We start from the raw sequence: 72,089 nt of genomic DNA on the forward strand, positions 1-72,089 counted from the left end.
CAGAGCCTAATGGCCGGGGACATGGAGCACTACTCACTGGCCAAGTGGGGGTTCCTGCTCCAGAAGATCGACCAGGTCGCCAAGGAGATTCCGACACTGCAGCCAGCGATGTGGGAGTTGGCTGAACATGTTGCGGTCCTCATGGATAAGCATAGGTCGGAGGCTAGGGTAGCTAGCCTGCCGACTGTTCTCAGGCTTACGGTCAGCCTAGAGCCCCCCACAGCCGTTGAGGCTGTTCTGACGTCTCCAGTTAGCACAGCTCCGCCTGTTAGCTCCGCCACTATAGATGGCCAGACGTCCCCAGTTGGTACAGCTCCACCCGTTAGCTCCGCTCATACAGCTAACCAGACGTCCACAGCTAACATAGCTCCGCCCGTTAGCTTCGTGCCAATAGCTAGCCGGCCGTCCCCAGCTAACATAGCTCCGCCCGTTAGCTCCGTCCCAATAGCTAACCGGCCGTCCCCAGTTAGCACAGCTCCGCCTGTTAGCCCCGCTACCGTAGCTAACCAGACGCCCACTGCTAACCTAGGCACCAGGTTCAAGGTGAGTCTGGTACCGGAGACGGACCAGATGTCCCCAGCTAGCACAGTCTCCAGTGCTAGAATAGGCTCCAGGTTCAGGGTGAGCCTAGTAACTGAGACGGACCAGATGTCCCAAGATAGTCAGGTCTCTGCAGCTAGCAGGCCTAGGAGGGCTATCAGGACAGGAGCTGCTAGGCTCTCCCCGACTGTTAGCTTAGCCTCAGCAGCTAGCCAGGCATTCCCAGCTAGCACAGTTCCCACAGTGAGTCCAGGACCCACAGTTAGCCTAGCCCCCGAGGCTAGTATGGCTGGCAAGGCCTCCACAGCTGGTCCAGCTTCCACGCCCAGTCCAGCCTCTGCTCTGGGTCCTGGCTCCTCATCCCCGGATCCTACACCATGCCTCGCCGCCGAGACCGGTCCAGTCTCCACGCCCTGCCCAGTCTCTCCAACTGGTCCGGCTGCCGTGCCGACTCCCGGCTCCTCGACGGATCCTGGCTCCTCATCCCCGGGTCCTACACCACGCCTCGCCGCCGAGACCGGCCCGGTCTCCACATCCTGCCCGACCTCTACCCCTGGCCCGGCTGCGGTGGCGCCGCCCTGCTCCTCGACGGATCCTGGCTCCCCGTCTGGTCCAGCTCTGCGCCGTGATCGGCGTCCTGGTCCTCGCCGGGGTCTTCGCCGTGGGCTTCGCCGTGGTCTTCGCCGGGGCCTGCGTGGGATCCTGCTCCGGGGGTCGTCGCCGCCGCACCTCCGTTCCGGCTCTCCCGAACCGGTCCCTAGTCCGGCGGCTGGAGGGCCCCTCGTCCGGGATCCTGCTCCAGGGTCCAGCTCCCCTTCCCGGGCTTCTACACCGGTACCCACCCCCCCTCGTCGGGCCTCTCCTCCCAGGTCCAGCCCTCCTTGTCGGGCCTCGGTGCCCGTCCCCACTCCCCCTCGCCGGGCCTCGGTTCTCAGGTTCTGCCCCCCTCCCCGGGTCTCGGTGCCCATCCCCACCCCCCCTCGTCGGACCTCTGTTCCCAGGTCCAGTCCTCCTCCCCGGGTCTCTGTTCCCGTCCCCACCCCCCCTCTCCGGGCATCTGCGCCCGTTTTCAACCCCCCTGGCTGCTATGCCCCTCCTGGGTTTTTCGTTCGGCCTCCTGGTCCCTCTTCTCCGGGTCCTCTCCCTGGGTCCTCTCAGGGGTTCCGGCTTCCTCCCTCACCTGCTTATGGACGTTGTTTTCGGGTGTCTGGAAGCCACCCGTTGAGGGGGGGGTACTGTCATGATCCTAGGCCCGGTCCTGGCTGGACTGGGCAGGATGGTAACATTGGGCAGTACCCTTCACCTAACTTTGGGCAATGCCCCCCATCTGACATTGGCCCTCGGCATGACATTGGTCTCCTACCCTCTGGTGGCCATCCGCAGACGGTGCGCTCCAGTACACTGGACATCCTGACTACTGTGTTAACAATAATTAATAGTTTGATTAATGTGGTGTCATGGTGTGTACTGTCATTGTCTTTCCCTTCCCTGGTGTGATGTCATGCACTGTTTTGGGTTGTTAGGAGTTGCTTTTGTGTTTAGTTGTGTTTAGTTGTTCTTTGCTTATTGTCTAGGGGTTGTTTGTGATTCTGTGTTGGCCAGGTGTTCTTAATTGTTAATTAGTTGGGGTATATAGGGTTCTGTCTGTCCTCCCTTCTGTGTGGCGACATTCCTCCTGTCTCCTTCCCCGTTTCCTGTCCACGCCGTATTGTGCTGTCATCCTATAGTAAGTGTTAGTGTTTGTTGTTTTGTTCCTATAGTAAATGTTAGTGTTTGTTGATTTGTTGAGTAGGTGGTTAAGTAGTTTCTGTTGTTCTTTGTATTGCACTGGATTCTACAGTAAACTCTCTCTCCAAACTTCAAACCTCGTCTCTGCCTCCTCCATACCTTTCCCTCTCTGCAAAACTGTATTCTACCTACCTCCATCGTAACAGAATGTCGCCACCAGTAATGAATACAGCAAAGAGGGCAAGCGATACCATTCGGGTCGTCCAGAGCCTAATGGCCGGGGACATGGAGCACTACTCACTGGCCAAGTGGGGGTTCCTGCTCCGGAAGATCGACCAGGTCGCCAAGGAGATTCCGACACTGCAGCCAGCGATGTGGGAGTTGGCTGAACATGTTGCGGTCCTCATGGATAAGCATAGGTCGGAGGCTAGGGTAGCTAGCCTGCCGACTGTTCTCAGGCTTACGGTCAGCCTAGAGCCCCCCACAGCCGTTGAGGCTGTTCTGACGTCTCCAGTTAGCACAGCTCCGCCTGTTAGCTCCGCCACTATAGATGGCCAGACGTCCCCAGTTGGTACAGCTCCACCCGTTAGCTCCGCTCATACAGCTAACCAGACGTCCACAGCTAACATAGCTCCGCCCGTTAGCTTCGTGCCAATAGCTAGCCGGCCGTCCCCAGCTAACATAGCTCCGCCCGTTAGCTCCGTCCCAATAGCTAACCGGCCGTCCCCAGTTAGCACAGCTCCGCCTGTTAGCCCCGCTACCGTAGCTAACCAGACGCCCACTGCTAACCTAGGCACCAGGTTCAAGGTGAGTCTGGTACCGGAGACGGACCAGATGTCCCCAGCTAGCACAGTCTCCAGTGCTAGAATAGGCTCCAGGTTCAGGGTGAGCCTAGTAACTGAGACGGACCAGATGTCCCAAGATAGTCAGGTCTCTGCAGCTAGCAGGCCTAGGAGGGCTATCAGGACAGGAGCTGCTAGGCTCTCCCCGACTGTTAGCTTAGCCTCAGCAGCTAGCCAGGCATTCCCAGCTAGCACAGTTCCCACAGTGAGTCCAGGGCCCACAGTTAGCCTAGCCCCCGAGGCTAGTATGGCTGGCAAGGCCTCCACAGCTGGTCCAGCTTCCACGCCCAGTCCAGCCTCTGCTCTGGGTCCTGGCTCCTCATCCCCGGATCCTACACCATGCCTCGCCGCCGAGACCGGTCCAGTCTCCACGCCCTGCCCAGTCTCTCCAACTGGTCCGGCTGCCATGCCGACTCCCGGCTCCTCGACGGATCCTGGCTCCTCATCCCCGGGTCCTACACCACGCCTCGCCGCCGAGACCGGCCCGGTCTCCACATCCTGCCCGACCTCTACCCCTGGCCCGGCTGCGGTGGCGCCGCCCTGCTCCTCGACGGATCCTGGCTCCCCGTCTGGTCCAGCTCTGCGCCGTGATCGGCGTCCTGGTCCTCGCCGGGGTCTTCGCCGTGGGCTTCGCCGTGGTCTTCGCCGGGGCCTGCGTGGGATCCTGCTCCGGGGGTCGTCGCCGCCGCACCTCCGTTCCGGCTCTCCCGAACCGGTCCCTAGTCCGGCGGCTGGAGGGCCCCTCGTCCGGGATCCTGCTCCAGGGTCCAGCTCCCCTTCCCGGGCTTCTACACCGGTACCCACCCCCCCTCGTCGGGCCTCTCCTCCCAGGTCCAGCCCTCCTCGTCGGGCCTCGGTGCCCGTCCCCACTCCCCCTCGCCGGGCCTCGGTTCTCAGGTTCTGCCCCCCTCCCCGGGTCTCGGTGCCCATCCCCACCCCCCCTCGTCGGACCTCTGTTCCCAGGTCCAGTCCTCCTCCCCGGGTCTCTGTTCCCGTCCCCACCCCCCCTCTCCGGGCATCTGCGCCCGTTTTCAACCCCCCTGGCTGCTATGCCCCTCCTGGGTTTTTCGTTCGGCCTCCTGGTCCCTCTTCTCCGGGTCCTCTCCCTGGGTCCTCTCAGGGGTTCCGGCTTCCTCCCTCACCTGCTTATGGACGTTGTTTTCGGGTGTCTGGAAGCCACCCGTTGAGGGGGGGGGTACTGTCATGATCCTAGGCCCGGTCCTGGCTGGACTGGGCAGGATGGTAACATTGGGCAGTACCCTTCACCTAACTTTGGGCAATGCCCCCCATCTGACATTGGCCCTCGGCATGACATTGGTCTCCTACCCTCTGGTGGCCATCCGCAGACGGTGCGCTCCAGTACACTGGACATCCTGACTACTGTGTTAACAATAATTAATAGTTTGATTAATGTGGTGTCATGGTGTGTACTGTCATTGTCTTTCCCTTCCCTGGTGTGATGTCATGCACTGTTTTGGGTTGTTAGGAGTTGCTTTTGTGTTTAGTTGTGTTTAGTTGTTCTTTGCTTATTGTCTAGGGGTTGTTTGTGATTCTGTGTTGGCCAGGTGTTCTTAATTGTTAATTAGTTGGGGTATATAGGGTTCTGTCTGTCCTCCCTTCTGTGTGGCGACATTCCTCCTGTCTCCTTCCCCGTTTCCTGTCCACGCCGTATTGTGCTGTCATCCTATAGTAAGTGTTAGTGTTTGTTGTTTTGTTCCTATAGTAAATGTTAGTGTTTGTTGATTTGTTGAGTAGGTGGTTAAGTAGTTTCTGTTGTTCTTTGTATTGCACTGGATTCTACAGTAAACTCTCTCTCCAAACTTCAAACCTCGTCTCTGCCTCCTCCATACCTTTCCCTCTCTGCAAAACTGTATTCTACCTACCTCCATCGTAACACAGACAGGCACGTGCACACATAGAGCCCAAGGGGTGCTCGAGCACCTGCCTTTTTGAGCCTCATAAAAAAGGTGCCATTTAAAAAAAATATATAAAAAAAGAATATTTATTTTTGCCGTTACGCATATAGACTGCCCTTCCAACTGAAAAATGTCAGGATAGAATCAAAATATCAGGTAAAGAGAGAGAGATGCCCCATATTCCATTGCAGTTTGCAAGGCCTCCTCAGCGTGCCTCTCCGCGGACCTATATATTTTATGCATAGCGTGGGTGGTGATGATGATGATGATGATGATGATAGAAACCGCTGTGGCGCATACAGTTGAATGCTGGTATTATACTCACTGAGGGACACGAAGAAGTCAAGTCCGATGGGATTTGGGAATCTCAAATACAAATCGGGATTAGAATAAAAAATGCATTTATCATAAACAATACAGAATATACAGCACTTCTTGGGGTCTGTAGGGTAAGCACTTATTCCCTCCCCCCTGAACATTTATGGAGATGTATGGGCCTTTTAAGTCAGTGATGAAAGTGTCTTTCAAGGATAAGTGAGCTCCTGCACTGATTATTATAGTTCAATATTCAATATTTGATCACCAAAACCCCCCCCCCGCCCGAAAAGGGCCCTTAAAAATCGGGCTTTGAGCACCTGCCCCTCTAAAGTCCTGTGCACTTCCCTGCATACTGATATATATTTGTGACATACAAGATATGCAAATATATACAGTACTGTTAAACAGAGATCCAAACAGGAAAAATATACATACGAGGGCCAGGGAACTGTACATTAGGAGGGGGTGGGTTGCTAAACTGACGCCCTCCTGTCTCTTCAGAAGGGACCGCAGTAATGGTATTTTTAGGGCTCACTGCCCAGTTCTCTTTATCCCCACAGGGAGGCAGCACCGAGCCAGGCGTCAAGCAGGACCACAAGCAGAAACAAGAAGACCTGACAAACCTTTTGTTTTTTGATGGGCATATATTCAACAGTTCAGTTCATTGTGTGAATGCCAGCCCAATATTGTAGCAAGTAGCAACCCCGCCCCCCCCCCCCTTCAAATTAAGAAAGGAAAACGATAACAATAAAATTAAATCCATTTCAAGACGTTTTTTTATTTCATTGAATAGCCATTTGAACCCATCGATCATATATTACAAAATAGATACTTATTTGAACAGTACAATGATTCATATAGTAGCACATACCCATACATATAGCTTTCATTGTTTTGACGTCATTGTTGTTCACCAAGAGTAATCATTTAACCCTGGTGAGGCTGGCTCTCACTATCCATCTAGGAGGCCATTAGGGGCCATGAGGTAGGGTATGTAGCATCTATCTACCTACATGTTAGCACTTTGGGATACTAGTGTAAATGAAAAGTACAATACAAATACAATTTATTATTATGTTGGGTTGTGGCGGCCATTAGGGGCCATGTGGTAGGGTATGTATAGCATCTATCCATCTACACGTTGGGTGGGTTGTGGTAGCCATGTGGTAGGGTATGTAGCATCAGCATTGTCAATACACAAGAGCTCACACAATGGGGGCACGGGTCTATTGAAGTTGGCAATGCTATTTGGGGGCCGTTATGGGCCATGTGATATGCCACATTCACGTGTGTGTAGTTCCATAGTATAATATTTATAGGCATGTTACTTTCTTTTGGCAATGGGATTGGGTTTCTTCATTGGGGCGCTCCGCTTGTCCTTTTCATTAGGGGGACACATATCTCGTGTTTTACAACAAATTCAATAGCCATTTGAACCCATCGCCGCTACAATGATTCATATAGCACACAGATTCATATAAATAGCACACGCATAAATACAGCTTTCATTGTTTTGAAGTCATCGTTTAACTGAGGTACCATTTAGTCCACAAGTGCATGCCTGTGTGTGGGCTCAAGGTGAGATTCCTCCTGCCAGTATGTCTCTTGGCAAAGCCCACATCTATCTAAAGAAGGAAGAGGATTACACAAAGCTGCCATAACTCACACACAACAATGCCAGGACCTCCGTTAGGAATTACATTATGGACGGGCAGATCCATTTTTCTTCGTACAACACGGCAACTCTGATGGGGGAGAGCAAGCCCATCACTATGCTTCACGTACCGGAGACGACCCATTATGGTAATAATAAAAGCACAGACGGCAGTCCCCCCCCCCCCCCCTTGTGAGAACGGGACGTTTTGATTGATTGACCGTTTTTTTACGATAGTGAAACATGATCGTTCTATAATACCGTCACCACGCTGTTGAAGTCATCGGCTCTCATCGTTAGCCCCCCCGGCTGGGAGTTCCATAAAGCAGTCGCATCCACGGCTGGAAGATGATCGTGAGGATAGAAGCTTTTTTTTTTTATGTTAAAGCTAATAAACATGCTAAAAATAATGGCCGTCCTGTTGGGGGAGAGGGGGGGGGGGTTACATCTCAGCCCGCCTTTGAGGTCCGAAGGACCCTAGATTTGTCTTGCGTGCCCCTCTGTCGTGGGGCCCGAGCAGAGAGGAGCTTAGGCAGCCGCTACGCTAATCCAATTCCACCTCCAGTTGGGGATTGTTGGGGAGTGGAAGGGATCTGTGGCGCACTAGGATGAGAATCCACAAGCAATAGGCTGGCTAAACTGGGATCAACCGGGATCAGCGAGGAGAGGGGGAGAGAGAGGCCCTGGATCTACAGGACAACTGGCCACTGGGTCACATGGCGTGGTATATCGAGAACGGTAAGGTATCCATCTCACCTCCCCGACGACGGCAGATCATACCGGGAGATAGGAGGCGGACACTCGCCGGAGCTGCTGAAACAATGGCTACATGAGAGGAAAAGGCAAAGAGCACCTTGAGCGTAGCACCTCGAGAGAGTCGTCTCAGCGGAAACGGGAGGGAGTCATGCCTTCCCCTTAACGTCTACGTTACAACACTAAAAGTGTTAAAAGTGTACATATCGACGTCACCTCTCGTCACTTTTTGAATTGAATCAACAGAATATAATAATAACTACAATATAATATGTTTCTCCCTGTGTGTAGAGCATAGGATAGTCGTTTCAAAATCATAATAAGCTGCACCCGATTTTGAAACTTCCGGGCTCGTAAAGGGTAACACTAATGTAAATAATAATGGCAGTGATGACAATTTAACAATATTATTAATAATATTCATTCATCCTTTTTTTTTTTTTTTTTTTTTTAAACACAGAATCAGCAGGAGTCTCTCCCGGACGGGCTGTGTGTGTCGAGGTCCGTTGGATAGTAGACCAAGGTCGATACATTCACTTCGGTGTGTGTTGACCACCAGACCCTTCGCGTCACAGCAGAGGTTCTCGTCGTCCCTCAGTAGCTGAACGAGGCGCGCACCTTTCTGCCCTTCAGAGGCTGCGGGGGTCTGAAGTTGTTCTCCATCCTCATCCTCCCATCTTCCTCCTCTCCATTGAACACCAGCATCCTAAACATGCCCATCTGTGTTGGGGGGGGGGGGGGGGGGGGGAAGAGAGAGAGAGAGAGAGAGAGAGAGAGAGAGAGAGAGAGAGAGGGGGGAGAGAGAGAGACAGACAGAGACAGAGACAGAGAGAGAGAGAGAGAGACAGAGAGAGAGAGAGAGAGAGAGGAGAGAGAGAGACAGACAGAGAGACAGACAGACAGACAGAGAGAGACAGAGAGAGAGAGAGAGAGACAGACAGACAGACAGACAGACAGACAGACAGACAGACAGACAGACAGACAGACAGACAGACAGACAGACAGACAGACACAGAGACAGAGAGAGAGAGAGAGACAGTCAATCTTCCCATTGCAGCAACTTCTCATTGCAACCCAGATTCGGCTCAAACAAGGGACTAAACACGTTTCGCAATTATGCCACATCAATGTGGAACGCCCTACCCAAAGCTGTGAAGGAATGTGAATCCCCACCCACATTCAAAACCGCTCTTAAAGAGCACCTACGGGAGGCTGCAATTCGAAACTGGCCACCGTAAATGCCCAAACCCCCCCACCACCTCCTAATAGACAGTCTCCTCCCCACCGCATGTATATATTCCCTCCCCACCGTATGTATATTTCTCTCCCACCCACCCACCCCCTCCTAATGTACAGTCCCCTCCCCATCATATGTATATACTCTGTCAGGATCTAGGGGTAACAGTACTGTATATTTGAATACCGTTTATGTCACAAATGTATCAGTACCAAATACCTATATGTCCCTATGCCATAAATGTCATGTATGTTGTGTATGTCATAAATGTCGATATGAATTGAAAATGGGGGACCCTGATGGAAACAAGACAAACGTCTTTCTCTGGTCTGCATCCCCTTAACAATTGTGTGTATTGAGCCGTACCGTATTGTACCCATTCTGCAATCTGTTAAATAAAGTTTTCATTCATTCATTCATTCATTCATTCAACCATTGGAACTCTTCCCCCAATGTCCTCGAGACAAATTTTTTCAATTGAGGCCTTGAACGGAATATCCGTGTGGTTCTCTCTCTCTCTCTTCCAGCATGGCTGCCTGAAACACACTGTAGCAGCAACCACCGTTGTACTACATGGCAACGGAGGAGACACCGGTTGCTGTGGCGCGAAAAGCAACAGTTGCCATAGCAACAAAAGCATAATCATTTGAGGGCGTCGTTACTGGATCTTGTAAGAGAGTCACAGTAGAATAGGAATATCATGATTCGACAGTATTTTACCTACGCTACTACTGCACAGGAATTAGGCGTTTCCTTTTGAAAGTGGTTGATTGATTGAAAACTTTATTAACAGATTGCAGAATGGGTACAATACAGTACAGCTCAATACACACAATTGTTAAGGGGATGCAGACCAGAGAAAGACTTTCGTCTTGTTTACATCAGGGTCACCCCATTTTCAATTCATCAGGACATATATGACATACATGACATACACATTGGTTACCAATACCAATGGATCTAGGGAGCCGTACTGGAATAAAGAAGGAACAAGGTACGTGCGAGAGGTCTCTGTTCTGCGTACTGTAACCACCCACACCTCAATGTGGCCCTGTGGGTCTGCTGCCATGTGGAGAGGAAAACCTAAATAATACCCTGTTACGTGAGCAGAGCTTTCCCCCCCCACTGGGTCTCTCCACGCGAGCCTTTCTCAATTAAACTACCCCCCAAAACACTTGTACCACTCCATTCATCCATCCATCAGGATAATCAGCTGTAGGGGATCAAAGGCTTGAGGCCTGGAGTCGGAGGTCGTGGGGCCCGTCGCCTAGCCTAAGCCCCGCCCCCCCCCCCCCCCCCAGGCCAAGCAAGGGACACGAGTTAGTATGCAGACAATCTGGCCGGCCGTGACTGCAACCAAAGTCAACTTTGAAAAGAGTGAGAGAGAGATCAGGGCTGGGGACATGTCTTAAGAGGTCCCAACCCAGGGGGGGGGGGGGGGGGACGAGAGAGAGAGAGAGAGAGAGAGAGAGAGAGAGAGAGAGAGAGAGAGAGAGAGAGAGAGAGAGAGAGAGAGAGCAGAAGACAGGGGGACAAGGAGATCAGGGCTGGGGACATGTTTTAAGAGGTCCAGCTCAGGGGGGGGGGGGGGGGACGGACGAGAGAGAGAGAGAGAGAGAGAGAGAGAGAGAGAGAGAGAGAGAGCGCAGAAGACAGGGGGAGAAGGAGATCAGGGCTGGGGACATGTTTTAAGAGGTCCAGCCCAGGGCGGGGGGGGGGGGGGGGGGGGGGGGGTGGAGGCATGTGCTGAGGTCAGCCAGGCGTTTGGTCCGCTGACCTCATAGAAACAAGCTGGAATAGCTCTGCACTTCACTGCTAAACTGGATGATACCCAACGGAGGAGCCCAAACCCTCGTCTAAGCGTGAGAGATTTGGATAATAGATCAAGGCATGATCACAGACGGGACAAAAGGTCAAGCGCAGTCTTGCCGTAAAACTCCCAAGTCTCAGTCACCTCATCATATCGAGGATATGAGTGACCAGATACATCCGTGTGTTCTTGTGATATTGTGGCCATTATTGAGGCACTGGATATAGTTGTACAAGTGCACTAAAAACACACCGTTTTCATTGCTGTGCTATTGTAATCATGCCAAGCATTACCTCGACATTAGACAAGAGTCCTAAACGGCTCCAATCACACGAAAAGCCTCAAGATAGTGGGACGCGCCACAGCAGGCGAGCTCTTTGCTGGGAGGCCCACTCCCTCCTCATATCATATGAATTATGGTTTAGTTAGGCATATGGCTTTCAGCTGATTTCAGAGATAACCACTTCTCACGCTCTCTCCGTTCCAGTATGAATACACTAGGAGGACGGGGTGGACAAACACAGTTCTGCTGTGTAGTAGGGCTGTCCCCGACTAAGGATTTGGATGGTCGACTAGGATTGGCCAAAATGTGCCGTTAGTCGACTATTGGTCGACTTAAAAAAAAAAAAAAAAAAAAAAAGTATATATATATATATATATATATATATATATATATTTTTTTTTTAATCATTCCATTTGGGCTGTGTGGGGTGCTTAATGTCTGAAGGAGTCGACTGAAGGCTTCTTGTCCTCTGCAAAAGCATGCAATTGGTCCACTGATGGATACATCTTGATATTTGTCTAGTCTAGTGTGTTCATTAGACGGGTGAAATCCTCTTCCAGTGCCTCTGTGCCTGTTTTCTTAGGCAGTTAGCCTCTGGTATGCGTGCCATTAGCGTTAGCCACGCTTCTAGGCCTATTTTCTTTTGAAAAAAATAATAAAAAAAATTATAAAAAAAGTTCTTTTTCTTTTTTTTTATTATATTCGACTAAGAGGTTGGCCAGTCGACTACGGCCCCTTTCGACCGATTAGTCGACTAATCGATTAATAGGGGTCAGCCCTAGTGTGTAGCCTTGGAGAATCTAGAGAAAAGCAAGAAAGCCCATGTTATTATCCCCAGGCTGGCTGGATGGGAGCGAACGCAGTGCATGGAAGGAGCTTAAGGATGGATTTACACGTTTACATATCGATGTACGGGTTGAGATACAGTTACACAGCTCTCCACACACATGTCCTAATAATAAAAGTAACAATAAAAGCCCTGTAGGATGCTCTTTTGGGTCAGTTCAAACAGCAGTGCTTATGTTTCAGTATTTGTCCAAGTTCCTTTTTTCCCCTTCTTCTCTGCTCCCTTTTTAGGTGGCGTGTTTAGGCTTGGGAATAACGCAGGCCATTCAACGGACTATGCCTCCCAACTCCTCAGTGTTTTGCACACGACACTACAACTGCCCTTATATGGTATTTCTGGGGCGTTAATTATTCTTATTGCAAATGCATGGACACACGCGCATTCAATTTAAGAACAAGCGTCATTCAATCAGTACAGTACGTGGCCAAGACTAATCGGGGGTTATTATTCTGACGTTGATCTCTCCTACGCATGTCTCTCAGGAGAGTCTGTGTCGCTTCTCTCCCCCATCAACTTCAAATGAGCCCTCAGTGATGTCATAATACTGTCATGGAACATTCTCCACACATCTATGATACTTACCTTTATCTGCACCGATCTCTCCGATAGGTCAAGTAACCTACTGATCCCTCCCATAGGGCTGAGCCCAAACGTTCAATGGTTCAGACCTTCGTTCATTACGTTGGCACTCGAATCTTAATTAATGGGTTCGGCTTTTCTTTTCCCGTTTTTTTACTAATTTATTTATTTTACACAAAAGATATATATCAGAATGTGATATATATCGGAATATCGCAGTACTATGTTGTGTTTACAATAATTTTAAAGTCATGAAAGTCACGCACGAACACAGACACAACAACACAGTCTAGTCGAGATGAGGAGGAGTCACCGGTCCATCATACATTATCAGGAAACGAATCAATCATGCAAAAAAAGCGGGAGGGAGAGAAGAGACTCACTGACACTCACCCGTCTTATTTCATAATACAACGTTTCCGAATGGACGTTTGGATTAAACCAAGTGTATGCAGTGATGCTGAACTTTCCCAGCGGAACTCAAGTTACTTAACGTTACACAGTTATGTTATGCTCGTTAAGCTATGCACGTTTAGCTTGCCAACGTTAAGATAGCAGGAGCCGTCGGCCAACAAAGATGTTGTTTCAACAAATGTATGCAAGTAGGATGTAATAAGTTGTAAGTAGGTACTACTACTTCTAATTTTTTTTTACTTATATGCGCATGTGTTCTACGTTATATGATGATTAAATACGATCGTTCGAACGTCCGTTCTGTTTTTGGGATTGCCAGAATCCCAAAAACAGTCATCGGGGACAGCTCTACTATACATTAGCAACTAGCTAGCTGTCAAATCATATCTAACCACATTCCCTTTTCTTCTCACGCTGGACACTAATGCAGGAAACAATCCCACCGCTGCCACCAATGTAACCGAGGAATAGTCCGCCTATACTTTCAAACTATAGTCAAATAAAATCACGGGAGAATTGATATCTGATCATCAACATAATGGTTTTATTCACCTTCTTCCTCTTTCCACTCCACAAAACAACAATGGCCCTGTCACAGGCGTGCGCCCCACTCGTCCCCAAAACAAAACCCCAAGAGGGCGCGCAACTCCACTTAATAACGTCAGCATCGATAATAACATAGAAGACTGAGATGAAATGGCTTACATAAGTCTAAGACTAAACAAGGACTAAATCGAGACTAAACAAAAAGACTAAAATGCTCAGACCTGTAGTTGACTAAAACTTGACTAAATGGAAAATAGATAAAGGTGACTAAATATGATGAAAATGAAAAAGAGCATTTGACACATGACTAAAACTAAAATAAAAAATAGCTGACAAAATTAACACTGCAAGTAACATACTGATCTCTCCCTTAGGTCAAGTAACTTATCATCATCATCATCTTCATTTTACGTCCCTATTTTCCCACCACAGTGAGGTTGGACGGGCGATGACTCCAGTCCACGCCACTGGAGGCATCATTTTTTGTTTGTAGCTGGTTTTACACCTCGGATGCCCTTCCTTACAGGTAACTGATAGTATATAAACTGAGTTATTTGGATTGATATGATGAGCCAGCTGGACCGAAACTCGGGAAACAAATGTGAAGTCAATCGATGGTATTTATTGACAGGAACACACGGAGAACGAGGAACAGTCCTGGAGACCACAGCCCTCCATGGGGGCTGCAAGGCTCCAGAATGACAAACACATCATGGCTTAAATACTATGTGGGTTCCAAATTTTTGCGAGCCACTGGTAATAATGATGATCAGACAGGCCTGGTCGTATGGTAGTCTAGTTTGCTCCTCTCACTGGACTGTGGCCGGAGGCCGATATAGCCATGCATGCACATTAGGTCCCACAGGTCATCAGGTCAAAGTATTCTGGGTGCCTGGCTGGCTTGGTCACTGATGCAGTGGGGGAGATTATGCTCATGAGCTGGATATAAGGATCTGTAATCCTTCAGTGAAATATTACTGAATATACATTACATAACCCCATTGTCGGTGAGGACCTAGCCTTTGCGTATTCCTACACACACATGGCCGTGCGGTTTTCTTTCAGGGTTTTCTCAATTAGCCTTTTTGCGTATCCCTACGCACACACAAGGCAGTGTGGCACCCTGTATCCCTAGGTAGGGAGGCTAGAGAGGGTACTAACACTTGCCCAAGGTGGACCCTCAGACTAGTACAACATGAGTCAAGTCCAATGTATTTGTAGAGCCCAATATCACAATACATGTCTCAGTGAGCATCACAACAACAGCCCTGACCTTAACCCTCAATGAAGAGAAGGAAAAATTACCACAAAAAGGAAAGATTACCAGAAAATACCTTATTTAACAAGAAGAAAAGGGCCACCCAGGAGGATCATAAGGTACCACAACAAATCAATATTGTACTGGGCGGCCGGGTAGCGCAGCGGACTAAGCGTCTGTCTACCACCACAGAGACAGTGGGATCGAATCCAGCTGTGGTGCTTCTGGCTTGGCCGACCGTCCATACTAACACAATTGGCAGTAGGGATGCACCGAATGGGAAATTCTTGGCCGAAACCGATACCGAAAATAGGAAACAGTTGGCCGAAAACCGAATGCCGAAAGGCCGAAAATGATTCATAGAATAGAATTATTTTTACCAAATGTTGTTCAGCTACCTGATTATGAAAAAATATATGATTATGGCAAAACTTAACTTAAATAATAAATAATCACTATTATGGGTCCATAAAACATCTATTCAGCACTTCTGAATGCATACAGTACATTAATTCCAAGTCAAGTGCATTTTCTTTTCTCTGTAGGATAACTAAAAGTGCATTCAGAACAAAGCCAATGTGCTTTAAAACTGCATAAAGATCTGCACACATGAGGGAGAATAGCTTATAGCAGACTTAATGATGTTACTGTAGTGGCTACAGTAAGCATTTTATATAAAAGTACCCCCTCCAATGTACAGTAAATTACCTAGTATGGTTGTCAATATTCCAATGTACAGCTTTGCTTGTACAGTTGTACAGTGTTTCCCCCCCCCCCAACCCAACCCCCCCACAAACAGTACTGTATTTGCAAATCTGGTATGTCATAAATGTATAGATGTAGCAGTACTGTCTATCTGTATGTCATATGTCCTGATTAATTGAAATGGGGGACCCTGATGTAAACAAGACGAAAGTCTTTCTCTGGTCTGCATCCCCTTAACAATTGTGTGTATTGAGCTGTACTGTATTTACCCATTCTGCAATCTGTTAATAAAGTTTTCAATCAATCAATCAATCAATCAGAGAGAGAGAGAGGTAGATAGATAGAGAGAGAGAGAAGACATGTGTGGCTGCCGCCATGGCGGACATCTGTGCTCTACTGAGCGCACCTTTCTAGTCCCCAGATGAATGTGCTCTCTTGACTTTGGCACAGTAGACGCGCAACGCGTATTCTCGAGAATGATAATAATAATAATGCTCTTCAGATTATATTATCAACGACAGACAGCGTCAATGTGAGAAACACAATCCCTCCCCCTCTCGCTCTGAAGAATATGCATATTAGATCACTCAGTGATTAACCGCGACGGGCATATAGTAAATAAGGATATAAAGCATGTTAAAGACGCATTTATTGGACGCGCTGCGCGCAGAGTTTACATAGAAACAGCGCGACTCCCGAGTCCCAAGAGGAGTTATCACAGGCTGCAGAACGCAGGACTGAAGAGCTCACGTTGCGCATGTAATGACTGAAGCCGCGTTTTGATGACATCATCACAACAACACGCGTTAGGTTACAGGTTTCTGTTTCGGTGATATATTTTCGGTGAAAAAACTCTTTCGGCCGAAAGCCGAAAGGCCATTTTTGGCCATTTTCGGCTGAAAACTTTCAGTGGCCGAAATTTCGGTGCATCCCTAATTGGCAGTGTTAGCGGGTGGGAAACCCGGCGAGGGTGGGTCCTGGTCGTTGTAAACAGCGACTCCAACAGTTCGGTCGGGGCGCCTGCACAGCAAGGGAAGGATCTAGGAGAGGTAGTGTGACCTTCCACACGTTACACTCCCCCAGTGAGAGTCCACGCTGCCAGGTGAAAAGAAGCGGTGGGCTGGGTACACATGTGTTTGAGGAAGCATGTGATAGTCTCCGCCCTCCCGGACCGACGGTAGGGGGTAGAGTGCGCAACGACCAGGAAGGGGATTGGGAATTGGCATAACGACTAACATTGGGAGGGGAGAAAAACGGAAAAAGGGGGGAAAAGCTATTTAAAATACAAAAAAAAAATTATATTGTACTATGTGTACAGTATTTCCCTGACGTTTCTCTGGAGTAACACAGACAATTACTTTTTGAACTTACCAAGTCTGTCAAACATAGATTTATAATAGTGTCGACTTATCTATATAACCTTATAGACCTGTTCGCCGACAACGTCATGACAAATATGCGTGCGCAGACCCGAAGCAGAAAGGAACGTAATCCTGGTCAGAACAACGCGGCAGACTACAATATATTTGCATTTGTTAGCCATGCTAGCGATCTAAACAATCAATCCATGCCAAAGCTAGATATAGAAAAGGTGAATGACTCACACTCGCAGCCATGCTGATTTGGCAAAATGACATCCAGCCGTTTTCATTTTAAACAACTTTTAGTCAGGGGAGTGCCATGGTTTCTCCATAGAGCCCCGTCGTACTTCTTTTGGCACAGCAGCTCGCGCAGGTCCGAGGCGACTTAGTCACGTGACTCAGTTGGTATTGAGCCGTACTGTATTGTACCCATTCTGCAATCTGTTAAATAAAGTTTTCATTCATTCATTCATATACCGGCAGCCATCAGGCTCTACAACAAAGGGCTCGGGCGGCCGGATCTGCTGCCAGAACTATCGCTGTCACAACTCGGGACTTGAGAACTAGAGACTCATATCACCGTAATGACTATCTTGTATTTTGCCCTAGAGACTCATATCACTGGACTCTCATCACTGGACTATCTTGTGTGTGTACTTTTTTTTTATATATTATATTGTATTTGTATCTATTAGGGGTGTAACGGTACACAGAAGCCACGGTTCGGTACGTACCTCGGTATTGGGGTCACGGTTCGGTACGAGTTCGGTACAACAGAAAGAAAATATTTATAAATTATTATTATTAATATAAATGTTTTGTAATTTTTTTTGTTTTTTTTAAATGTATATATTATATTTATGATAATTATTATAATTATTATTATTAAATAGAATAATTTTCTATAGGCTTGCCGTGGTAATTAGTGATACTGGTGTCATTATACAGCAGGTGTCTGGATCTTGCAACACGTTCCCAGACTCTGACCTGTTTTTCAGACACCGCGATGGGCTCCTTTAGGACGAGCCAGACCACGCTCTCGTGGAGAGGGGGCGTGGTCAGTGACCCGGGGTAGGTCCAGAAGTGAAGGCTGCTGGGAAGGAGGCACTTGGGGTTGAAGCCCCTGAAGTCTGAAACACTGCCCTGTAATGAGAGAGAGAGAGAGACGGCAGCTTATGTACCTGCAATGGGGCTATTATTAGAATAATATTACGATATATGCAGGGTCCCCCCCCCCCAAAATACGGAATAATTTCAGGTAATTAACATTACATATCTCTTGTCGTGGAATTAACACAACATTATGCATACTTTTGACAATAAACAAAATCAGAATTTGTTCTTACTTGCTTGGGTAAATAAAAGGTTAATTAAATGTAAAAAAAAAAAAAAAAAAACTATACAGATAATTTCCGATATTACATTTTAATGCCAATATCAGCCGATAATATCGGAAATCCCTAAATAATAATTATTCATTTTATTTGTATAGCGCTTCTCTGGAACCCAAAGTCGCTGACCGTAGGCAGAGAAACAGAGCAGAACAAAGAAACAAAAGGAACATAAGACCACGGGGGAAACAGGGAAACAGCATGAGACACACAGAAACATAAAGCCACAGGAACACACATATTACCATATTTTTTTATAATATTTTTTTTTATATCTCATTCATTCCATAAGAATGTAGAATACACATTTACAATATTTTTTTAATATGGTCCATTTACATGTTCTTGGTATCTGATTCTAGGGACATCTATGAATCTCAGGGATTGTATTCCCAGTGTCAGAAACTGTGGGCTAGATCCACAAAGAATGGATTGCACGGTGCAAGTTGCACACTTATAGTTACAATTCATTATGAATAAAAAATGGGGGACCCTGATGTAAACAAGACGAAAGTCTTTCTCTGGTCTGCATCCCCTTAACAATTGTGTGTATTGAGCCGTACTGTATTGCACCCATTCTGCAATCTGTTGATAACATTTTCATTCAATCAATCAATCTGTGCGGTGATTGATTGAATGAAAATTTTATTTTGAGTAAATTGTAATGAACCAAATGAGAATATCAATACATTTTTTTATCTTTGACTGTGAATAACACCATGCTCAAATTGACCAGACCTGAAAAATCTAAGCAAATTAATAGATGGAAGATGATTAAACAGAAGGTTTTGTAGATACAGTACTGAATTCTGCCATCCGGACACATGCAATTTGAAATATGATTATAGAATATAGAATATCAGGCATAAAATGGTTATGCGATTAAAATGCGATTAATTAGATTAATTAATTACAAACCCTGTAATTAATTAGATTAATTCTTTGAATCGCCTGACAGCACTAGTAATAATATAAGACCACAGGACATTCAGCATGGTAATAATATAAGACCACAGGACATTCAGCATGGTAATAATATAAGACCACAAGACATTCAGCATGGTAATAATATAAGAACATATAAGACGTTTAGCATGGTAATAATATAAGAACATATAAGACATTCAGCGTGGTAATAATATAAGAACATATAAGACGTTTAGCATGGTAATAATATAAGAACATATAAGACATTCAGCATGGTAATAATACAAGAACATACAAGACATTCAGCATGGTAATAATATAAGACCACAGGACATTCAGCATGGTAATAATATAAGAACATATAAGACGTTTAGCATGGTAATAATATAAGAACATATAAGACGTTTAGCATGGTAATAATATAAGAACATATAAGACATTCAGCGTGGTAATAATATAAGAACATATAAGACGTTTAGCATGGTAATAATATAAGAACATATAAGACATTCAGCATGGTAATAATATAAGACCACAAGACATTCAGCATGGTAATAATATAAGAACACAAGACATTCAGCATGGTAATAATATAAGACCACAAGACATTCAGCATGGTAATAATATAAGAACACAAGACATTCAGCATGGTAATAATATAAGACCACAAGACATTCAGCGTGGTAATAATATAAGACCACAAGACATTTAGCATGGTAATAATATAAGAACATATAAGACATTCAGCATGGTAATAATATAAGAACACAAGACATTCAGCGTGGTAATAATATAAGAACATACAAGACGTTTAGCATGGTAATAATATAAGAACATACAAGACGTTCAGCATGGTAATAATATAAGAACATATAAGACGTTTAGCATGGTAATAATATAAGAACATACAAGACGTTCAGCATGGTAATAATATAAGAACATACAAGATATTGCTCACCTTAAACTTCACCATGTATAGGGCATCTGTTATCTTGTGGAGCCACCTGTGATCATCGCCTGTCTAACAAACAAAACACAGATTTGTGGTGGAAGTGTGCTACTGTATATAATGTATAGGGTTGGTAGGTTATACAATTAATTATACCAGTCTAATTTTGACTTCTCGCCATTGCCAGAGATCGCCCCCGTCTTTAACACAGTTTGTGTTCATAGGTGTATAAAGTGTATGTGTTGGTAGATCTCAGCCTACCTTTCACATTGCCATTGAAAAATATGCTCCATAAAACTTGAGTCACTAAGCATTGCATTGGTCATTTACTTCCAGGAGGTTCCAGTAGCGGGCAGCTTGAATGACCAGGTCCAAAAACCAACGCTTTAAGGAGATCTTTTATTTTTAGAGCATTAACTCTTTGGAATAACCTGCCTCAAAACCTCTGCTGCATTTACAGTAGATTCACTTTAAAAAATAATCTTAAATTGTATTTAACACTGTAAAGTATTTTGTTTAGTTTTCTGTTTCTGTGCTTGCATGTAATTTTAGCCGTCTTAATTGTTAGGTTCATTATGCATTGTGTGTTGAGTACTGACTTTTAATAATTTTGTTTTGCAATAATAATTGTTTTTGTATGTTTTTTTTTGTGTGGACCCCAGGAAGACTAGCTGGTTGCTATGGCACCAGCTAATGGGGATCCGTAATAAAATAAAATAAAACTTAAACTTTTTTTGTCACTGTATTACTCTACTACAAGCTAATCAAATGCACACAGCAACGGGAAACAAGCGCAACCGATTGATTAAAGAAAGGAGGCAGAAAATCAGAATGTTTCACACTGAACCCGTAAAGTTTTCTATTGCATGTGGACTAGAGCTGGATAATGATAATTGTATGGCTATCGTTAATTTATTAAGTTATTTTATTTGCATATATTGGTCATGGGACGACGGGGTTGCACGCCATGCAACCGGGTCTATGAGCAGAAGCACGCGTGTGCACACAGGAATGCGCTGCACTAGACTGATGCGCCAACTCGCCAAGTACCCACCTGGCTACTTTGCATAACTAGCTCAGGTCGTCAGGTGTGATCAAATACGTTCTCAGATACATTCACACAAAACTTGTGAATGAAATGTGTTACATTCCATTCCTAGAGGCAATTAGGCACAGTCTTTTTTCTGTGCGCACGCGAGGGAACATTTATGCGCATGCCCGGGAGCGCGCGTGCACGTGGCGTCAGTAAAACACAGTGCAACCAGGTATGAAATCACCAACGCACCACTGCATAACTAATGCTTGTGTTCACACGTGTGTCTATCCTTCGAAGCCAGCTGTAAATGATGTCGAGGGCTGAGACTAATGTTGTCATACATTATGTTTTAGTACTGCGGTTTTATGAGTGTGGTTTGATGCATATGAATAGATCCATTTTTATAATCCGTTACATTAGCCCTCTGTCTTTACACACAGTATGTCTATTCCAAAATCCAGAGTAAACTAAAACTTCTTTTAAACTGTTGTTTGAGCCCACATAATGAATATGCAGTAGTCTTTTATTGATTTTATTTTTGTTGCGGTCCCGAGTCCTCTTTGTCCAAGACCCAGTCAGGACAAGAGTAAAAATGTCGTGCCGAGACGACACAGAGATCTTCAACATGTGGTCAAGACCAAGACCAGTCTCAGGTACAACACTGCAGAGGAGCCAACCCCCTAGTGGTGAAGACAAGGTGTTTCAGTGACAGGATGGCCAACACCCTAGTGGTGAAGACAAGGTGTTTCAGTGACAGGATGGCCATTGGCCAACACCCTAGTGGTGAAGACAAGGTGTTTCAGTGACAGGATGGCCAACACCCTAGTGCAGGGGTTCCAAAACTTTTCAGGCCGCGACCCCCGAAATGACAGTGTCAGAGAGCCGCGACCCCCACTATTATAAGAGGTAAAAGAAATTACTTTTTTTTAATTTTTTTTTTATATAAATGGAAATGTATGGTTGAAACATGCACACGTTCACACACACTAATAAGCATTGGAGGCTTTTAACCAGGGCCAGACTGGGGAAATCATTCAGGCCAGGAAATATAGTGCGAAATATAGCCCCAGTCAGGCCACTTTTTAAGCGGGGGGTCCCCCACCAGGAGATTTTGTGTTACAAAGACTTCATTTCCTGCATTCTGGTGCAGGAATTGTTTTATTTGTACCCTTTAAATGCCAGTGTTTGTGATGGCATCACAAATTATTGTTAAAAAACAGGCTAGCATATGTATGATTAGCAACAACACTGATTTTGACGGATTTTTAGTTTTTTGTAAGGGTCCCGCCTCCACCAATCACATGCGGCTCCCTTTTTGTGTGTGTGTGTGTGCGTGTGCGTGTGTGTGTGTGTGTGTGTGTGTGTGTGTGTGTGTGTGTGTGTGTGTGTGTGTGTGTGTGTGTGTGTGCAAGAGAGAGATAGAGAGAGACAGTTCTCCAACTTGTGTGGGTTGCAGTGATCTCCTGGTTGTTCCCCACCTAGGTTATCTAACTATATATATATATTTTTTGGAAATCTCTCTTCTTTTTTTTTCTCTGCGACCCCCACTTTGGGAACCCCTGCCCTAGTGGTGTAGACAGTGTTTCAGTGACAGGATGGCCAACACCCTAGTGGTGTAGACAGTGTTTCAGTGACAGGATGGCCAACACCCTAGCGGTGTAGACAAGGTGTTTCAGTGACAGGATGGCCAACCCCCTAGTGGTGTAGACAGTGTTTCAGTGACAGGATGGCCAACCCCCTAGTGGTGTAGACAGTGTTTCAGTGACAGGATGGCCAACCCCCTAGTGGTGTAGAGAGTGTTTCAGTGACAGGATGGCCAACACCCTAGTGGTGAAGACAGTGTTTCAGTGACAGGATGGCCAACACCCTAGTGGTGTAGAGAGTGTTTCAGTGACAGGATGGCCAACACCCTAGTGGTGAAGACAGTGTTTCAGTGACAGGATGGCCAACACCCTAGTGGTGTAGAGAGTGTTTCAGTGACAGGATGGCCAACACCCTAGTGGTGTAGACAGTGTTTCAGTGACAGGATGGCCAACCCCCTAGTGGTGAAGACAAGGTGTTTCAGTGACAGGATGGCCAACACCCTAGTGGTGTAGACAGTGTTTCAGTGACAGGATGGCCAACCCCCTAGTGGTGAAGACAAGGTGTTTCAGTGACAGGATGGCCAACACCCTAGTGGTCTAGACAAGGTGTTTCAGTGACAGGATGGCCAACCCCCTAGTGGTGAAGACAAGGTGTTTCAGTGGACAGGACATGGGGCTCCATAGAGACAGAACAGCTTACCTCTAAGAAGATGCCGAGGACAGCGAGGCCGTCCGGTGCCCCTGCCGCCTCCCCAAAAGACCCGTACTTGACAGCATCCCAGTGCACCAGATGAAGCTGAGCGAGATGGAGAGAATATAAGAAGATCAGGCTCTGGGGTTATAAATGTGCCTAAAGCCATGCATGCACCCTCCATCATGGGGGTGAAACTGCCATACTAAAACCAACAAGTCACCCGGGGTGAAGATCTACAGAATGACAAATTGGAACTACAACTATAGTGTCCCCCAGTGATGCAGTGGCAAAATAAAAAAGGTATGAACTCTTTGCGTCGATGATCTCCAGCATTATGGTATTTTATTTCATAAGCTTAAACAGGGCCCTATTTTCACGCAACGTGTATCAATCTGATGCTGCTTACTATAATCTATACTAGGAATTTGTATCTGAAACATTACAGTATATATCAGGTTAACTCATTAACTGCCGTGGGCTCCGACCGTCACCAGGACCCTGAACCTGCCTGAGGTACTGTACCAGCCTTGGGACTTTATCTGTCACCTAGAGAGACCACATGTTATGAATTAAACGTGTTATATTGCTTGGTTTGGGCCATAATTCAGCATGTAAATAGCATACATTAGCCTGGCTGTTCTTGTGTGGTTCCATTGAGCCAATTTTCATCCAATAATATGATAATAATAAAAATCTTGAGGTGAGAAGTCATGGCGGGACCCCCTTTGAAAATGGCCATGCCCATCAAATGTAAGATGGCTTAAAGTAGCTTAACTTTGGAGCAAAATCTACCCCTTTGCCAGTAAGCTAGCATGACGTGGCTGGTACCTTTGAATTCCTCAAGAAGAATTCCTCTAGTTTCATGATACCAGCACCTTTGTGCTAGCTTAAAAAAATGAGCCCGCTAGAGCGCTTTAAAGACGTCAAAGAAATGGCGGGAAATCTGTAACATAAACAAGGCAGGCATGGGGGCTCAACATTCCGGAACCCTCAGGCCAACTGTGAGCTGAGGATTCATGAATGTTAAGGCGGTAAATTAGAGAAAATATGAGAGAAAATGTCCTCGAGCTAAAAGGTCCGAAACATCATAATGTCAAACTCGTGTTATGATTCAGTACCATACACATACAGTATATATATATAGCTTTTTATTGTTTTTTTTTTATTATGTTTTTGGTAGATTTTTTTATTTGTTTGTGATTGATTGATTGAAAAGTTTATTAACAGATTGCAGAATGGGTACAGTACAGTACAGCTCAATACATACAATTGTTAAGGGGATGCAGACCAGAGAAAGACTTTTCTCTTGTTTACATCAGGGTCCCCCATTTTCAATTCATCATAACATATATGACACACACGACATACAGATAGACAGTACAATCGGGCAGTCCGGTAGAGAGAGAGAGAAAGGAAGAACGGGAGACAGAGTGGGGGGAAGACATTCGGCAAAGGACGCCGAGTCCGGGAATCGAACCCGGGTCGGCCGCTTCGCGACGCAGCGCGTTACATGGGTCGCCACTTGGGTGCCCGTGTATATATAGCTTAATAGTTGTATCAGCATCTGTATGTAGTCGACAACTGACCGTCAAATCGAATAAAGAAAGTACAATTCAATAATATTTCAACAATATTTATTGTTGGTTTTCACATTGAAGTGGAGGGACTGAAGTACTCTAATAATAAATAAATGTAATTTAAAAAAAAATTAGGGCTAATGTGCAACTGTAAAAAAAAAATAGCAATTTTAAATAACTGCTTACATTTAAAAATAAATTAAATAAAAATGTTTAAAAAACTGTTCTAAAATACAATTGAACAGCTTTAACACCTCCTTTTCACTTTCTTTCCCCCTTATATCCCACTCCCCCACGTTCACTTGTTCAGTGGGAGAAGCCCTTGTCCTGTCAGGATTTTAAATCTGGGCTGGAATGGTGTCAGGGCCATTCTCATAAACATGTGTAGGTGCTTATTAGTGAGCCTGGAACACTATTTGGTTTTAAATTACTTTCCTCAGACTGTTCACCGACAGTTGTCAGTCTCATCCCTCTCCCCCGACTGTGTGTGTATCTCACTGACTCGCAATGCGGAATGCACAGCTTTGATTGGCTTGAGTCGTGTCACGCGAGATGTTTTTGGTCTAAGAGTTTCCTGGGCAGCTAAACCAGTGCCGTAAAGGCTAGAAAAACATTCCGTCCAAATGTATTAATTGATCATATAATAGTTTATGGGTTATAAGTCGGGGTCCGGATAGTACAGCGTCTGGGTCTGGACCGCGGCCCGCCTATTGGAAACCTATAATATAAACACAAATCTGAGGTACTGTAGGTCGATTGATGGGGGCCAAGTGCACCCCAAGAAGGTTGTAGCCCTCTACAGCAGTATAAACACGTTTTGCAATTATGCCACATCAATGTGGAACGCCCTACCCACAGCCGTAAAATAATGTGAATCCCTATCCCTATAGTGTCCAAGGTGTTTGAAAAAAACTGATTGCCAAACAGGTCACTGATCATCTCAATAACAGCTCCTTCCCACTGCACCCAATGCAATTTGGATTCAGGGCTAACCATTCAACAGAAACAGCAACATGCTTCTTTTTAGAGAGAGTCAGGGCTTCAATGGACAGGGGTGGGGTTGTGGGGGCTGTGTTCCTTGATCTAAGGAAAGCTTTCGACACCGTTAACCATACTATTCTACTCCAAACGCTGGTCAATTTCAACTTCTCCATAGAGTTCCTCAACCTCTTCAAATCATACCTTTCATTCCGTTCCCAACTTGTCAAATTTGAAAATCATAAATCTACTGCCATCTGTCTGTCAACTGGTGTCCCGCAGGGCTCTGTTTTGGGTCCAATCCTGTTCAGCATGTACATTAATGATTTGCCTTCTGTGTGTGGCCAATGTGATGTACTGATGTACAGTATGCTGATGATACGGTGATCTTTACACATGGTAAAACCACAGAAGAGGTTGCAACAAACGTCATGGTGAATGTCACATCCTGGCTTAAGAACAGCTGTTTACAATTGAATGTCTCTATAAGACTGTCTGTATGTTCTTCTCCAAGGGCCACAGAGAAGTTGCAGAGCAGGATATCTTCATCTCCGGTCAGAAATTACAGGTAGTATCAGAATATAAGTATTTAGGATTACACATAGACCCAAACCTTAGCTTCAAAAATCACATAACAAAAGTCTGCAATAAGGTAAAGTTCAGCCTATCAAACTTCAGGTACATAAGAAACTTCCTTTCAACCGAGGCAGCAAAGCTATATTTTCATTCAATGGTTCTTTCCCACATGTTTGATAACCTGGTCCAATTCACATTCCACCATTCTGAAACCACTTCAATCACTATACAAACAAGCAATAAAAATTCTAGACAAGAAACCATTCAGGTACCATCATAACTGTCATATGTTATGATGAATTGAAAATGGGGGACCCTGATGTAAACAAGATGAAAGTCTTTCTCTGGTCTGCATCCCCTTAACAATTGTATGTATTGAGCTGTACTGTACTGTACCCATTCTGCAAGTTAATAAAGTTTTCAATCAATCAATCAATCAGTCATTGTCATATTCTAAAAAAATATAATCTACTCAGTTGGGAAAACCTGACTCTATATCAAAACGTCTGTCTAGTTTTTAAAATAAAGTGTGGATTGGCTCCTCCTCCTTTGTCCGGTTTCATCAACCTCAAGTCTGCCTCAACCAGGAACACTAGAGGTGCGGCAAGGGGGGACTGTACAATCCCTTAAAAAAAGTGTATTTAGCCAGGCCGTCTTTTCATACAGAGCATCCCACCAATGGAACTCAATTCCTCAAACAATTAGAGTGTCCACATCATACCATTCATTCAAGTGCAGGGTTAGGGAATGGCTCATTGAAAACCAGCTGAGGTGTCTGTGTGTGTATGTGTCAGTGTGGATATGGTGCGTCTGTCTATGTCTGGGTCTCTTAATATGTCATGATGTGCTCTGTCCTTGTGTCCATGACTGTATTGTGACCTGTATCCCCTGTATGTCTATGTGCTTTTGTTGTGTTTTTATTCTAATGTTATTTATCTTGATTTTATTCTGTTTTTATTGCTAACCCTTTTTTCACACAGGATTTTAGCCTGTACCTTCTGGCAGGGGGACTGCCAATGGAAATGAGCCTTTTGGCTAAAATTGGGTGCATTTACATTTGTAAAATGTTTTATTAATGTACACTGTCCCCCTTGAACAAATAGAGTAAACCTAACCTAACCTGACAGCGCTGTTGGCAGATATCAGGAAGGGGGAAAATAAACCCCAAATGAGGCATAGACATAACAGTATTTTTCACCTGACCTAAACCCACCTTCAAAACAGCTCTCAAAGAGCACCTACGGGAGGCTGCAATTCTAAACTGGCCCCTGTAAACATCCAACCCCCCCCCCCCCCCCCCCCCCACCCAACCCCCTCCAATGTACAGTTTCTTCCCCCTCAAATGTATATACAGTACCCTCTTTTAGAAACTGTCTCTTAAACAGTACTGTATATTTGTATATCTTGTATGTCATAAATGTCTGGATGTAACAATACTGTTTATCTGTATGTCGTGTATGTCATAAAAGTTATGATGAATTGAAAATGGGGGACCCTGATGTAAACAAGACGAAAGTCTCTCTGGTCTGCATCCCCTTAACACATTGTGCGCCATAAATGGCGTAAATCGTTATTGCCCGCCATGCGTTGAACGCCAACAACGCCGTAAATCGTTATTGGGATCAATATTTCATTTTTTCGCCATGGCATTCATAATTCATCCAGCCTCCCTCCGGACTGCAGCGGCACCCTGTCTGATATTGCAACGCCTCAATACCGCCGCCGGGTGGATGGTCGGGCGAGTTACACTCACGCCAAACCGGAAGTGGCGATCAGTGCATCGAGGAAATTCCTCCGCCAGAGATATATTGTGGCGTGGATCAATATACACACTCGAGTGCATTTGGATCGCTTTCGAGACGCAATAATCGATATGATTTCGACGTTTATTGCATCATACAAACCAGAAATGGATTTAGGAGATCGACGTCAAATAATTGGGATATTATTCCTCCAGTCTCATCGGTGAACGGTAAGAGGACACTAACGTTATTTTCAGCCCGACTGTCCATTTCTTTGTTTGCAATCAGTCTGATCAATATATCAACCCATACTAAATAAATCCGTTACTGACGATCAAGGAATTATAAATGACCCCCCGCCCCCCCCCCCCCCCTTTCCTTCACGCATGATGAAGCATAATGTATACCGATCATATACATTTGAATTTTTTAATATAGCGTGTATAGGAAAAAAACGCCAATCGATAATCTATCATATGCTTCAGGGCCTATAACTCTAGTTTTTGGAATGACATGCAGAAAAGCTTAAAAACATACTTACTGTATATTCTCGACTGTATTAACACAACAATGTATGAATGAAAAAATATAACGTTCCCACATCCGGAACAATAGATAATCGATGTTGAATGGGCCATAGTAATGTCAATATAGCTATAATATAAAAAAAATAGTTATAGCCCTGCAAAGAAGGTAAACATCTCCATTAGGCTTACAGCGGTGGCAGACTGGGTATAATGATGGGCATACTGCGTGGCAATCAATGTGTTAACAATTGTGTGTATTGAGCCGTACCGTATTGTACCCATTCTGCAATCTGTTAAATAAAGTTTTCAATCAATCAATCAATAATATTCACGTCATTTTAAGTCCGATAAGCATCTAAAAGCTAGATGATTCCATGTTGTTTATTCCGACATTGACCACATTAAACACTGACCTCGGATGCGTAGGTCTTCCCCGCGACAGTGTGTTCAGAGCCATGGCAGCCCTTCCCGCCCCAGTGGAAGTGGAACTGTTTCAGTCGGTAGGGATTGTCCAGAGGTCCGCCCGTTATCACTACAGAAAATGGGGAACAAGAGCTTTAATTGCATATTAATAAATAAATACATAAGCATACTGTATTGTTATATCATATTACATTATATAATCATATTATAATTAATTTGTATATTATATTAAACTATATTTACACTACACTATTATATTATGGTACTATATTATATTGTATATATCATGTACTATATATCTCATATCACATTATATATGTGTTGTATACACTATTAATGTACTAATTAATGTAATGTACTATTATATACTATTATATACTGCAGGTATACTATACTGTAATGTGTACTATATGTATGTAAATAATTTTTTTTATAAAAGAATAAAATAAACGTAAGTCTTCAGGGGTAGGGCCCGACAAGCCTAGTGCTTCTCCCTTCAGCCCTTTTCGGACAATTGGACAATGCTGCAATAGCAGCTGGTAAAACGTTGCCGATTTATGGAATGACCGTTGTTATGTGTCCAAAACCCGAAATAAAAAAGAACACCACACGGACACACACACACAGTAGGGATGACCTCAACTAAAGAGATTCCTAATTGATGATTGTATTAGGTGATTTTAACCTGGACTGGTTGAACCTTAGAGATTAGTGGTAAACTTAACTCGTCTCAGCTGATTACTGAGCCCACTAGGCCTAACCTGAAAAACAATTTAACCTCGGAATCAGTGATCATGCATTGCCCTACGGCATGTATAAGGAATACTCGTTTAACCCTTTCACTGCCACACTACAGAAGGTTAACCCTTTACTGTCACACTACCGTCTGTAGTGTGATAGTAAAGGGTTAACCTTCTGTAGTGTGATAGTAAAGGGTTAACCTTCTGTAGTGTGATAGTGAAAGGTTAACCTTCTGTAGTGTGATAGTAAAGGGTTAACCTTCTGTAGTGCGATAGTGAAAGGGTTAACCCTTTGTCGTGTGGCAGTGAAAGGGTTTTAACCTTCTGTATTGTCGCAGTGAAAGTGTTAACCATTTGGTAGTGCGGTAGTGAAATGGTTAAAGGAATCACAATCACACATCATTATAAAAATACATTTAAAAGATGTCTAGCTGACGTTTATCACAGTGGCATCCGCTATACATGCTAAATTCCTGATGTCGATATGATTTTTTAAATTTTTTATTCCCTCTCCGTTATTGACAAACATGAACAATGAGAGAAAGTTAGAGGAAAAGATCCCCGTCATTTAGACCAGAATTAGCAATCCTGTTCAAAGAAAGGAGCAGAACCTGGACACTTGCAAGACACTCTAAACCGTTCCCATTGGGCTTCATTTAGATGAATCAGAAATAAGTCACCAGCTCTTATTCAGATCAGTCAAAGTTTTGGAACGCGGTACATTTCAATGAAAGTAAGGCTCCTACCTCCTTACCTACTAGGGCTGTCACATTATTTTCGAATTTACATAAAAACACGAGATTCAAACTTGAAGGGAGAATTTTAAATTTTTTCATAATATTATTATTTTTTTAGCTGTCAGGTCATATAGTATGGTGAGTGTAACTGAGGGGTACAATTCCCTGACTGTATTGATAAGTATGGTATCATTAAACCACTACCGCTTTATGTACTTTAATTACTGGCCATACAGTACACGATATATGAATATGATGAACACTTCCCACAATGAAATCGGTTCCAGTCAAAGGTATTAATCAAGTATTTAATGGAGCAAAAGGTACATAGGATACTTTACATTATTCTTTGAATGCACTTGTAAGGCAAAGGAATATGCGTAGGCAAATCAATAACGAATGTCCATTCTCTGGTTACGCAGGAGGTAATTATACGACCTGAATCTTAGGGAATTATATCTATGGTACACTAGTAATATAGCGGGAGATACTGGAAGGGGTTCCCACTGGTTGTAAGCCAGCAAGGGGGGTAGAAGATCTGTCGGTAGTAGGACGTCTGGTCAACGATGACTAGGGAGACTTCAGGTACAGAAGCCGGTGCAGTAGCCTCTTGATACACAGACGAATACAGCTTGGTTCTCTTGTAGACTGTAGCTCCACAGTGAAGAAAGCTAGTCGACCTCAGACTCTCTGAGGCGCCGACTCGACTTGACTCCTCTCGGGGTAAATCCAACACGTGCAGGCGTCGGCGATTATCCGCTCCATAAATCACAGGACCAAAGCAAATATATTCCAGCCGCAAAGGGCTATGCAGTCGTCGGGTAGATTAATCCAGTGTACATGTCCATACGGCTCTCGTCTAGGTCTCCTCGGGTGAAAGCGCCATGTGGTCAGCCCAGCCTGGATAAGAACTCTAGCTAATACGAGGAAGCGTTGGAGATGCTGGTCACTGTAGAATTCTAACCGCACGATACACTATACACAAATAGACTATTAAAGACTTAATAGAAATATGTCGCACTCGACGGTATAGCGCCAAACTCTGACAATTCAGTTATTCATTCGCACGCGGTCTCGATGCTCTATTCTGGGGCCAAACAGGCCATACTTCACCGCACGTTGTATCGTGGGTGAGGCTTCAACTTATCGGTAACATGCTAAGGAAGGTAAGGGGGTAAGGGGCTTCTACATTCACCTGCGCCGTATTTATACGCACGGTGAACAAACTAGTTCCACTCTCATTTCTGTCGCGTATCCCTGGGCAAGGCCGGGCATGTCCAGACACATCTTGACGGTGACTTTGAACCTGGCTCCGGAGGCCGGTCCCTGGCGCCGGTGGACCGCTGTCCAATAGGAGAATGAACTATTATGGTCTGGGCTAAAGGGATATTCCGTGTATATGTACAAGGAATATACAGGGGATATCAAACGATATACAAATACTATGCAATATATATCAATAAATAAATATATATATTCGGTTTAATCTGATCCTTTGTAACAGCCGCCCCCTAATTAGTCCCACCTAATTAGCTAAGCAGAGACAGATTAACCGCACTGTCCACTACTCAATGTCTGCTGTGAGGGGTCTGTCAGTTCACAAAGTCATGGTCGTCATCGATGGTATCGGGGAGCCTTGGCAGTTCTATTAGCCTCGCCACGGGTCGGGTGTAGGTCCGCCCTTGGACGAGCACTTCGGCTGCTCGGACCTTTCCGTCGGCACCGGTGATCACTTTGCTTACGCGGCCAGCCGGCCACATAGCTCGGGGTAGTGACTGGTCGATAATCATGACGACTGTTCCTTCTGTCAAATTGTCTCTCTCTTTTACCCATTTCTGGCGGGTCTGTAGAGACGGTAGGTAGTGGAGTAGGAAGCTGTTCCAAAACTTGTCAGCCAATACTTGACTGTACCTCCACATTCTTCGGCCGTTCGCTTCTTCAGGCCTGTACATTGTCTGTGGTAGCGCGGGGTCCAGCCGCCCCATCAAGAGTGTGTTGGGGGTGACTGGGTCGACATCTGCTACATCACTTGAGACGTAACCGAGGGGCTTTGAGTTCAATACTCCCTCGATCTCCGTGAGGACTGTCATTAGGACTTCTTCCGCCACGGTCTGGGCCCCAAGCACGGCGTACAGGGCTGTCTTCCACCGAAGTGAGGTGCGTTCGGGGGATTAAACTGGAAGTCAATCTGGTATGGAGCGAGGTGGGTCTTAAGTTCTGGGCCCATAGCTTGGAAGCTCTCTCTCAGCTCTCTTTCTCCGCCTTTGAAGTTTGTCCCGTGATCAGATAACAATATAGACGGTTTGCCTTTCCGCGATGTGAATCTTCGGAAGGCCATAAGGAATGAGTCTGTGCTCATGGTTGGAAGGAGTTCTATATGCATCGCTCGGGTGGTCATGCATTTGAATACAATACCCCACCGCTTCTCGGTGCCTCTTCCTTTCTTTATATACAGCGGGCCGAAACAGTCCATACCGGTGGAGTGAAAAGGCTTGTCGCCGAGTCGGAGGCGACAGGGAGGTAGGTCAGCCATCCGGGGTATACTGGGCTGCACTCGCCACTTACGACAGTCTAGACAGGTTCGCTGGAAGCGCCGCACTGCTTCTCTCCCTTGCAGTATCCAATAACGACGTCTGATCTCCGCGAAGACTCTCTCTGCCCCGGCGTGATGCACATCCTCGTCGTATTTCTTTATGATCAGCTCTGTGACCTTGTGTCGGCTGTTTAAGACTATCGGGTACTTGACGTCATCCGGTAAGTCTGGAGCTCTCCGCAGACGACCACCCACTCTGATGAGACCATGGGCGTCGCTCTCGGGGGCTAGGTGGAGCAGTCTGCTGTCTGATGGGACGGGCTTTGCTCCCTGTAGACAGTCTAGCTCATCGGGGAACGAGTCTCTTTGGGCTCATTGTAGTAGAAGAAGTTCCGCTTCTTCGTAGTCAGCTGCAGTAATGTCAGTAGTGAGCTGAACCTCTGGGTGGTGCCACAGGAATGTCTTTAGCTGCGCACTCTCTAGGGTGAGGCAATCGTCTATGTCGGGGTCTGTGGAGACGAGTGTGTTCAATCCACAGAACATAGATTTCTTGTTTTCTGCCTCCTCTTTACTCGCTTCCCGTGGGGTGGGTGTAGGCCACTCTTCTTCCGGGAGCTTGAGGAACTCTGGCCCGTCACTGTATAGGTTGTGACGGGTGAGGTCATCCAGGGACATTCCCCGGGTGATGACGTCAGCTGGGTTGTGTTTTGTGTCCACATACCTCCAGCTTGCTACTTCTGTTAAATCTTGAATCTCTGTGACTCTGACTCCCACGAAGACCTTGTATCTGCACGAATCAGACCGGATCCATGTGAGTACTGTCGTGGAGTCTGACCACAAGATTGTTCTTTGCACCGGAATGGTGAGTTCACGTTGGATTAACGTGGCGAGTTGCGCTCCTGCTAGGGCTGCGCAGAGCTCTAGACGCGGGATAGATTGTTGCTTTCGTGGGGCTATTCTTGAGCGAGCCAGGATGAAAGCAGTATGTATTTCTCCTCCCTCCTCTCGGGCACGCAAGTAGGCCACCGAACCGTAGGCTACTTCGGAGGCGTCGCTGAAGACGTGCAGGTCCATCTGGCACGTCTCCGGCCTCACTGTGGGTGGGAAGTAGCTGCGGCGTATGTTAACACCTGGGAGTGAGCTGAGTTCCGTCTCCCACTCTCTCCATGTGGATGCAAGGTGTTCGGGTATGGGGTCGTCCCAGCCCTGGTCCTTGTCCCATAACGCTCTTACAATCATCTTTGCCCTGGTGGTGTAAGGTAGAATACATCCCAACGGGTCATATTGTCTGGCGAGTGTTCTGTATACACTCCGTCTGGTGGTCGGTAGTGCAGTCGACCTTCCCTGCTCCTTGGTCAGGGGTGTGTGTTTATAATGGAGCGAGTCTGTTTTGAAGCGCCAGACTAGTCCTAATGTCATTTCTTGGGCTTCTCCTGGGATGGTCGCCATCCAGGTCTCGCTGCTTGCTGCCTTGTCCTCGGGGGAGAGGCTGCGCAATACTTGCGGGTCGCTGCTGGCCCACTGCCTGAGATCAAAGCCGCCTTTGATCAGGGAGGCGCGGAGCTTGAGTAGAAGGGCCTCGGCTTCTTCTGGCGTCGAGACGCTTTGCAGACAGTTGTCCACGTAGAAACTATTTTCTACACTTTTTCGGACCTCTTCATCAGCTGCTGGGTCCTCTGCGACGTGTTTTTGCAGTGCAAACGTAGCACAGCATGGGCTGCATGTGGTTCCGAAAGGGAGGACTTCCCATTGATAGATGGCTGGTTGCTCATCCCCGATCCTCTCTCTCCATAGGAACCGCAGCAGGGGCTTGTCCTCCTCCACTAGTCTCACCTGCAGGAACATCCCTTTGATGTCGCCGCTGATGGCCACCTTGTCCTGGCGGAAACGTAGTAACACGCCTAGTAGGGAGGGGCCGAGTCTTGGGCCGGGCAAGAGCTCTTTATTCAGATTTTGTGATCCGATCTGGTAGCTGCAGTTGAACACAATACGATCCTTGCCGTTGTGGTGGACTTTGTGGTGCGGCACGTACCATGATTCGGTCGTCTGATCGGCCTCTTTAATGTCAATTTTCTTTGTGTCCCGCTGTGATTAGCTTGTTAATCTCAGCGCGGTACACAGTCTCTTGAGCGGGGTCTCTGGCTAGGCGCCGCTCTGTGTTCAATAGATACCGCTCCGTCGCTTCTTTTGGGGCGTGGAAGGTGGGCATACCCTCTCGCCTCAGGAGTGGAGTTGCGTATCTCATCACTCCGTTGACTTTGACTCTCTTTGTCCCTTGCTCGAGGAGTGCTATGGCGTAAATGTCTTCCTTGGAACGAATGTCTTTCTTTTCGTTCTTAAAGGGCATTGTCTCTAGTGTCCATAGCCTCTCGACATGCTGTAGGAGGGTGGTGTCTTCTTCTGTCACTCTGGAGTGGAGGCAGCTAGTGGCTGCTGTTCGGTTAAGAGACTTAGCGAGGGGGCCTTGTAATGTCCATCCTAGGCGGGTCTCGACTGCTGCAGGACAGCCTCTGGGCCCTGTGTGGACCTGGTCAATCGGGACGATGAGGTCTGCATGGTCGGAGCCTATCAGCAGGGTCGGGGTGGCACCGTCTATGAGCGGGATAGGTAGTTGACGCAGGTGCACATATTTATCCATCAGCTTGGCGATGGGGTAGGTGTACTGCGACCAGCGTTTCCGTTAGCCGGTAATTACCGGTTTTTGACCGGCAAAATCTGTTGAAGTCCGACATATTTAATCTCTCCGGTCATAGTGTCCGGTGAAAATAGTTCCCTCTGGGCACAGTTTGATTATTTGAATTGTATTTGGATGGGCTGGAGTTGGGTGGCCTATGCGATGAACGAAACAATCATTGCGTTTGTTGTCGTTGCTTCGCTCAGCGAGAGCTTGCTGCTGGATTTGCGGAAGGTATGCAGCTACAGACCCACAGAACCCACCAGCTTTGCTGGCACAGTGCGGTCCCCAGACCTGGAAAGCTGCTCTGCGGGTCTGCAGCTGGATGCTTCTTGCAAACTAACTGCGACCGGCTCGCGCTGATAACAGCTTTCATTGTTGGACCGGCTGCTTGGTGGAGCAACGATGAAACGAATGTAATGAATCGTTCGTCGCATGGGCTATTTAATTTTGGCCTGTTTTGGTACGGTTCGGGTGGTCAAGTTGTGCTTGGAGGGAGTTGTTTTCACCGGACATTATGACCAGCACCAAGTCGTTGGGACTCGGAGGTGGAGATATACATCACGCAAACCCACGATAATGTTGCAGTCTCTCTGCAAAATTTCGCAGTTCTTCGCTTGATATAATTAATACAAATGTCCAATATAACGGAATTCGTTAGCTCATAAAAATGTGATTATAACAGACTGCTGTTTAGTGTCGAACCGACTGCCCACATACGCGGTCTATTTTATTTCAAGTCAGCAGCAGCACGGAGTATCGAGGGACTTATTTTATTTGGAATATATTAATGACTGTATACGCAAAAGTAGCCTATAGTTTTAAGTAATAATATTATAAATCTACATGCCTTGAGGATGACATTCTTTATTCAATTGTTTTAAAGCTCAATAAACTATGACCGGAATTAATCTCATTTGTCCGGTAGATTGAAATCTTGCAGGTCACGGAGACCGGCAACAATTTTTTCTAACGGAAACCCTGACTGCGACAGGCCTATTTCTTGGCTGGTGAAAGCGTTAGTAATCCTATACCGTCTCTCTGGCTGCCCGCTTGCTGCGATAGTGAAGGAGACATTCTCGCCCTTTATCGTCTTTAGATATCTTCTTATTGTCCGAATCGTCATCTGGTTTTCGCTCCCCCGCAGCCCCAGCTGGGCCGCAGCGGACGCGAGGAGAAGGGTCTTATCTGACCCGTCGTCAAGGACGGCGTAAGTGTCCATGACCTTGTCTTGGTAACTCAGTGTTACGCGGACCACCTTTAAGAGCACTCGGGCGCCCCCGCTGCTGGCGGGGTCAATGTACATAACACTTGCCTTTGTGCTGCTTGAGGGTGTGGGCTTTCTTCTGTTACTGTCGTGTAGGACATCTAGGTGGGCTCCGTCACACCGGCTACACCTCTTCTTTAAGCGGCAGTCGGCTGCCATGTGACTGCGCGCACATCGGTAACAGCGTCGGTTGGACTTTACCCATTGACCCACCTCGTCGGCGGTCATCTTCTTGAACGTGTCACATTGTGACAACCAGTGTTCCTTTTCGCAGTACGGGCACACCATCTTCCACTTCTCTTTCATCGAGGGGGTACTGTGGTTCTTGCTGCTCGGTACTGATTCTGATTGGTGCATGACGGTCACCAATCTTCGGCCATCGTTTGCTCTCCTAGGTCCCTCTCTGGAGCTTGGGGTGCTCCGCATGAACGTATCCAACCGTAGGCTGTTGACTTCTCTCGCCAGGAAGTCGGCTAGGTCTAGGAGGGATGGCTCTGGACCGTTAGGATCACGGTGGTCTCTTTGCCGCCTGAAGCGCTCTTGTCGGGCGGGCGGAAGCTTCTCTAAAATCCTCTCGACATTAGAGTTCGCGTACAGTTCGTGCATACCCTTTTCTCTTTGCGCCCCCAGCATCCCTACCAGGGATTGTACCTTGATAGACAGGTCATCTAGTGAGCGATTGTCTGTGGCTGGGGGTAGGCGGTCAATATGCCTTATCTCTTGTATTACGTAGTCCCATATGCGTCCATATCTTTGGTCGAGTGCTGCTAGAGCCGCTGTGTATGGGGTAGTAGAGGTGGCATAGGCCAGCGCTATATTGTGCGCTCGGGGCACCTTGAGGTGCTTCAGTAGGATAGCATACTTGTACGGTTCGTCTGCTACATCGGACATCATTGTCTCTAAGCACATTCGTAGCTCGGTGTACTGTGCTCTGTTCTCGTGGGTGAAGTCCGGAAACGTCGGTGTGCCAATGTATGATGCCATGGATGGCTGGCACATCGGTGAGCGTTGGAAGAGAGGCCTCCTAGGCGAGTCTCCTCTTACGCCTCTTGGTGGGCTGGTACCTGCTGGGTACCATGGCCCGCGTATCCAGGTGCTATTCCTCTGGGCTGGTTGTGCGTCAAGCTCACCCGTGAATTGAGTCGGGGGTCTGTAGCGCAGAGCCGCGGGGGTAGAGCCTGGGCTGTACTGGACCTCCTGGTCCTGTGGAGTTCTGTGCTGCTGTCGGGCTTGGCTCTCCTCCTCTCCCTCTTCTTCTTGCTCTGGCAGGTCCTCTAGATCCTGTAGTCGTCTATTTAGCCTCTCCGCGGTGTAGACCGTTTCTTCCTTGTAGCTGGTCCTCGCGTGGACCGGTCGGGGAAGGAGTTCGGAGGGGGGTATAGGCTCTCTGGTGGTCGGGCTCAGGGTCGCTTGATCGGGTAGGGGAGGGTGCCCTTGACCCGTGTCTTGACGAGGCCCTGGAACCCCGTGCGGAGGGAGGGGGTGTCGCCCTGGCGATCAGCTGCTCCATTATCTGCGCTTGTAATCGGTCGCGCTCGGCTTCGCGCTTGGTGAGAGCGATGTCGCGCTCTGCTTCTCTTTGGGCACCGGCAGCGGCGCGCTGGGCTTCGGCGGCGGCGCGCTCTGCTTCGGCGGCGGCGCGCTCTGCTTCGGCCCGGTCTCTTACCATATTCTCTTCCGTCTGAAGGCGTCTAATCTCTAGACGTATACGATCTTCGTCGCTCCGTTGCTGCGCTTGAATGCGTTCTCTTTCCATGGAAGAATGTTCGCGCTCGCTAAGCATCTGTGCTTGGAGTCGATCGCGCTCTGTAGAGGCTGCGAGGCTGGCGAGGAATGCCTGTGCCAGCATCTTGTCCGCCCCGCTGGGGGAAGACGCTGGTTGAGGTGATCCGCTCCTGGCAGTAGTCGTTGGAGATCTGCTCTCCTGTGGCGAGTCCTGGAGATCCATCTCCGGGGTCTCTTCTTCTTGTAGCGGGTAAAGTTCCATCCCTGGAGAGCTGTCTTTATCCTGGAGCTCTCCGGGGACTACTTCTTCGGTCTTGGCGGGGGGTAAAGTCGTGTCAGGTCCCTCCTGGTCCCTACCGTGAGCTTGGTCAGTTACATTAGAACCCACTAGGGCCTCTATTGGCGGGGTAACCTGGGCGATAGGGTCGGACATAATTTTACTATCTACTTTTTCCGCGTTTACCGTCTGTAGAAGGCTAGGTAGTATACTGGCAACGTAATCCTCTAAGTACTGAGGTGTCTGCCGTCTACGCTGCGGGCGATCTACTTTAGGAGAACCGTTTTGTGGAGTGTTCATCATAGGCCATGTCAATATTAATACCACTATATTAATATTACACTAGTTACCCTCCGGCTCGAAGGACCAATTGTAACTGAGGGGTACAATTCCCTGACTGTATTGATAAGTATGGTATCATTAAACCACTACCGCTTTATGTACTTTAATTACTGGCCATACAGTACACGATATATGAATATGATGAACACTTCCCACAATGAAATCGGTTCCAGTCAAAGGTATTAATCAAGTATTTAATGGAGCAAAAGGTACATAGGATACTTTACATTATTCTTTGAATGCACTTGTAAGGCAAAGGAATATGCGTAGGCAAATCAATAACGAATGTCCATTCTCTGGTTACGCAGGAGGTAATTATACGACCTGAATCTTAGGGAATTATATCTATGGTACACTAGTAATATAGCGGGAGATACTGGAAGGGGTTCCCACTGGTTGTAAGCCAGCAAGGGGGGTAGAAGATCTGTCGGTAGTAGGACGTCTGGTCAACGATGACTAGGGAGACTTCAGGTACAGAAGCCGGTGCAGTAGCCTCTTGATCCACAGACGAATACAGCTTGGTTCTCTTGTAGACTGTAGCTCCACAGTGAAGAAAGCTAGTCGACCTCAGACTCTCTGAGGCGCCGACTCGACTTGACTCCTCTCGGGGTAAATCCAACACGTGCAGGCGTCGGCGATTATCCGCTCCATAAATCACAGGACCAAAGCAAATATATTCCAGCCGCAAAGGGCTATGCAGTCGTCGGGTAGATTAATCCAGTGTACATGTCCATACGGCTCTCGTCTAAGTCTCCTCGGGTGAAAGCGCCATGTGGTCAGCCCAGCCTGGATAAGAACTCTAGCTAATACGAGGAAGCGTTGGAGATGCTGGTCACTGTAGAATTCTAACCGCACGATACACTATACACAAATAGACTATTAAAGACTTAATAGAAATATGTCGCACTCGACGGTATAGCGCCAAACTCTGACAATTCAGTTATTCATTCGCACGCGGTCTCGATGCTCTATTCTGGGGCCAAACAGGCCATACTTCACCGCACGTTGTATCGTGGGTGAGGCTTCAACTTATCGGTAACATGCTAAGGAAGGTAAGGGGGTAAGGGGCTTCTACATTCACCTGCGCCGTATTTATACGCACGGTGAACAAACTAGTTCCACTCTCATTTCTGTCGCGTATCCCTGGGCAAGGCCGGGCATGTCCAGACACATCTTGACGGTGACTTTGAACCTGGCTCCGGAGGCCGGTCCCTGGCGCCGGTGGACCGCTGTCCAATAGGAGAATGAACTATTATGGTCTGGGCTAAAGGGATATTCCGTGTATATGTACAAGGAATATACAGGGGATATCAAACGATATACAAATACTATGCAATATATATCAATAAATAAATATATATATTCGGTTTAATCTGATCCTTTGTAACAGTGAGACTGTGCTGAAAATAATGCTACCAAACATACCATGGTAAAGAAAAGTTGCCAAAACTTTGAAAATTGCTATTTTTTTTATTTTACACTGAAATTCGAATTCGAACTAGTCTACAATTCTGCAACGAATTAGATTTTTTGTTAAAGTGACAGCCCTATTACGTACACATGTAAACATTTTTATGATTGTCTAATTACTGAACAAAAAGGGATTCACCAAGCTTTTAATTAACAAGCACGTATTGGAAAACATCTTTGCGGGGCCCCTCCTGGTGGGCATGATGATCATTATGCAGGCTGTGATGCATAACATACGGTTATCCTATAACCATAGTTATAGGAGTATAGCGAGCGCTCTGCTCGTAGTGGAACCTTATCCCTTTCAATCTAATTCTGAATAAAATGTCTCCACATGTACACACCCACCCGCCTGGCCACACCAACACCCGCTCCTCTACATAAGCGGGGACATGGCCATACTAACAGCTCCTTCCCAAGTCTTTCACCACCGAAGGCGAAGACCACGGGGTCCTCAGTGAGTCCGAGCAGAGCGCTCGCTATACTCATATAACTAGGGTTATAGGATAACCGTATGTTATATTATCGTATAGCTTACGCTCTGCTCGTAATGGAACACAGGAGCTGAGCAGAGCGGAAGCTCGACAAAGTACCCGCTGAGGCCCCCCACAACCATCAGAACTGGGGAGGACCCGAGACCCCGGACACCCCTAGAGGGGGACGGGAGGGAATCGGATCAGACTATGCGAAGAGGGTTTAGCAACTCAAACGCACAGGGTGAGCAGATCGTGGGACTTACCTTCACACAGAAGAACCCGCGACTACACAGGCGCGCATCCCACATGCCTGAAAATAACTCACGGAAGTCTCACGACCAATAGAAACACGCCCAGTGACGTACTCTATGGCGGGGGGAATTCCGTGACCCACCTGCCCAAATATGGCGTGGGACCAGGGAACTCCCCCCCCCCCCCCCCCCCCCCCACCATGTGACGCGCTGACCCAACAGCGTGACAGGAAGACCGAAGAACAGGAGGTCCAACCCCCTGGCCAATCAGAAAAAAGAGGGGCAGGGTTTATCAGTTCATCCCCTTGTGACCCCATACCCCGGATACGATGAAAACAAACAAGCAGCGATGATACCAGTTTACCTAGCATGCTACATGGAAAGCGTATATCCACTAGGATAAGCTCAAACATCTGCACGCCAGCCACAGACGATAAACTCGTTTGCGAACAGGTTTTATATACAAGGCTTTAGGCTCATGTGCGAACACGTCACCCATGTTTATGTACTTCACCAAGTAAAGAGAAACAGACGTTTAAAGAGAGGGTCAAAGACCTCGGTACAAGCTACATATATGGCTACTTCTGTAGGCTAACACTCTAACCTGGTTGTGGACTCGATGCCATGTTTCCCAAACGTAACAGAATACACACAACCCCCTCAGATAAAAAAGGTAAAGTTCACTCTTACTACTGCAAGAAGAACACAGTCTTCTTCATGATGAGAGAAGGCCTTGCTAAGCACACATATATATATATATATATATATATATATATATATATATAGCGACCAGAACAATTTACAAGAAAACTGTCCTACTCTCTAAGCAAACACACAACCCCACAGGTAGGTGAGGGTTTATACAGGACGTGCTCCTTCCCGGCGGCTATCACCTACAGCTGGGTAAGGTGCAGGATGGCTCCAGCCGCCAGGGCGTGAAGATATTGCTGATGGTCATCCAATACCGACCCGCCCGCCATCATCCCCGCTGCGCGATGTTAGAAGTCGCAGCTAGGCTCTGAGTCGTGGCGATGTACGCCTGGTCACTCCAATTAGCCATCTGCCTAGCCGATTTCCCTTGGGGAACCGGCTTACGCAACGGCTCCCACACCATTTCGGGACAAAGTATGGATGCCATCGGGCTATCAAGCCGAGGCACCCCGTCCTTTAGCCCCTGGACCAAACCCGCCACCCGCGTGACTGGCACGTAGGCGGGGGTAAGGCCAGTGATGCGGGAGATTACCTGTCCCCGTTTCACGTAGGCCTCCATTGACGGGAAGAATGGGCAGACAACGCCTGTCTCTCTCACAGGACGACGTTGCCATAGATGACCCATCATGTCATCAGGAACAGGTGCAGGCAGAGGCTGCGGCCACGCCATTAGCGGCTGCGGCGGCCGCCATGAGCTCTGGGAACAAGGCAAGCAACTCCCCTTGCGTACCTCCCTCCACGTAACTCGCGTCCCTCACGTACGGGAGGCTGCCATGTCGGGCGCCACCATCCGATGCGGCAGATAGCTGGGCATCTTCTCTCAGGGTCTGAGGTTCTAACCCAACACCGGAGAACAAGGGACCCCAAGGAGACGCAACACTCCCTGCCACACCCCGAGGGGGAGAATGATACGTCTCCACTGGGGCATCGAACAAGAGAGCTCTCGCCCCCTCCATATGATCCTCAGTCTCCATCGGAAATGGAGACGAGGCAAGAAAACTCTTGTCCGGCTCCAGCACAACCTGGCCGTTCGCCCCTGCAGCTCACCGCCCTACGACGAGAGCGAGCAGAGGCGAAGAGTCTGCGTCGCAAATCCCCAGCCACCAGAGGAGCCGTCGGCCTCTCGGCCGACTGTCCACTGGTGGGGGAACCAGGGCCGGAACCAGGCCATCTCACGGGAGATGGAGGCTAAACGGCCCCTCGGAGATGCAAACTCACCACCGGGCGCCGCCCGGGCGTATCCGACTGCCACGGCCGCGGAGTCAGAGACGCCCCACGACGTCATTATCACGAGAAAACAAAGTCAGTTATTTAGTTACTTATTATTTCGTTATCTCGACATAACGAAGTCCGTTTTCTCGTGATAAGGGATTAATTTATCTCGTTATCTCGAGAAAACAAATTAAATTAACTCGTTATCACGGGAAACCGGAGTAAATAAAATGTATGAATGTACGGCCTCTTAGAGTTTCCGTATCTTAGGGCTTCCGTAGTAATAAACCTAATTTATGTGCAATCATTTCATTTCAGCTCAGTGTAGAAAAATGCACCGATACTAACAACCGCCTTACTGCGCACGTCTATGACGACACTGTTGACACCCCGTATCTGAGACACGTGCGCCCCGCGACAACAGTAGTAGTTTTGGGGGGCCTACCATGCCTTCGAGCAGCATTGTACTTATTTTATGCCTATTCTTATGTCTGCATGTTTACGTTGCACTACTTTTATTGTCTTTTATACCTATTCTTATGTCTGCAATGTATGCATTGTTTTTATTCTGTCAATTGTGTGCTGATTTTATGCCCATTTTAATGTTATACTAGTTGCTGTGGCGCACTCTGGACTGCGTGTGTGAAGTGCTATATCGATAAGTTATTAAACTGGTAAACAATGTATGCATTGAAAATGTCAAAAGTTTCGACGACATTGAAAATGAGGGTGACCTCGATTGTCTTTGAGAATAAATAAAGGTTTGAATGAATTGAATACATTTTTCAGGAAATAACCTTCCATCTCTACACTGGCTCCCTACACTGGCTCCCTACACTGGCTCTCTACACTGGCTCCCTACACTGGCTCTCTACACTGGCTCTCTACACTGGCTCCCTACACTGGCTCTCTACACTGGCTCCCTACACTGGCTCCCTACACTGGCTCTCTACACTGGCTCCCTACACTGGCTCCCTACACTGGCTCCCTACACTGGCTCCCTACACTGGCTCCCTACACTGCCTCCCTACACTGGCTCTCTACACTGGCTCCCTACACTGGCTCCCTACACTGGCTCCCTACACTGGCTCTCTACACTGGCTCTCTACACTGGCTCCCTACACTGGCTCTCTACACTGGCTCCCTACACTGGCTCTCTACACTGGCTCTCTACACTGGCTCCCTACACTGGCTCTCTACACTGGCTCCTCTCTACACTGGCTCTCTACACTGGCTCCCCACACTGGCTCCCTACACTGGCTCTCTACACTGGCTCCCTACACTGGCTCCCTACACTGGCTCTCTACACTGGCTCCCTACACTGGCTCCCTACACTGGCTCCCTACACTGGCTCTCTACACTGGCTCTCTACACTGGCTCCCTACACTGGCTCCCTACACTGGCTCTCTACACTGGCTCCCTACACTGGCTCCCTACACTGGCTCCCTACACTGGCTCTCTACACTGGCTCCCTACACTGGCTCTCTACACTGGCTCCCTACACTGGCTCTCTACACTGGCTCTCTACACTGGCTCCCTACACTGGCTCTCTACACTGGCTCTCTACACTGGCTCTCTACACTGGCTCCCTACACTAGCTCTCTACACTGGCTCCCTACACTGGCTCTCTACACTGGCTCTCTACACTGGCTCTCTACACTGGCTCCCTACACTAGCTCTCTACACTGGCTCCCTACACTAGCTCTCTACACTGGCTCCCTACACTGGCTCTCTACACTGGCTCTCTACACTGGCTCCCTACACTAGCTCTCTACACTGGCTCCTCTCTACACTGGCTCTCTACACTGGCTCCCTACACTGGCTCCCTACACTGGCTCCCTACACTGGCTCTCTACACTGGCTCCCTACACTGGCTCCCTACACTGGCTCTCTACACTGGCTCTCTACACTGGCTCTCTACACTGGCTCTCTACACTGGCTCTCTACACTGGCTCCCTACACTGGCTCCCTACACTGGCTCCCTACACTGGCTCCCTACACTGGCTCCCTACACTGGCTCCCTACACTGGCTCTCTACACTGGCTCCCTACACTGGCTCTCTACACTGGCTCCCTACACTGGCTCTCTACACTGGCTCCTCTCTACACTGGCTCTCTACACTGGCTCCCTACACTGGCTCTCTACACTGGCTCCCTACACTGGCTCTCTACACTGGCTCCCTACACTGGCTCTCTACACTGGCTCCTCTCTACACTGGCTCCTCTCTACACTGGCTCTCTACACTGGCCCTCTACACTGGCTCCCTACACTGGCTCCCTACACTGGCTCTCTACACTGGCTCTCTACACTGGCTCCCTACACTGGCTCCCTACACTGGCTCTCTACACTGGCTCCTCTCTACACTGGCTCTCTACACTGGCTCCTCCCTACACTGGCTCCCTACACTGGCTCTCTACACTGGCTCCTCTCTACACTGGCTCTCTACACTGGCTCTCTACACTGGCTCCCTGTGAAGCAGAGAGTGAATTTCAAAATGCTCAGGTTCGCCTACAAAGCCTTAAACGGTCTCCCCCCCCCCCGGCGGCATACATCGAGGAACTCTCATCCGGCTCCAGATCCCTCAGATCCAACAATCAAATCTGCCTTATAGTCAGGGGGCCAACACTGATATTGCAACTTAAGTAATCGCTTTTGGGTAGAAGCTGTCAACCTATCCAGTATTCATGTTTAACCCCTTGACATATGGCCTAGCTATGTTGACATCTTTGAAAAAGATTTTTTGGTCATTTAATCATTGTATCATTGTAAGTGGTAAAATCTGACCTTTTTTCACAATGCTGCCAAACTAGTGACAATTTGCTCTGTAATTTCTAACAATTTTGTAATATTATCCCTCAATATATCTCCTGTGAAAGTATGATCTTAACTATTGATTCAAAAAAATCAACCAATGGTAAAACAATATCATGGCTTTTATGTGCAAATTAACTTTTCAAAGGTCCAGCATCTTGCTGATTCTGGACTGAGAGACATCCTTGAGGAAAGTGGTGTGTTTGAGGCGGCTGGGTGGCGTAGCGGAGATTGCGTTCGTCACCAATGCAAGAGACTCCGGTCTCGACTCCCCGAGTCAGTGTTGCCTGCGGCTTGGGCCAGTCGTCATACTATTTCAATTGGCAGAGGTAGCGGGTGGAAAGTCGATGGGTGGGGATTGGACGTTGTGGACAGCGACTCCTACAGGTCGGTTGGGTGACGCCTGTTCAGCAGAGACAGGAAGTATCGGGGCAGCGTGAGCCTCCCACGCGTTACTCCTCGCCACTGAGAGTTCGAGCTGCTGCGGTGAAAAGATGCGACAGGCTGCCTCCTCGTGTACCGGAGGGGACACGTGATGCAAGGCTTCTATCCTCACTACAGCCGACCAGTGGGAGGCATAGTCTAGCAATGTTCAAAGACAGGGGAGGGGAGAATTGAAGGTGAGAATTGGCTATACGCAATTGGGATGGGAGAAAAATAGAAAAATGAGAAAAAGTGGATACAAAATAAAGGAAAGTGGTGTGTTTGGAAAGAACACAGCTAAAAACATCATGAAGGGAAAGGGATGGAACCGTGTAGCCTGTGCACACAAGCTAACCTTTGAAGCACTTGAGAATATTGTGGCCAAGCTTTCTGCAATGGATGGAAGATAATGACTGCACAATCGACAACAGTTGCTTAGAGTTGGCACATGCACTGTCTGGGCACATAGGAAGTGGAGAAATGGAAGCAGCTTCAGCATGCTATGAGGAACTTGTGCTGAAAGTTGGGGAGATTAAAGATCTGCTTGTACAGTTTGACAAGGCCAATGAAGACAAGCCAACATTTACCTTCTGGAGACAGTACATGGACCTTGTGTCTATTCTCCTTGCGTTCACCCGGGCACTGAGATGTGGTGATTGGAACCTGTACATGTCAGCCTTCAAGAGCATGATGCCTTGGTTTGCTGCGTATGATCACACCCATTACACAAGATGGGGTGCTGTGTTCAGCAGACATTGAACAGCTGGCACAGACAGCACCAGAGCTTCAACAAGGTGCCTTTCGACCTTCGCCTTGAACACATCAATAAAACGGGAAAGGTTGCTGGAGGATTGATAGGCATCACTAGAAATGATTCAGCAAGAAACCGTTGGTCCATCACCTACAATGAACGTGCATCCTTGGCAGAGGACACCAGATCCCTGTTTGGACTGACACATGATGACGATGATGATGAGGAGACGCACAAAGACTGCCTTCAATCAAGAATCAAGAGGGATAATCACGATGTCATTCAACTCGTTGAGCAGTTCCTGAGATAAGTCTTCCAACAAGAGCATATGTATGATTTAGTGTCCCTGACAACTGGTGATGTTGCCTCAGAAGAGATACTGAATGACCTTACACATGCTGCAGAGTCTGGCAAAAAAACAATCACTGAGTTGGTGAAAAACCAACTGGGCACAACAAACACAGACTAAGAGAAAACCAAAAACATTCTCAAGCCTATACAGCACAGATACCAAGCTTGAACAACTCGGATCCAAGTGTGTGAAGCCTGACAGGGATATTTGTCACAGCATCATTGTATCCATGGAGAGTGGCAGAGAGGTCAACATGGATGAGCTTCTCCAAAAAGAGCTGTGTGCAGTCCCCCTGTCACTTGCCACAACAGATTCAGTGCTCAGGCCTACAAACAAAGCTGACTTAGCCACCATACTACAAGCTGGTACAAAGTAAACAGAGCTCAGTCCATCTCTTATGAGAATATCATTGATGGAATGGCCTTAGTAAAAGCCATGGGAAAACCTCAAAATGCAAACCTCAAAATGCATCAACCTTCGGGGAATATGCAGATGTGTTCATACAGAGAGTGGCATCTAATCTACATGGGAACGTCACCAGAGTGGATATAGTGGATATAGTTTGATCGGTACCAACAAAACTCCATCAAGAGTGGAACAAGAACAAAACGCAGCACTACTCAGCAAACAGTTTGCACAATTGTGAGTAGAGATGTAAAGCTAACTGGAATAGCTTCATTGAAATGGATGAAAACAAAGCCAACCTTACCCATTTCCTATCAACTGAGCTTGGGAATCATGTGCAGCTTTATGATGAGGAAATTGTTATCAGTGGAGGGTTTGAGGATCCTGAAAAAGTCACGTCAGCAGCTGGGATTGATGTATCTCCCCTAAAAGCTACACATGAAGAAGTGGATACACACATACTACTACATGCAGCTGATGCAACAACGAAAGGGTTTCAGAGGCTCATCATTCAGTGCCGAGACACGGATGTGTTGCTGCTACTACTTATATTTGCAAACCAACTAAGCCAAGAAGTTTGGATGAAAGTAGGAACAGCTAAGAAACCACGCTACATTAAAGTCCATCAAATCACACTACCAAATGAGATGCTCGATGGTCTGTTGGCATTTCATGCCATCACTGGATGTGATACTACGAGCCAGTTCACCAGAATTGGAAAAAGGACAGCATGGAAAGTGTTCCAGCAGTACCCGCATCTTCTCCACAACTTTGGTGAGGATGAAGTACAAAGTACCACTTCCTTATCCTTGGCAGAACAGTTTGTATGTAAGCTCTATGACCTTAAATCAACCAGCAACTCGATACAAGAAGTTGTCAATGCACCTCAAGAGGGCCCACTACCAAACGAGGGTTTGGAAACAGTCACTAATGACACATCCACAACTGCCCTCACTAATCAATTGTGGTTGGCAGATGATGAATGGTATGCTGGTCCCCATGCTTCTTACCAAGGAACCTGTACAATCCACATGCGTACAGCTGACAGTGTGTGGATGCAAGGAAAGTGGAAGTCAGTGCAGTACCAGACAGTGTCTCTGTCGCAGAAGAGGACTGTATTGCAGTGGGGCGTGTGGATGTGCTCGTGCAGCGTGGTGGTGCATGAACTCCAATGTCATTCAAGAGACTAACGGTGAAGAAACCGATCTTGATCTGGATGTTGTGGTGCGGCCGCCAGAAAAAAGCACATCAACAACGAGATCTTCAGTGTGCGATGCTCAGCCCTCCACATCAGCACGTGCACTGAGGGCACAGGGGCGTACAGATCGCCGTCTGTAACCAGCAAACCTTGAGTCTGAAGAGCCTTCTAGGTCCTAACGGTATGTACCTGAGATTCTAGTTTACCAAGAATCTTACCAAGTTTACTACCTTGCTGTGCATGCAGTTGTGCATTTTCCTTATGAAGAGAAATGTATCTATGTACATACAGTCATTTCACCGGAAGGTGTATAACAAAATCTTCACATTAGCAAATTAATTATTCAGTACTGCATCCCTAAGCATATAAGTTAAAGGTACACACCAACATTTGGGGAAATTAGCTTATCATCTTCTCCAGAGAGAGAGAGAAGAAGATAGATACCAGTTTCCTCTCTGTGTGCGTTCAGTAGAAAGCTATCTGGCTGCATGTTAGCCTAGCTTAGCACAATGAATGTAAGCGGACATGGCCGGTTAGCCTTCGGAGGAGGTGTTAGTTGGACAATGCCTGGGCCATGTCCGCTTCCATTCATTGTGCTAAGCTAGGCTAACATGCAGTCAGATCGCTTTTTCTACTGAACGCACAGAGAGGAAACTGGTATCTATCTTCGTGTGTCTCTCTCTCTGGAGAAGACGATAAGCTAATTTCCCAAAATGTTGGCGTGTTCCATTAATGGGGATTTTATGCCATTTTATAAATGTGTGCATCATGCGATGCAACCCAGGGGCTGCACAGTGTGTTGTGAGCCCGAGGTATGGACCTCCCTGCTGGGGGAGGATCCATTCTGATGCCCCTATACAGGCCTATGGACCAGGCCAGGTTAGCTACAGTAGGCAGGAATGGTGACAGAGCAGGATTAAATCAGTCTTAAAGAGATATATTTTACATATTAATCACCTTGTGACAAAAGGGCCATTAGTTCTGAACAACTTGTTCATCTGAAAACGTCAATCCGTGTGCCAAATCCATACAAAGACTATAGGCAAAACCCTTTTTCCATAATGTCCCCTTTAAATAAATATGAATAGATGGTAATAATAGTGCCATTCATGATGACATTTCTGATGTTAGGATTAATTTAGTTAATGATAAGTGTTATTGACCTTGATAATGTAGATGTGGACACAGACAATACTGTATTCATCATGAGAGTCCACGCTGGCAGGTGACAAGAAGTGGCTGGCTGACTCTGCATGTATCGGAGAGGACATGCGATAGATTCTTAAACCCAGGGGAGGGGGGAATTGGCACGACTAAAATTGGGATGGGAGAAAAAACAGAAAAAGAAGGAGAAAAAGTGGATACAAAAAAAAATTACTGAAACTAATAAAATCATCAAAATAGTCACAATTACATCATTTCTTTTACGTTAAATATACCCGACTCAGCGTTGGTGTTTATTGTGGGTTTGGATTTAGAAACGGCCTGTTTGTGTCGGTGCCGGAGCGGAATACTCCACATTTCTGAGCTTATCATTGTAGGTAATGACTGGGTAGCCGACATGGATCCACCCAGCGTTGAAATTAAATACGGTCATAATAACCAGAGTCATGATGACCTTGTGTTATTATACATCTCTCCCGGCAGGCAGGCAGGCAGGCAGGCACACCCACGTGCTGTTTAACTGCTGACTTCACCTTCCTCCACGATAATAATCAGAGGGTTAACCGAAGGCTCTGATTGGGCGTAATACCATGTCAGTCATGCACTTTGTACTTTCTTTCCAGTTTCACCTTTCAAGTTGTTATTCAAATGTTTTTTTCCACTGATTTATCATCCACTGTATCTAATATGATATGTCCACACAAACCACACAGGCACGTGCACACATGGAGCCCAAGGGGTGCTTGAGCACCTGCCTTTTTGAGCCTCATAAAAAAAGTGCAATTTTTTTAAAGAAAAGAGAAAAAGATTATTATTTATTTTTTTGCCGTTACACATATAGACTGCCCTTCCAACTGAAAAATTTCAGGATAGAATCAAAATATTAGGTAAAGAGAGAGAGATGCCCCATATTCCATTGCAGTTTGCACGGCCTCCTCAGCGTGCCTCTCCGCGGACCTATATATTTTATGCATAGCGTGGGTGGTGATGATGATGATGATAGAAACCGCTGTGGCGCATACAGTTGAATGCTGGTATTACACTCATTGAGGGACACGAAGAAGTCAAGTCGGGATTGGAATAAAAAATGCATTTATATTAAACAATACAAAATATACAGCACTTCTTGGGGTCTGTAGGGTAAGCACTTATTCCCTCCCCCCTGAACATTAGAGATGTATGGGCCTTTTAAGTCCGTGATAAAAGTGTCTTTCAAGGATAAGTGCGCTCCTGCACTGATTATTATAGTTCAATATTCAATATTTGATCACCAAAACCCCCCAAAAAGCATAAGAAGGGGGGCCCCACCGCCCGAAAAGGGCCCTTAAAAATCGGGCTTGCGTGCTGTGCTCGCTCGGTTTAATCACACACAGGCATAGTGCCTTTGAGCACCTGCCCCTCTAAGTCCTGTGCACGTCCCTGAAACCACACATGTAAATACTGTACATATTTGGGATGGGTATTTGAAGGCATATCAATATTTTAATATTCTAATATCCTCCTCCTCCTCCTCGGGTTTTTAACCATGAAGTGTAGCAATACTTAGTGGCATTATATGCAGTGAACTGGTGTAATAAATAATACAGGATCAAATCTATCATCATGAGTATATAACGACGCGTACATATTGAAATTGTTCTGGGGCATCCTATGGTTGGATTGCCATTATTGAGAAGGTTCGTGCTAACGTCAGCCCCGGACCCATGTTCCCATGAGTGAAATGGCAAGTTTGAACATCATATATAAAGGTCATCATATGAATATTGACAGCTTCCTTATTAAGGATTCCCCACCGTTTTCACACTGAATTGTTCACATCAATCTCTGAAGTGTGAAAAACACGTTGATTCAGAGCAAGTTTTTTATGAATCTTATAATTACAACCTTTTTTCGTCAACTTCACCTTGTAGGCAAAACTTTTCTCCAAACCAGGCACGCATCTTTTTGGGCAGAGATTCGAGGGACATTCTGGATGAAAGTGCTCGCACACAGACAGGTCATCGGATGTTTTGCGGATTTCAAACCAGACTGTCCCTTGAAACCAAATTGCACGCACATCCCAAATAGTCATCACTGTTTACAAATAGTAAGAAGATGTTAAGGAAGCTTGAATTAATCCTAGGGGTGTAAACCTCCGGCAACTATATGGTATTTATTTGGCGATAATCACCATGTTCACGATTCGATTCAGCAACATTTGATCGGTATGACACAATGTGTTGTGATCCAGCGCACACGATCATGTGTACAACATGTGACACATATACAACCAATATTAACTTGAGGGTGCAATTCCATTGAGCCAACGCTTACATGGAAAAACCTAACGCAGCATTCCATGTATCTGGTCAAAATAAATAAACAAGATAACCATTCTGAACCGACTATTATAAACAGTCTGAATCGATATGTATATTGCATCGATTGAATTGGATCACTGCCTTTTGAATCAACGTATATCTTTAGTTTACACCCGTAGTTAATCCCAGATCACACTTCTTCTAAGGGAGGCAGCAAAAAGATTTTTTTTGTAATAATAATAATAATGATAAATAATAAAGGCCTCTTACCCGATCTGTCGTCCGAGTCGTCAAAGTCCACCACCACAGAGTGGCCGTTGTTGGCGATGTTGATGGACGTGCAGTGGTCATAGGACAGCAGGATGGGTGGCAGGCTGGCATCAAATGAAGCCTCGCCAGGGTTTATGTCAATGGGAGACTGGCGGTCACCCTCTGCAATGGCAAAGTCCTTGTGCCAGGCGGATGGACCTTATCACGGGTGGCAACAAACAATCAACATTATTAGTTTACCCCCCCCAACATTTATCCACCAAATAATCCACTGGGTCCACACTTTGTTCAATTAGATTAGAATGCAACCTGAAGGCTGCTGGAATATACAATCTCTACAATGCAGTTGGTTAATTAATTTTAAAAAAGATTTTAGACTGGAGAAAACGTTCAGCCTTACCCTATGAAAACAATTTTAACCAGTGCACTGATGAATGAATGAATGAATGAAAACTGTATTTAACAGATTGCAGAATGGGTACAATACACTACAGTACAGCTCAATGCACACAATTGTTAAGGGGATGCAGACCAGAGAAACACGTTTGTCTTGTTTACACCAGGGTCCCCCCACTTTCAATTCATAGTGAATGATGACACCACATCATTTAGCCCATTTTATGTCCCAACATGTGCAGTTTCACGAGTCTCTGTTGCTGAGTGTACCCCCTGCAGAGTATAGCAAGCCGACTATATCCAAGACAACAAGATAGTGACAAGTGCCCGTCGCCGGTAAAATAGTCATCCCAACTAATCTGGCTATAATCTCGCATTAACATCACGCAATGTTCCGGGAAGAAATACAAGAAAACAAATCGCCTAACAAGTGTATAATAGTCTCCCTCATCAACTGTGACTTATCTGGCCATTCCAATGTTAGTTACCCCCATGATCCATCACTTACTCGCACAACAAGTAAAGAGTATAGTTTGATGTTCTCTCTCTCTCTGGTGGTGTTCTTGCAAGTTTGTGAACTCTTACCGTTCTCCTCTCCGTATCCCCAGTGATTCCCAGTCATCTTCCTTTGATATGCTAGACTAGAGCCTTACTGTTCCTGCACCTTTGGGCGCAACATGTGAGTCAGCTCGACGCGCGCAATATTATTGATGACTTTATATGCAGCAGTGAGGAGGTGGGAAGGGCAATTATCCCTTCTTGACACGCCCCCATTTCAATCTCCCTTATCGATATCTTGATTAGCTACCTATGATGCACTCTGAACCTGTCTCACTTGACACATAATTGCACAGTATATAATATTCTCTATAGCAGCCTATTATTACAGTAGCGATATTTATTTGATTCAATTTTATTTCAGATTGCAGAGGCATGCATGATACAATAACAATGTAATGTATAAAGATTCTGTTCTAGTTTCAAGTTTCACGGTTTGTTTTATTTGTCACATATATAAGGTACATTACAGTGTATTGTGCCTCATACAGTAAAAAAAAATAAAAGTAAAAAGAATAAAGACCAAACACTATACAAAATATACTATATACAAACTAAAGTACAACCTAAAGTACAAAATGAAGTACAAAATGCAAACAATGAAGTACTACAGAATGCAGATTTTTTTTAAATGCAAACATTATGTAGGGATGATAGTGCAAATATTTTCGTAATAAATAAATAAAAATAAACATTGTTGTTGCTGAGGAAAACAGCTATATTTAAGCATTTTAACAAAATTGGCTTTTATGTAGGCCTATGTTTATATTATATATTTTTGTAAAACATAACCTAACCTAACCGGCACACTTGTTCTGGTTTGAGAGACAATCATAACTGTAATTTATGAATATACCACTAGGTCAGTGGTTCTGCTCTCAATGGGTCTGTGTACGTTTTGATGGTTCGTTTTCCGTTTCAAACGGAAATACGAAAAAACGAGAGAGAGAAAAAACGGAAATACGAGGTGTTTTCCTATTTCCGTTTGAAACCAAAATCGAAAAAACGGGTAAAAACTGAAACACGGAGCTGTTTTTCGTATTTCGGTGTCAGAATCAAATGGAGATAAAAAAGGAGTAAATAATGGGCCGATTTTGTTCCGTGTACGTTTTGATAGTTCGTTTTTAGCTTTTGATGTGAAGAATGGAGAACGGAACCACGTGACAAGTACGTTTTTCAATGTAAAAGCCATGCACGATCTAACGTTAACGAATATGTACAGTATAACGTTATGAATAAAATACATAAATACATGCATGCAGATCTATACCAGGGTAACGTTATGATACATACATTTTTTGTTTTGTGCATTTCATTTAGACATGATCTTTTATGTGAAGTAATAGCCTAATAATATGGAAATAGCCTGTGTGGTCTGTCCCAAATAGTGTTGTCTAAAGTTTCTAAACGCACGTTATACAGATAGATATCCTAGTTCAGTCGCATAGCTGTCAAGTGTCAACATTGGGATTTGATCAAACGGGAGAGCTCAGCTGCTCTCTGCTGAGCTGCCTCGTCGCTGCCATCTGCTGGTCAAAACCTGTATGTACCCAAGGACTGGGTGAACTACTAATTGCTACATTAAATTAATCAGATACCTGGTTGAAAGTGAAATGCTGTGTACATCCCTGCATTAAATGAATGGAAGTGTCAGTGTTTCTGTAGAGGAGATGGAACGCCTGCTCTTGTCGGCATTGCGCAGCCGTGGAATCGCAAGGCCATAGATTTAGAATAGATATAGAAAGGGCACATTGTGGTGTATCATAATTAATTTGTTGAATACAATAGGATTTTTATAACGTTGACACAAATTAAGGAATATTTACACTAAGTTCTCTTTTACCTCTTCTTTAATTCATTCATTAATTTAATAGGTACTGTTTATATTATACATAGTCCTGTGTGTTGTATATTGTGTCCTATGTTACGTTTGTGTTTATTGTCTCTTTCTATATACACCGTGGGAAGGGGGGCACGTAATTGAATTTTTCTGTATGTCTTGCACAAATTGGAAAATGACAAAGTTGACTTTGACTTTTAACTAGTGCTGTCAGGCGATTAAAAAAAAGAATCTAATTAATTACAGGATTTGTAATTCATTAATCTAATTAATCGCATTTTAATCGCATAACCATTTTATGCCTGATATTCTAGATTCTATAATCATATTTCAAATTGCATGTGTCCGGATGGCAGAATTAAGCCAAAGCTATATATTTAGGTTATTGTATTATATAATTGTCATAATAGAACATTCTAGAACATTTGTGATGGCACAGTATATGTCATGGTCAAACATTCTAGAACATTTGTGATGATGTCATAGCCGAACATTCTAGACCATTGAACAACATTCTAGAACATTTGTGGTGATGTCATAGCCGAACATTCTAGAACATTTTCGGCTTTCCAGTGTGGAGGAACGTACTACTCACGAGTAAGTAATTTTAACCAGTAGAGTGGAACGTCGGCCCTCATAGTACTGTATCTACACTATCTATTCTACACAATATGACTGTATGTCATATTATGTTATGATGAATTGAAAATGGGGGACCCTGATGTAAACAAGACGAAAGTCTTTCTCTGGTCTGCATCCCCTTAACAATTGTGTGTATTGAGCTGTACTGTACTGTACCCATTCTCCAATCTGGTAATAAAGTTTTCAATCAATCAATCAATCAATCAATCATCAATTACAAACATCTCAAAACAAACTGGTCAGACTACTGCTTGACCTTACTCCTAGAACCCACCTCACCCCTGCCCACTTTGACAACCTAGGATGGCTTAGAGTAGACGACAGAGTACAGCAACTTGCAATGGGCCTGGTCTACAAGATACACTACACGACCAAGGTACCCATGTACATGACTAAATACTTCCCAAAGGTCAGTGAATACCACGATCACAACACCAGAGGGAGCTCCACAAATCATGTTAAACCCAGATTCGGCTCAAACAAGGGACTAAACACGTTTCGCAATTATGCCACATCAATGTGGAACGCCCTACCCAAAGCTGTAAAGGAATGTGAATCACTAACCACTTTCAAAAACACTCTCAAAAAACACCTAAGGGAGACTGCAACTCGAAACTGGCCCCTGTAAATGTCCGAACACAACCCCCTCCAATGTACAGTAAATTACCAAGTATGGTCTTGTCAATAATCCAATGTACAGTGTTGTTTGTACAGTTGTACAGTGTCCCCCACCCACCCCTCCTACCCACCCCCCCCCCCCCCCCCCACCCAACCACCTCCAATGTACAGTCCCCACCCACCCCTCCTACCCAACCCCCCCCCCCCCCCCCCACTCCTACCCAACCCCCCCCCCCCCACTCCTACCCCCCCCCCCCCCCCCCCCCCCAACCACCTCCAATGTACAGTCCCACCCCCACCTACCCAATCCAATGTACAGTTTCTACGCCTAATGTATATACTCTTTTCTTTCTGGACTCTTTTTGTATCACAAATACAGTACTGTAATTGCAAATCTGGTATGTCATAAATGTATAGATGTAGCAGTACTGTCTATCTGTATGTCATGTATGTCATATATGTTACGATGAATTGGAAATGGGGGACCCTGGTGTAAACAAGACGAAAGTCTTTCTCTGGTCTGCATCCCCTTAACAATTGTATGTATTGAGCTGTACTGCACTGTACCCATTCTGCAATCTGTTAATAAAGTTTTCATTCATTCATTCATTCAGATCGTGCATGGCTTTTACATTGTAAAAAAGTACTTCTCACGTGGTTCCGTTCTCCATTCTTCACATGATCAAAAACTAAAAACAAACTATCAAAACGTACACGGACCAAAATCGGCCCACACCAAAATACGAAAAACAGCTCCGTATTTCAGTTTCCCCCGTTTTTTCGATTTTGGTTTCAAACGGAAATAGGAAAACACCTCGTATTTCCGTTTTTTTTCTTCCGTTTGAAACGAAAAACGAACTATCAAAACGTACACGAACCTCAATGCCTTCAACCGACGACTCCCGTGAGACTGACACAGAAGCCAACAGCGCCCTCTAGTGGTCAGAGACTGTGGCGAAACTACGGATGTGAAAGGTTGCAATAATAATAATAATAATAATAATAATAATAATAATAATAATAATAATAATAATACATCTATGTTATATAGCGCTTTTCCAGGTGCTCAAAGACGCGTTACATGGGTAGAAGAGACAAAACTATGGCAAAACAAAAACAGAACAAAAATAAAACAAAGGCGTCTGTGTCGAATCCGCCGTTCTCAACATCACAGCAGGTTCCTCAGCAGCAGCAGCAGCACCATGGCAGCAGCAGCCAAGGCGTCCAGGGAGCAGAAATACGACCGGCAACTGAGGTAAAACATACAACTGTTTCTCACACGCAGAATGCTTTTATAGCTAAACGTGTCACGCTTCTTCTCCATGATGCAGTTATTGGTGTTGTTGTTGTTGTTATTGGTGTGGGTTAGCTCATGTTGACCGGCTAGCTAGCTGAGTTAGCTCTCATCATCCAGATCAACAACAACACTGCAGTGCTTGTAGTGAACTGTCACTAGATGGTAGCTGCCTGGGGCTTGTAGTGAACTGTCACTAGATGGTAGCTGCCTGGGGCTTGTAGTGAACTGTCACTAGATGGTAGCTGCCTGGGGCTGTAGTGAACTGTCACTAGATGGTAGCTGCCTGGGGCTTGTAGTGAACTGTCACTAGATGGTAGCTGCCTGGGGCTGTAGTGAACTGTCACTAGATGGTAGCTGCCTGGGGCTGTAGTGAACTGTCACTAGATGGTAGCTGCCTGGGGCTTGTAGTGAACTGTCACTAGATGGTAGCTGCCTGGGGCTGTAGTGAACTGTCACTAGATGGTAGCTGCCTGGGGCTTGTAGTGAACTGTCACTAGATGGTAGCTGCCTGGGGCTTGTAGTGAACTGTCACTAGATGGTAGCTGCCTGGGGCTTGTAGTGAACTGTCACTAGATGGTAGCTTCCTGGGGCTTGTAGTGAACTGTCACTAGATGGTAGCTGCCTGGGGCTTGTAGTGAACTGTCACTAGATGGTAGCTGCCTGGGGCTTGTAGTGAACTGTCACTAGATGGTAGCTGCCGGGGGCTTGTAGTGAACTGTCACTAGATGGTAGCTGCCTGGGGCTGTAGTGAACTTTCACTAGATGGTAGCTGCCTGGGGCTTGTAGTGAACTGTCACTAGATGGTAGCTGCCTGGGGCTGTAGTGAACTGTCACTAGATGGTAGCTGCCTGGGGCTTGTAGTGAACTGTCACTAGATGGTAGCTGCCTGGGGCTTGTAGTGAACTGTCACTAGATGGTAGCTGCCTGGGGCTTGTAGTGAACTGTCACTAGATGGCAATACATGCTGTTGTGTGGAACATTAATTTACCAAGTCCAGTGAGCTTACAGACATTGAAAACATAGTTTATTATGTGCACAGATTCTCAGTTCGATACAGACACAAGGACGACCACAACACCAGAGGAAGCTCAACAAATCATGTTAAACCCAGATTCGGCTCAAACAAGGGACTAAACACGTTTCGCAATTATGCCACATCAATGTGGAACGCCCTACCCAAAGCTGTAAAGGAATGTGAATCCCCACCCACATTCAAAACCGCTCTTAAAGAGCACCTACGGGAGGCTGCAATTCGAAACTGGCCACCGTAAATGTCCAAACCCCCCACCCCCTCCTAATAGACAGTCTCGTCCCCACCGTATGTATATTCTCTCCCCGCCGTATGTATATTTATCTACCACCCACCCACCCCCTCCTAATGTACAGTCTCCTCCCCACCGTATGTATATTCTCTCCCCGCCGTATGTATATTTCTCTAACCCCCCACCCACCCCCTGCTAATGTACAGTCTCCTCCCCACCGTATGTATATACTCTCTCCCCACTGTATGTATATTTATCTACCACCCACCCCCACCCCCTCCTAATGTACAGTCTCCTCCCCACCATATGTATATACTCTCTCCCCACTATGTATATTTCTCTCCCACCCACCCACCCCCTCCTAATGTACAGTCCCCTCCCCATCATATGTATATACTCTGACTGTTAGGATCTATGGGTAACAGTACTGTATATTTGCATATCGTATATGTCACAAATGTAACAGTACTATATACCTGTATGTCATGTATGTCCCTATGCCATAAATGTCATGTATGTCGTGTATGTCATAAATGTCACTATGAATTGAAAATGGGGGACCCTGATGTAAACAAGACGAAAGTCTTTCTCTGGTCTGCATCCCCTTAACAATTGTGTGTATTGAGCCGTACTGTATTGTACCCATTCTGCAATCTGTTAAATAAAGTTTTCATTCATTCATTCATTTAACAGATTGCAGAATGGGTACAATACAGTACGGCTCAATACACACAATTGTTAAGGATACCTCGACACAAGGATACTTTCAGCCTTATAGTAAAATAAATCAAGGTTTTGCATACAGGGAAAAAGCCAGGAAGTTTATCATACTGATGAATACTGATGATAACTAAGCTGCATCTCTGGACCTGAGTCGCTAATATTTAGTTATGAGAGAGTTGGTCGTTACGTTAGAGTTGTTCCACACAAAACATGCTCTCTGTACGCTAGATAATTTATGCCAGTAAAGCTGGTTTATCGTAAAGGAATATTACACAAAATATTGCACAAGGACCGTAAGAGGTTGAACATATGATGTTTCCATATTAATAATGCCCACGATGACGTTATGATATTCTATGCGTGCAGACTGTGGGGTGACCACGGTCAGGAGGCTCTCGAGAACGCACACGTCTGTCTGATCAACGCCACCGCCACGGGAACCGAGACACTGAAGAACCTTGTGCTCCCAGGTAAGTTCACGGGGCGACAGTGTTCATTTTACTTTGTCTTCTTCACGAAGAAGCCAGTTTAGTGGTGGAATTATCGATGATTCTCTCTTCATAGGGGTAGGAGCTTTCACCATCGTCGATGGACACAAAGTGTCGGGAGAAGATGTTGGGAACAAGTAAGACGGTGGTTTTAATATCACGTTATTAATCAGCTTTACTACAGTTATGTTCTTGGTCTGTGATAGTGATTCGCACATTGTTCCTTTCTTGCAGTTTTTTCCTCTGCAACAGCAGCATAGGAAAGGTATGTTCTACCCATTGACCTAGCTCAAGTCCCGCCCCTTTTCTTTATCCTCCAATCACAGCGGTTGCTTTAACAGTTGTTATTGGAGGATCAAGAAAAGAGGGCGGGACTTCATAATAGGTCAATTTATTTTACAATGATTTTGCATCTCTCTCTTAAACACATGTTCTTTCTTTCCGTCTCAATCTCTTTCATACTCCTATCCTATGTGAACCTATCTCAAGCCCTGTCCTCTTTTCTTTATCCTCCAATCACAGCTGTTGCTTAAAGGAACACGCCAACATTTTGGGAAATTAGCTTACCGTCTTCTCCAGAGAGAGACAAGAAGATAGATACCAGTTTTCTCTCTCTGCGTTCAGTAGAAAGCTATCTGGCTGCACGTTAGCCTAGCTTAGCACAATGAATGGAAGCGGACATGGCCAGTTAGCCTAGGCATTGTCCAACTAACACCTCTCGCGCAGGTTAACCGGTCATGTCCGCTTCCATTCATTGTGCTAAGTTAGGCTAACGTGCAGCCAGATAGCTTTCTACTGAACGCACAGAGAGGAAACTGATATCTATCTTCTTGTCTCTCTCTCTGGAGAAGACGGTGAGCTAATGTCCCCAAATGTTGGCGTGTTCCTTTTAACAGTTCTCTTTGATTCTCCTGTCCTATGTGAACACACTCCGTCTCTGTACTGCAGCATCTCATGTTACATCATCTTCTCTGTTCCAGAGCAGAGCTCGGGCCGCCACAGAGCTCCTGCAAGAACTGAACAGCGATGTGTCTGGAAACTTCGTTGAGGAGGTCTGTTGTTCCCGCCTTATTTCACCCGTTCAGGGTTCTATCACCAATAATGACACAAACGCATGAAGTTAGTTTACCGTTATATAGCAGCTTTTATCCAAAGCGCTTTGCAATTTGTTCCTCACCTTCACCCATTCACTCACTCGCACGTTCACACACCCGACGGCGGAGGCGACCAATGCAAGGTGTGCCCAGGAGGCTGCGGGAATCGAACCGGGAAACCTCTGGATTACCAGACGACTGCTCTACCTCCCTGAGCCACTGTCGCCTCATGAAGCGATAGAATGAGCAAAACGGCGCAGGGGGGGGGGGGGGGGGGGGGGGTTCTCGCAAAGATATGGAGAAAATAATTAGGATGTTGTGATGTGACATGGTGGCAGGGGAAGGGGATTAATAGATGTGGAAGAAATGTCCGGGGAGTATTTAAAGAGCAAAGCATGCTATGTAAAAATGCTCGATACTGCACGTTCGGAGTCCCAGTATGCCTTTTACAGGCAACACATACAGCTCCCTGACATTGAACATTGAATAGGATATTAAAATCGAAAAAAAAGGAAAAACGACCCAGAAACTACTTAAGTATGTATGCGAGATGAGGGCGAATGCTCAGCGGCCGGCAGGTCAGAGGGTAGTTCGATCAGTCGGATGGATTTATGGCTATGGATTGATCAGGTGGATCGTGAAGTCTGGGTGGAGTTCTGCAGTGCAGCTGAGAGAGGAAAACAAAGATGGGATATTAAGAAGAAGGCGTCCGGAATGATGTGTGTCACTAGGGCGGCACGGTGGTCAGCACTGCTGCCTCACAGCAAGAAGGTCGTGGGATCGAACCCCCAGCAGGGGGCCTTTCTGTGTGGAGTTTGCATGTTCTCTCCCTGTGTTCGTGTGGGTTTCCTCCAGGTACTCTGGTTTCCTCCCCACACCATACAGACATGCATGTTTAGACAGGGACTACAGATGGAAACGAGCTCATTAGCTAACTCTGGCACATTCACATTGATGTGGAAACTGAAGATGTTGATTAATGTGCACTGTCCCTGGGTAAAAAATAAATAAACTTAAACTTCGAGTCAGGAAACCCTCCTACTGAAAATGTATATAACACCAACCAGGGGTGGAACGGTACGCATTCGAACCGGGTACCGAACAATACACACATGCCCCGAACCGTGGAGGTCGTACCGAACGGTACGCATTCGGGGGCATGTGTGTGTTGTTCGGTTAAATAACGTTACGTTAGCTACGAGCTAACTAACTTTAGCCGCAAGCTAACTAAGTGACTCCACGACACCAGTTCAATTAGTGGGGAAGGGGGGGGGTATATTGACGAGTTAATACTTTGACAAATGTTGCCTATATTTTTCAGTCAGTTCGGTCTTTGTGTGCCAAACATTATTAAAGGTAAACCTTTTTTTTTTTTTACCAAATAAATGAGAAGCATGTTTAAATCAGCAATGCCTCCCCTCTTGCTGTACCAACATCTCTCCTAGCTCTAACCATCACTGTCAAAATAATGTGCCTGATGTCAAACGGCCTCGTTCTTTCCGTTTTTGCACGACTACGTCCTTGAGAATAACTGAAAAGTTGGAATTTTTTTTGGCTATATATCTTATGTTGATGTATGGTATTTTACTATTTTTAGAGTGTTACATTTATTTGAAATAAAAAACAACGTATACCGAACCGAAAACCGAAAACCATGATACGAACCGAACCGTCGATTTTGTGAACCGCTCCACCCCTAACATGGTTGTAACGTGATGCCGTGAATAGGGGTGCAGTGAATTTTTTATTTTTGTATTATTAATCTTTTTTTTAATATATATATATATATATATATATATATATATATATATATATATATATATATAAGGAAGTTGCATTGTTCATTTCAATACCTGTAATAGTACAGTAGTCCACGCACATGTGTGCATTCAGTTAAGTTGGAATATGACTGTAATACAAACAGTTCAGTTTGTCAGGTACATGCAACACAGATGACAGTGTTGACATCTGTCTGCTTGAGAAAACACCATGTTCTGCAATAAAAATGATTGAAGTGAGACGAACAGACTGAAAACTTTATTTGATTAGATAAAACATGTTGACAACGTTTTACTTTGCAGCTGGAAAAAAGGTAATAAATCGCAATACGTCTCAGCATATCGCAATATATTTTGAATCGCAATACTACCGTATCGTGACTCAAGTATCGTGATGATGGTATCGTATCGTGAGGCCTCTGGTGATTCCCACCCCTGAGGCGTCATCGTTCATTATCTATCCCTCTGATAATGACCAGAAGTGTTCCGTGATCTCTCGCCCCCTGTAGACCCCCGACAAGCTCCTGGACAACGACCCCGAGTTCTTCCACAGGTTCTCCCTGGTCATCGGTGTCCAGCTGCCAGAGAGGTAGAGAAGAGGGCTTATTATCATTCCTGTTCATTGAGTAGCTTTCTAGGATTCTATGAAATTGATTTATATCATTTTTTGCAGAAAACGTATCTGTGTATCAAAGGGTTTTCTTGTTTGTCTCTCTTCATCAACAGCACGTGTTTGAGGCTGGGCTCGGTGCTGTGGAGCGCCAGCGTACCCTTCCTGGTCTGCAGAAGCTACGGCCTGATTGGCTACTTGAGACTGGTAGTGAGGGAGCACACAGGTGATTGGCTACACGAGACTGGTAGTGAGGGAGCACACGGGTGATTGGCTACATGAGACTGGTAGTGAGGGAGCACACAGGTGATTGGCTACATGAGACTAGTAGGGAGGGAGCACACAGGTGATTGGCTACACGAGACGTGCACCCGATAATGCTGATGTCATCGACGTCGATATCCTATCGGATCTATTAGATGAATACGTTTCTTCTAAATCTTATTGCACACAAATGCACTCTTGGCTCTATAATATGCGACACCAACTCATCCACTCTACATTCATTGCACACACTCACTTTAAAGCGTTCACCTTTTTAACAATTCACTTGAAACACTTTTTAACCGTACACCACGTTTTATCTGATATCTATGTATCACTAAAAGATTTGCGCTACATCTCTACCTAATTTTTAGCATTTTGTTTGCATTTTGTACTACTTTTGGTTTTGTATATTGTATATTTTGTATAGTGTTTGGTCTTTATTCTTTAACCTTTTTTTTTTACTGTATGAAGCACAATCTATATATATATATACAATGAATTGAAAATGGGGGACCCTGATGTAAACGAGACGAAAGTCTTTCTCTGGTCTGCATCCCCTTAACAATTGTGTGTATTGAGCCGTACTGTATTGTACCCATTCTGCAATCTGTTAATAAAGTTTTCATTCAATCTCAGGGGGCTTATTAGGGCTGACCTCGAATAGTCGACTAATCGATCGAAAGGAGCCGTAGTCGATTGCCAATCTCTCAGTCGAATGCAAAAAAAATCATTCCATTGTGGCTGTGGCTGTGGGGGTACTTAATGTCTGATTGGGCTGTGATTTAACTTAAATCAGACATTAAGCACCCCCACAGCCCAAATGGAATGATTCGGGGGTGACTAGTCGACTACCAGTTGGCTATCGGCAATGTTTGGCCAATCGAAGTCGACTATACAAACCCTTAGTCGGGGACATGCCTAGGGCTTATGCAGAACCAAGCACTTCTCTGTAATGTACATGTACCTTTTTATATGTGACAAATAAAACAAAACAAAACACTTGGTCAAGGAAATGCAACGGTTAATTCTGGTTCACAGGCCGAGCTTTGGTTTTAATCTCGGTGCGTCTTCTCCCTCAGTGATCGAGTCGCACCCGGACGAAACCTTGGAGGACCTGAGGTTGGCCGAGCCCTTCGGTGAACTGACGGACCACGTCCAGTCTTACGACCTGGGCAGCATGGAGAAGAAGGTGCACGTCTGTCCTGGGTGTGTGTGTGTGTTGTCAGGGTTCCTGGGCAGCATGGAGAAGAAGGTGCACGTCTGTCCTGGGTGTGTGTGTGTGCATGTTGTCAGGGTTCCTGGGCAGCATGGAGAAGAAGGTGCACGTCTGTCCTGGGTGTGTGTGTGTGCATGTTGTCAGGGTTCCTGGGCAGCATGGAGAAGAAGGTGCACGTCTGTCCTGGGTGTGTGTGTGTGTTGTCAGGGTTCCTGGGCAGCATGGAGAAGAAGGTGCACGTCTGTCCTGGGTGTGTGTGTGTGTGTTGTCAGGGTTCCTGGGCAGCATGGAGAAGAAGGTGCACGTCTGTCCTGGGTGTGTGTGTGTTGTCAGGGTTCCTGGGCAGCATGGAGAAGAAGGTGCACGTCTGTCCTGGGTGTGTGTGTGCATGTTGTCAGGGTTCCTGGGCAGCGTGGAGGAGAAGGTGCATGTCTCTCCTGGGTGTGTGTGTGTGTGTGTTGTCAGGGTTCCTGGGCAGCATGGAGAAGAAGGTGCACGTCTGTCCTGGGTGTGTGTGTGTGTGTTGTCAGGGTTCCTGGGCAGCATGGAGAAGAAGGTGCACGTCTGTCCTGGGTGTGTGTGTGTGTGTTGTCAGGGTTCCTGGGCAGCATGGAGAAGAAGGTGCACGTCTGTCCTGGGTGTGTGTGTGTGTGTTGTCAGGGTTCCTGGGCAGCATGGAGAAGAAGGTGCACGTCTGTCCTGGGTGTGTGTGTGCATGTTGTCAGGGTTCCTGGGCAGCATGGAGAAGAAGGTGCACGTCTGTCCTGGGTGTGTGTGTGCATGTTGTCAGGGTTCCTGGGCAGCATGGAGAAGAAGGTGCACGTCTGTCCTGGGTGTGTGTGTGTGTTGTCAGGGTTCCTGGGCAGCATGGAGAAGAAGGTGCACGTCTGTCCTGGGTGTGTGTGTGTGTGCATGTTGTCAGGGTTCCTGGGCAGCGTGGAGAAGAAGGTGCACGTCTGTCCTGGGTGTGTGTGTGTGTGCATGTTGTCAGGGTTCCTGGGCAGCGTGGAGAAGAAGGTGCACGTCTGTCCTGGGTGTGTGTGTGTGTGTTGTCAGGGTTCCTGGGCAGCATGGAGAAGAAGGTGCACGTCTGTCCTGGGTGTGTGTGTGTTGTCAGGGTTCGCACGAGGTCCTTGAAGTGCTTAAAGTGCTTGATTTTCTTTTTACCAAAAAAAAGTCAGGGCCTGGTTCATTCATTGAAAACTGTTTTTTTTTAACAAGGTGCTTAAAAACTCCTTGAAATTAAAATCAAACATTCGCATTGAATGTTTTGTTCATCCATGATAAAATTGTTCTGAATCAAGAAATAGAATTTCTTTTCATAAATAATTTAACTAATTGTCGGAAATTGGTTTTTAAGCCATAAATATTGGATCAGATTTATTTTCTATATATATATATATATATAAAAAAAAAAAAAAATGCATTTAAAATTGAATTGTATCCTTTTAACCCTTTCACTGCCGCACTACACCTTTCACTGCCGCACTACCAAACGGTTAACCCTTTCACTGTGACAATACAGAAGGTTAACCCTTTACCATCACACGACAGACGGTTCCGTCTGTTGTGTGATAGTAAAGGGTTAACCTTATGTAGTGTGGCAGTGAAAGGGTTAAATGCCTTTTTTTTTTTAATGAAAAATAGTGCTTAGAAAAGTACTTGAACGTCCTTTAATTTCATTTTGCGATGTCTGTGTTGAACCCTGTGTTGTGTACGTACCTTGATGTCTGACTGCTAGGTTTACATAACTGACCCCCCCCCCCCCCCCCCCCCTCTGTAGGATCACAGCCACACGCCGTGGATCATCCTCGTTGCCAAATACTTGGAGAAATGGTCCAGCGAGGTAAAGTAATTACTTAATCAGCCTCGGTCACGCAAAGTCTCTGCCTGCGAGCTGCGGCAAACTGTTTTCTGTGCGTCGTTAACTTTTGGCCGCGGCAATAAAACGGTACGTTGCGCTTTTGTGTTTTTTTTTGTAGCACAACGGTCAACTACCGAAAAATTACAAAGAGAAGGAGGCCTTCAGACAACTCCTCCGGCAAGGTATTTCATTCCACGGCTTCTTATTTGCCTAAAATGGACCCCGTCGGCGGACTTTGTGTGGTTACAAGAATAATCCGAGTCAGAAAGGTGTTTATTGCCAAGTATTTTTCACGTACAAGGAATTTGCTTTGGTCGTTTTCGGTGCGACATTAGTGTCGACTAAAGCGACTTTACAGTACAGGTAATACAGTAGAGAGGTGGAGTAAAATTTTATTAAATATGAACTAAGTTAAGCACAATATAATTATGAAATCAAATATAGACCTGTACAACTGTAAATAAAGAGTACAATTCTATTGTATAAACTAAGTATATACACTAATTAGAATGAAAAACAATACAATGGGATAATTAGCAGGGCTGTGCAATTGGGCAGTTATGTGTAAAGAGTATGAATCGGCGAAGTATGAACGGGTATGTTTTGATTGTTTATGCAAGTATATAGTCCAGTAGGGGTGTGTTAATGTAAGGCTTTGCTTCTGCGTGTTCCTGCCTTCCTTCAGGGATCTTGAAGAAGGAGAGTGGAGTCCCCGAGGACGAGGAGAACTTTGACGAGGCCGTCAAGGCCGTCAACACCGTTCTCAATCCCACCAAGGTACCGGATCCAAGACACTGTGCCTTATCGACTGTGTTCACATGGCGGCCATTTTGCTTCTCTTATGTCATCAGGTTCAAGTTTTGTTTTATTTGTCACATATAAAGTGCATTACAGTGAAATGAGCCCCCTGGGATTGTGCAAAAAAGTGAAAACAATAAAGTCCAAATACTATACAAAATATATAATCTAGAAAAACAAAGTACAAAATGCAAACGACGAGGTACAAAAATGCTAACTTTTTTTAAATTTTTGTATGCAAAAATAAGGTATGGATGTAAGTGCAAATCCTTTTGTAATAAATGGATAAAATATGGTGTAGTGTTTGAAGTGTCTAAAGTGAATATTAAAGGTGCGTTTTTTTTTTAAAGTGAGTGTGTGCATGTGGATGTGTGTGCAATGAAAGTGGATGGATGGTTTAGTGTCGCAGGTTGGAAAGGAATCCCAACCCGAGCGCGACACGAGCAAAATGGCCGCTGCGTGAATTATGGTCAATGTGATCCTCTCTGGTAAACAAGAATACCCTGAAGATTCTGGGCAGGAGCACTCATTCAAGGGTACTACGACTATGCTTGCACCTCATGGTACCAAAGCACCTCAAAGGCACTAAAAACCAAATTACAAACATCTCAAAACAAACTAGTCAGACTACTGCTTGACCTGACTCCTAGAACCCACCTCACCCCTGCACACTTTGCCAACCTAGGATGGCTTAGAGTAGACGACAGAGTACAGCAACTTGCAATGGGCCTGGTCTACAAGATACACTACACGACCAAGGTACCCATGTACATGTCAAAATACTTCCCAAAGGTCAGTGAATACCACGATCACAACACCAGAGGGAGCTCCACAAATCATGTAAAACCCAGATTCGGCTCAAACAAGGGACTAAACACGTTTCACAATTATGCCACAACAATGTGGAACGCCCTACCCAAAGCTGTAAAGGAATGTGAATCACTACCCACCTTCAAAAACACTCTCAAAGAACACCTACGGGAGACTGCAATTCAAAACTGGCCCCTACAAATGTCCTAACCCAGTTGTACAATAAAGACCAAGCATGGCTTTGTCAGTATTCCAATGTACAGCCCCACCCAACCCCACCCCACCTACCCAACCTCCTCCAATGTACAGTTTCTATGTCAAATGTATGTCAGTATTCCAATGTACAGTGTGTGTGTCCCCCCCACCTCCAATGTACAGCCCCACCCCACCTACCCAACCTCCTCCAATGCACAGTTTCTATGTCAAATGTATATACACTCTTTTTCTGGATTTTTTTTAGTATCACAAACAGTACTGTATTTGAAAATCTGGTATGTCATAAATGTATATATGTAGCTGTACTGTCTATCTGTATGTCGTGTGTCATATGATGAATTGAAAATGGGGGACCCTGATGGAAACAAGACGAAGGTCTTTCTCAGGTCTGCATCCTCTTAACAATTGTATGTATTGAGCTGTACTGTACTGTACCCATTCTGCAATCTCTTAATAAACTTTTCAATCAATCAATCAATCAATCCCTCTGCTTCAAAACTCTGTTCCCTCTCCTTGACACTAGATGGAGCTGTTTTCCAGTGTCAGTTCTCTAGTAACTCCTCTCTCTCTCTCGTCCTGTAGATTCCCAGTGCGGTGCAGGACTTCTTCAAGAGTGAACAGTGTAACAGCATCACCTCACAGGTGCGTTTATTGCTGCTGAGGGGTTTCTCTTTGTTTATGTTTATTTAGGATCCCCATTAGCTTTCGCACTTGACAAAAGCTACTCTTCCTGGGGTCCGACACTTAAAACAATACAACAATAGTCATGACATTTCATCATTAACAACATCATTAACAATCTCATCCTCAGTTAAGGATGACGGCGTACAAGATACCTATCAGTATAAAGTATAAAAATTAAATAAATAGTGCTTCCGGAGCAGCACTCGCTGCCGTCGACACAAATACAATTAACAAGCGGTCAATTGGTTTTCACCGCTATGCCATAAGGGTTCAGTGCATGCTCGTTAGTAGATGGTATTTAAATGTCTTCTTGAAAGTCGTTTTGTATTATATTTCAGCGAAGTAGCTTGGCAATGAGTTCCATTCCATGATAGCTCTGTAAGTCACAGAAGATTTTAGTAGATTTGTTCTGGCTTTAGGTGCCAGTAGATGGCCTGGGTTTAGGTGCCAGTAGATGGCCTGGGTTTAGGTGCCAGTAGATGCCCTGGGTTTAGGTGCCAGTAGATGGCCTGGGTTTAGGTGCCAGTAGATGGCCTGGGTTTAGGTGCCAGTAGATGGCCTGGGTTTAGGTGCCAGTAGATGGCCTGGGTTTAGGTGCCAGTAGATGGCCTGTGTTTAGGTGCCAGTAGATGGCCTGGGTTTAGGTGCCAGTAGATGGCCTGTGTTTAGGTGCCAGTAGATGGCCTGGGTTTAGGTGCCAGTAGATGGCCTGGGTTTAGGTGCCAGTAGATGTCCTGGGTTTAGGTGCCAGTAGATGGCCTGGGTTTAGGTGCCAGTAGATGGCCTGGGTTTAGGTGCCAGTAGATGGCCTGGGTTTAGGTGCCAGTAGATGGCCTGGGTTTAGGTGCCAGTAGATGGCCTGGGTTTAGGTGCCAGTAGATGCCCTGGGTTTAGGTGCCAGTAGATGGCCTGGGTTTAGGTGCCAGTAGATGGCCTGGGTTTAGGTGCCAGTAGATGGCCTGGGTTTAGGTGCCAGTAGATGGCCTGGGTTTAGGTGCCAGTAGATGGCCTGGGTTTAGGTGCCAGTAGATGGCCTGTGTTTAGGTGCCAGTAGATGGCCTGGGTTTAGGTGCCAGTAGATGGCCTGGGTTTAGGTGCCAGTAGATGGCCTGGGTTTAGGTGCCAGTAGATGGCCTGGGTTTAGGTGCCAGTAGATGTCCTGGGTTTAGGTGCCAGTAGATGGCCTGGGTTTAGGTGCCAGTAGATGGCCTGGGTTTAAGTGCCAGTAGATGGCCTGGGTTTAGGTGCCAGTAGATGCCCTGGCGTAGCTGGAGTCTGGTCATATGATCATGTTCTTCTCTGACCATACCACCTAATGACATGTCCACAACTACCACGGTCTATCATCTACTTGTAAATATTCACTAATGGTAATGCTTAGCTTTTGTGATTGGGATTGGTCAATAGCGCTCTGTTGCCCCTAACAGCGGTCATTATTGCGCGTTGCCCATGACAGCGGTGAATTATCGAGAAATAATTTACCGCTGTCAGGGGCAACCGAGCGCTATTGTGACCAATCACAATCAAGCATTTTGGCGAATGTTAAAACGCCATGTAATAAAGAAGGTTAACCCTTTCACTACCACACTACAGAAGGTTAACCCTTTCACTACCACACTACAGAAGGTTAACCTTTCACTACCAC

General features: G+C 45.9%; 2 protein-coding genes across 2 annotated transcripts in view; one reads left to right on the plus strand and one right to left on the minus strand.

Annotated features, from left to right (window-relative positions):
• Positions 1 to 8,345: 8,345 nt before the first annotated feature.
• On the minus strand, positions 8,346 to 54,301 carry ca7 (carbonic anhydrase VII; the record flags this gene model as incomplete). The annotated part of the gene is made up of 7 exons (XM_084308173.1): positions 8,346 to 8,471; positions 17,779 to 17,934; positions 20,068 to 20,130; positions 23,378 to 23,473; positions 29,185 to 29,303; positions 53,284 to 53,481; positions 54,265 to 54,301. The coding sequence occupies 7 exons, from the start codon at positions 54,299 to 54,301 to the stop codon at positions 8,346 to 8,348; spliced, it is 795 nt and encodes a 264-aa protein (XP_084164299.1).
• Positions 54,302 to 58,526: 4,225 nt separating this feature from the next.
• nae1 (nedd8 activating enzyme E1 subunit 1) overlaps positions 58,527 to 72,089 on the plus strand; it is a 53,073-nt gene continuing 39,510 nt past the window's right edge. Inside the window, exons 1-12 of the mRNA XM_084307676.1 lie at positions 58,527 to 58,592; positions 60,986 to 61,089; positions 61,184 to 61,244; positions 61,342 to 61,372; positions 62,088 to 62,159; positions 64,489 to 64,568; positions 64,706 to 64,815; positions 65,936 to 66,045; positions 67,856 to 67,918; positions 68,055 to 68,118; positions 68,622 to 68,713; positions 70,343 to 70,402. Of these exons, the coding sequence (XP_084163802.1) occupies positions 58,540 to 58,592; positions 60,986 to 61,089; positions 61,184 to 61,244; positions 61,342 to 61,372; positions 62,088 to 62,159; positions 64,489 to 64,568; positions 64,706 to 64,815; positions 65,936 to 66,045; positions 67,856 to 67,918; positions 68,055 to 68,118; positions 68,622 to 68,713; positions 70,343 to 70,402 (900 nt within the window). The 5' untranslated portion in view covers positions 58,527 to 58,539. The remainder of the gene's footprint in view (positions 58,593 to 60,985; positions 61,090 to 61,183; positions 61,245 to 61,341; positions 61,373 to 62,087; positions 62,160 to 64,488; positions 64,569 to 64,705; positions 64,816 to 65,935; positions 66,046 to 67,855; positions 67,919 to 68,054; positions 68,119 to 68,621; positions 68,714 to 70,342; positions 70,403 to 72,089) is intronic.

The sequence above is a fragment of the Notolepis coatsorum genome (assembly GCF_963971535.1).
Source record: "Notolepis coatsorum genome assembly, chromosome: 2".
Classification (NCBI taxonomy): Eukaryota; Metazoa; Chordata; class Actinopteri; order Aulopiformes; family Paralepididae; genus Notolepis; species Notolepis coatsorum.